Source organism: Hemiscyllium ocellatum (genome assembly GCF_020745735.1).
Source record: "Hemiscyllium ocellatum isolate sHemOce1 chromosome 15 unlocalized genomic scaffold, sHemOce1.pat.X.cur. SUPER_15_unloc_3, whole genome shotgun sequence".
Classification (NCBI taxonomy): Eukaryota; Metazoa; Chordata; class Chondrichthyes; order Orectolobiformes; family Hemiscylliidae; genus Hemiscyllium; species Hemiscyllium ocellatum.
In genome coordinates this window covers 860233-918621 of record NW_026867467.1, presented here as the reverse complement: position 1 = coordinate 918621, position 58389 = coordinate 860233, and the positions used below count along the sequence as shown (strand labels likewise).

At 44.6% G+C, this 58389-nt stretch overlaps 1 pseudogene; it reads left to right on the top strand.

The window, feature by feature from the left end:
- The first annotated feature begins 19639 nt into the window (after window positions 1-19639).
- LOC132806813 (beta-1,3-galactosyl-O-glycosyl-glycoprotein beta-1,6-N-acetylglucosaminyltransferase-like) lies at window positions 19640-44492 on the top strand (annotated as a pseudogene).
- Window positions 44493-58389: the final 13897 nt, after the last annotated feature.

The following is a 58389-nucleotide window of genomic DNA, read 5'->3' as shown; positions in this document are numbered from 1 at the left end:
AGTCATTTAGTTTAATGTTGCGCTGCCATGCCGCCCACTAATGTAAATGCATCTTTCACACGATATGCCTGATGGAACACTCCAGAGGCAGAATGATTAGAGAACATTTCCTCTTATGCACCAAAGGTCACGGCCTCGGGTCACGTAATGATACAAATGAGGAGCTTTGCTCCACCAGAAGCCTATAAAAGGCAGGCAAAGGAGTTTGAAAGTTTACTCTACACCGTCTAAACTACATGTACTCCCAATGTCCGGACAGCCTGGGTTAGTAATGCATAACTCACCACCTAAAGCGCCCAACGAAACATTCATCAGCCAAAAATGTCAACGTTCAGTCAGGTAGTCAGACACAACACGTGCACAATCCAAGGGCAGATTCTCAGAACTGGAGTTTTTCCTCACACATAAATCTCATGGAGCACTATTCCTGGGATCTATTTGACACACCACACCTGTCAAATCCCAGGGAATGAGACTGGGATCTATCTGATACAGGGATATTACTGAACAGCAACCCTCAAAAATAATAAATCAGAGGTCGATGTTGATCAGGCAAGTCAGAGCTCATGAGTCCCTGAAATATTCAGCCATTGGGATCTATATGATGCAAGACGGAGTTGGGAACCAATCATAGCAACTATTCACAGAGTCTGGAAACTATCAGCAGATGAGAACATTCTCAATTTCTCAGAGTTGGTGAGGTGTATCATCCCAGGAATAGTGTTGTGAATCAGTCACACACCCAATCTCATAATTTGCCTTTTTTCAAAAACGTGGCTCCTGAAACTAGATGCAACATTCCAGGTGAGACAAGAGACTGTTTGATTTCAGATTAACATAATTGCTTTGTGTTTGTTCTCTACGGTGTTATTGATGAAGTAGGGATTAGTTGCTCTTCTGTCCACGTATCATGGTACATTCCCTGATTTGTGCACATACACATGGAGGATCCTCTGCTCCTTCACCCCCTTTGGGTTTACCACCTTACTATTGTATGTTCCCCTGAGTTCATCACAAAACAAAGAAGCACGTCACCCCTTCCTGAGACGGAGATCTATCTGACACACCGATATTAATGAATAACAATCCTCAAAAATGATCAATCACAGGTTGATTTCGATCAGAGAAGACAAAGATCAGAAGTTCTGGAAACCCTGCTGCTTTCCATGTCCTTTCCCACAACCCCTCTGTCAAACTTGATGCTCTTAGCTGTTCTTCCAATATCCTAACATTTTACCTTAAATTGCTGTTAATATTTTTCTGTAATTTTGCATGATGGACCAAAGCACAGGTTGAAACAACAAGGACTCCAAACACTGAACTCTGAGAACGTACACAGTAAGGCAGCCTACATTCTGTAACAGCAAACACCCGTTAACAAATGGTTGGCAAGTACAAAACAGCGGGTGAGATTAACTTGAACTCATCAAAATAAAAGGAAAGTACTCTGGGGGTACAGAGGTGTAGGCAAGAGCTGGGCAGACAGAGTGGAGTTCATTTTTTAAAATTCTTGTTTATATCCAGAATTTTCCTTCCACACAATGTAACCTTTTATTTCCCATCACCCAAGTCCCCCACAGTCTCTTTATTTTCTGCTACTAACCATCACCAGTAAATTGAATAATTTATGTTCAAAGCCCCTCCCACCATCAAAGGTACGGCAGAAGTAGGAAGAGCTAGAAGGAGATTGGAGCCATTTTTTCTTGTGGTGATACATTACTGCTGTTCTAACACAAGGTATTCCTGAGGGATGGTCCACTGAAGCTATGTGGATGGAACTCATAAATAAGAAGGGTATGGTTACTTTGATGCAATTGTAATAGTCCCCCCAGTAGTCAGAGTGAAATTGAGTAATGAATATGTGGAGAGATCTTATTTATATGTAAGAATAATAGGATTGCAATAATCGCAAATTTTAACCTTCCTAACATAAAGTGGAACAGTCATGATCTTAAGAGCTTGGATGGTGTGGAATTTGGTAAGTGCTAAAGTCAATTTTCTTCATTAATATGCAGATGTAACTCTCACAGAAGGAGCAAACCTGACCTACTCTTGTGATATAAGGCAGGACAAGTGACTGAATGGTTAGTAGGGGAGCTTTTTGGGGCCCGGGTCATGTTTCGATTAGTTTAAAATATCTATGGAAAGGATTGGCATTATATGTAAGTTAAAGTTCTTAATTGAACTAGGGCAAATTTTGATAGTATGAGACAAAAACTTTCAAGAGTTGATTGGAGTAGACTGTTTGCAGCTCAAGGGACGGCCGGCAAGAGTGAAGCTTTCAGAAGTGAGATAACGAGAGTACGGAGGTATGATGTTCCTGTTAGTGTGAAGATAAGGCTGGTAAGAGGAGGGAACACTGGAGGAATAAAGATATTGAGGCTCTGGTTCAGATTAAGAATGAATCATATATTAGATATAGATAAGTGAGATTCAGTGAATCTCGAAGTGTAAAAGAGGGGCAGGGACATTCTAAAGAGGGAAATGAGGAGGGCAAGAAAGGAAAATGAGATAGCCTTGGCAGATAATGTTCAAGATAATCCAAAGAGATTCGACTAGTACATTAAGAGCAAAGGGGTAGATCACAGAGTCATAGAGATGTACAACTTGGAAACAGATCTTTCAGTCTCACTTGCCCATGCTGACCAGATATCCTAAACTAATCTAGTCCCATTTGCCAGTACTTGGCCCATATCTCTCTAAACCCTTCCTATTCTTATACACACTCAGATGCCTTTTAAATGTTGAAATTGCACCAGCCTCCACCACTTCCTCTGGCAGTTCATTCCATACACACCACCCTCTGCATGAAAAAGTTACTCCTTAGGTACTTTCAACTTTTCCCCCTCTCACTCTAAACCTAGACTCATGAGTGTAGGTTTAGATGAGACTCCACCCATCTCAGGGAAAAAACCTTGCCTATTCACGGTATCCATGCCTCTGATGATTTTATAAGCCTTTATAAAGTCACCCCTCAGCTTCCAACGCTCCAGAGAAATCAACCCCAGCCTATTCAGCCTCTCCCTATATAACTCGACATGGCTGTGAATATGTATAAGCCTAAAGGATTGGCTTCATAAATCATGTTGCATTTAATATAATGTTGTTTTTTTCATTATCATTTAGTTTAAAATGGAGGATGGGTGCCTTTTCAATTTATGGTGTGTATGGAAAGACCTGGAAAATAAACTACAACAAAAAAATGGACAAAAAGTTATTGTACCACAGATAGTGCACCATATCATTCGTGTAAAAAATAATTCCCTGTTTTGACCGTGAAGTTAATAGAGTCTATTAATTAGTCCTGTGTTTGTAATAATTTTCATCTATCTGTCATTCTACATTTAGTTGTTGTAGTTAATGTGTGGATTACTGCACCTCTCTAAAAATTCAAAACAAAATAAAGTAAAACTGCAAATTAAATATTGCATCTAATTACGACAAAAAAAAATTAGCAATACAATGACATGAAATTGGAAAGGAATGTTGAAATGTAGCCAATTCTGAGGACTACAAGAAGTTGCAAGAGATCATTAATTAATTTACGGTATGTTCAAATAATTAGCAAATGAAGATCCACACAGATAAAGGTAAGGTATTACATCTTGGTAGGAATAATGTGCAAGGCGAAAGTGAGATCTGCAGATGCTGGAGTATCAGAGAAAAAAATGTGTTGCTGGAAAAGCGCAAAAGGTCAGGCAGCAACCAAGGAACAGGAAATTCGACGTTTCGGGCATAAGCCCTTCATCAGGAATGAGGAAAGTGTATCCAGCAGGCTAAGATAAAAGGTAGGAAGGAGGGACTTGGGGGAGCGGTGATGGAGATATGATAGGTGGAAGGATGTCAAGGTGAGGGTGATAGGCCAGAGTGGGGTGGGGGCGGAGAGGTTAGGAAGAAGATTGCAGGTTAGGAAGGGGGTGCTGAGTTTGAGGGATTCGACTGAGACAAAGTGGGGGGAGGGGAAATGAGGAAACTGGAGAAATCTGAGTTCATCCCTTGTGGTTGGAGGGTTCCCAGGCGGAAAATGAGGTGCTCTTCCTCCAACCGTCGTGTTGTTATGGTCTGGCGATGGAGGAGTCCAAGGACCTCCATGTCCTTGGTGGAGTGGGAGGGGGAGTTAAAGTGTTGAGCCACGGGGTGGTTGGGTTGGTTGGTCCGGTGTCCCAGAGGTGTTCTCTGAAATGTTCCGCAAGTAGGTGGCCCGTCTCCCCAATATAGAGGAGGCCACATCGGGTGCAGCGGATGCAATAGATGATGTGTGTGGAGGTGCAGGTGAATTTGTGGTGGATATGGAAGGATCCCTTGGGGCCTTGGAATAATGTGCAGGGCACTTATTCAAAGATGCACGTCTAAGTGAGGGAGACAAACAAAGGGATTTCAGACAATTACATCAGTCACTAACAATTTCACCACAGGTTCCAAAGGCCATAAAAATGCAAACAAAGTACCAAGTTTTATCTCTAAAGGGATAGATTTGAAAGTAGGGTCACTATAAAAATTTGGTTGACTATAATTAAGAGTATTGTTTGCAGTTCGAGTTGACATATTATAAAATGTATGACAGAGAGTAAAGAGATGATTTATGAGAATGCTCCACAAGTTTCTGGTTGTGTATATCAAGGAAGAATTGTTGTGCTGTTCACTTCTCTCTTGAAAAGAAGGCTGACAGTTCAAAAATTAAGAAAGGTTTTGAAAAGAGAAGGTATAAAGAAAACGTTTCACTGTGGGATAGAATATAACTCGAGGCTGTCAATATAAGACGGTACCTCAAGAAGTCCAAAAGGGAATTCAGAGGAAACCTCTTCACTGAAAGAATGATGAGAATGGGGAATATGTGACCAGACGGAATAGTTGAAATCAATAGTTTAGATGTATTTCAAGGAAACTAGGCGAGCACTAGGAAGGGATGGGAATAGAGAATTGCAACAGGCGATTTAGATGAGGAAAGATGTGAAACACCTTGAGTAGAACATAAGCACTGGCATAAACTGGTTGTGCCAAATGGTCTGTTTTTCCTCTGTAATCCTATGTAGAAAATCACCATTGCATGAAACAAAAAGTGCATTAAGAATATTTAGAAGAGTTATAAAGTTTCTCACAAAAAGTCTCAAGTATCCAGCACTGAATGTAAATGATTTTATCACATGGCCACACTTCACGATTTGCTTGATAGCACTGAAACAGCAGGAATCACAGTCCTCTTACTAGGAGTAGGACTAACCCATCGTCCTTGCACCAATTGGGGGATCTTAATGACTTATTAATGGCCTCAGTAGGAGCTGCCAACCTGGTCCTGGGAATGTTGTGAACACTCTAGCCCTCACGGCTTCTTTCACTCACTTACTCTGATTTCCAGTTCCCGTAGTGATCGCGACTATGGACAGGAGACTGTTCCAGTGTGCAGATGGGATAACCTGTTGTGAGCCACAAGGTACTTCATTAGGAGGGACATCCTCCAGGTGTGTCACTAGGATGCAGGGGGAGGTCTCCCACACAATGGAGGACCTTACTGCTAATAAACTGCCAGCATTGGCTGGAACACACTCTACATTGACCACCTGAGTGGTCATCCTTTCCCGAATTTGGGATCAATAACATACTACGGAGGTGGAAACTCCTTCCTTCCCTTATCATCTTCCACCCTATTATCCACCTAATGACCTTGCAGCCTGTCCCTAGAGGGCTGATAGAACCCAGTCCCATTCCAATATTCAAGAACATGAAGAGCTGGCAACCTGGTCAAAATTGTTAAAGCTTAACACAAACAGTCTTGGCCTGACCATCAAATTCTAAAGTGTAACTTGAGATGAGTTCAATAAAAATGGCAGAAGTACAGAAACAACCACTTCCATCCGTCAGAAACACATTTCTATGAATGGGAACGGGTGGTCCGCTATTTGGAATGGAGCAGTGCATTTGTAAAAGTTAATGAGGAGCAGCAATGTTTTGAGTTGGACGTGTGCACAGTTTGAAGCTGTTTGCTGATTCAGTTTTGCTAAAGGTTTGGCAGATACATTCCAATGAAAATCAATTAAATCTGCCAAAGTGGATATTAATACTCACATTTATGAGATGCTTTAACATAGAACATAGAAAGATACAACACAGAACAGGCCCTTTGGCCCACAACAGTGTGCCGAGGTCTAATCCTAATGTAAAATATAACAACCTCCACACCCCTCAACTCACTGCTAAACATGTGCATGTCCAGCAGTCACTTAAATGTCCCTAATGACTCTGCTTCCACCACCACCGCTGGCAATGTATTCCATGCATTCACAACTCTCTGTGTAAAGAACCTACTCTAATATCTCCTCTATACCTTTCTCCTAATATCTTAAAACTATGACCCCCCTCGTACCAGTCAATCCTGCCCTGGGGAAAAGTCTCTAGCTATTGACTTTATCTATTCCTCTCATTATTTTGTGTACCTCAATCAGGTCTCCTCTCTTCTTTCTTCTCCAGAGAGAAAAGTCTGAGCTTATTCAACCTTTCTTCATAAGGCAAGCCCTCCAGTTCAGGCAGCATCCTGGCAAACCTTCTTTGCACCCTCTCCAAAGCCTCTATCTATTTCTTATAGCAGGGTGACCAGAACTGGACACAATATTCCAGGTGTGGTCTCACCAGGGACTTGTAGAGCTGTAGCAAAACCTCGCTGCTCTCAAACTCGATTCCACTGTAAATGAAAGCCTAAACACCATATGCTTTCATCACAACCCTATCCACTTGGGTGGCAACTTTGAGGGATCTATGTACTTGCACACCCAGATCCCTCTGTTCCTCCACACCGCCAAGAATCCTGCCTTTAACCCTATATTCAGCATTCGAGTGAGAATGAGTACCAGAGGGCATGTAAGGAAGTTTATCAGTAAAGTACAGCTAATTAAGGGGGCTTGACCATACTCCTGGACAAAAAGATATAAAGCAATCAGAGAACCAAAGAACAGAGTGTGTATATAAGGGGTACAAGAGACAGCGTGGATCAAGGCCTTGAAGAATTTAGAGATAGACATAAGTTTAAACTCAATACATTCGATGATAATGAGCCAGTTAAGATCTCAGTCCTTTCTCTATAAGTACAAGTTTAAGTTTACCAGTCTTGTCCAGGCCAGCATTAAATGGGATTTTTATTGGCACTGTGCACATCTCCTGATTTCACAAGATATCTCAGTTTTGTAAATGCAATAGAATGCATTATCCACCGTTTCAGCAATTCCTTTAATAGAAGTTGACAGAAATAAACAACTTTCCAAAGCTGTCTTTCAACAGCCAGACTGATACAATATTCAAAAAGGATCTGCATGTTCAAAGTGGGCTTGTCAGGGGGTTAAATCTTTTCAAATTCGAAAACTAGATTCCATTTTAATTATATCAACTGGATGTTGGATACTCCATTAACAAAAGGTTCCCATATTCAAACGGTTGTTTGCAAATATAGAAATTGGATATTGATATAAAATAGGACATGCTCTTTTTTTTTGTCTTGCATACATCAGGATAGCTGCAAGGATTTTGATATTAAGGGAAACAACATTTTACACTGAACAAGTTCTGATGCTTTGGAAAGTGCACAATGATTGATCGAGATGTCCCCAGTGGAAATGGACTGGTCAGATGGTGACGGACAGTTAACAGCTAAACTTTGTTAAGTTTGCAATTGGCAGGTTGCCTGAGTGGTCAAGGCATTGCCCTGCCAAATGAGTCCGAGAATGGCCATCACCAATTTAGTCAAATCACAACAAGCATTGTCAGTTAACTGCCAATCATCACCTGGTCCATTCTCCATGCCTTTACCAATCAGCACTCATTACCCAGACAGATTAAATGCTTTCTCCCTTACCATTGGTATTCTTGAGAGTGTCCTGATAAGTACAATACTAAAGACTTCAATAAAAAAACACTTTATTTTCATCAATACTCAAATGTCCATGTTGTACCAGCTGACAGAGGTGAAACTTCACTATAATGTATCAGGCCGACAATGAACTGGTAAAGTTCTGCACTGGTCTCAGAGGGAAACCAGCAACAATATCCTTGTGGAGACATTACTTTACCTTTGATCCTATACAGCAACAATTTCAAAGCCATTGAGGAACAGGAATAAATAGAAACGAACTACATGCACATACACACAGCACACTGTTATGTAAAGTAATAGAGAGAAATGCTGCACGAACAGGAAAATTAATTGTTATTCTGAATAGTGAATATAGCACCAAAAACACCCTTGTGATAATGACAGTTTGAAAAGCTGCCCACATTGGTTTGCAGCAGTTGAAGAGTTGCTCATTCTGTTCTGGGCCCCACTCAGTTCCTACACCAGTATGTGACCATAGATTCAGATTGTTTTTAAAGGCAGATATCAATATGCATTTGCACAGTGGCAGGAGTACGGCTATCCTATGGACAGCACTAAAGAGATCTCACACACATTGGCTCTTTAATAAAGAAATGGGGCAAACCTCAGAGATAGGGAAATGTAAATAAATGAACCACTAACAAGATTTCATCCAATTCAATAGTAACTGATACCTGATCACCAAATTCAGCTGCCACTTGAAAGGATGCAAGAAGCCCCAAAAGGAGATACTCCACATTTCACTTGATTCTGTGTCACATTATCGCAAGAGAGCTTTGTAGTTGCCTTTTAGCAGACATTATTTTTATCCATAAACCACATCGGCTTGACAGAGAAGCATTGGTTCCGATCATAGATCAGAACTGAATAGTGCAGAACCACATCATAACCCATCTCGAGAAGCTGTGTCAGTGGGTGTGTGGGTTTGCAGTGCCTCTGTGTTCTGAGCTTCGGCCCCAATCTCTCTCTGTTCCCTAGTTTTTCTGCTAAGTTGCGGTTCCAGTCAGTTTGTATTTCATCATTGTCCCAGATTATAGAGGTTTCCGTATCAGTGAGTTCACCAGGATAGCCCGTTGGGTAAATCAGCAGTGGCTCCACTGAAAAGGCTTTTAAATCCTGAGGCTCATAGAACAGCATATAGTTATCCCTATTAATTGACCTAATAATAATTAACAACATTATATTTGATCTGCTTTATTTCTCATTACTGACTGCATTGAATCTACCTCATGGGATACAGAAACTCACCAATGTGAGAACAGATAGTCGGGAGAAAGGGAAGGGATAGGAGGTCACTGTTGCCCACTTCTTTTGATGATAAGATTTATAAATAATAAGACCCGTTGCGGCAAGCAGGTAAGTGCTGCGTTTTGCTTGTTTGGTTTCTTTACATTTAGTTTTTTTTTAAAGAAAGCTAGCTTTTTAGAGGGATGGCAGTGCAGGCAGTGCAATGTTCCTCTTGCAACATGTATGAGGTGAGGGAAGCCATTAGCGTCCCTGCTGAGTACACTTGCAAGAAGTGCACCCATCTCCAGCTCCTCCAAGCCCGTGTTAGGGAACTGGAGCTGGATTTGGATGAACTGCGGATCATTCGGGAGGCAGAGAGGGTCGTAGATCAGAGCTTTAGGGAAGTAGTTACTCCGAAAGTTCAAGATAGATGGGTGACAGTGAGGGGGAGTGGGAGGAGGAAGCCAGTGCAGGGACCCCCTGCGGTCATTCCCCTCAAGAACAAGTATACCGTTTTGGATACTTGTGGGGGGGATGACTTACCAGGGGCAAGCAACGAGGTTCAGGCCTCTGGCACGGAGCCTGGCCCCGTTGCTCAGAAGGGAAGGGTGGAGAAAGGTAGAGCGATAGTTCTTGGGGACTCGATAGTGAGGGGTACAGACAGACGGTTTTGTGGGGGCGACAGTGACTCACGTTTGGTATGTTGCCTCCCAGGTGCAAGGGTACGTGATGTCGCTGATCGTGTTTTCCGGGTCCTTAAGGGGGAGGGGGAGCAGCCCCAGATCGTGGTCCACGTTGGCAACAACGATATAGGTAGGAAGAGGGGTGAGGATGTCAGACAGGCTTTCAGGGAGCTAGGTTGGAAGCTCAGAGTTAGAACAAACAGAGTTGTAGTCTCTGGTTTGTTACCCGTGCCACGTGATAGAGAGTCGAGGAATAGGGAGAGAGAGCAGTTAAATGCGTGGCTACAGGGATGGTGCAGGAGGGAGGGATTCCGGTTTCTGGACAACTGGGGTTCTTTCTGGGGAAGGTGGGACCTCTATAAAAAGGATGGTCTACACCTGAACCTGAGGGGCACCAGTATCCTTGGGGGGAGGTTTGCTAGTGCTCTTTGGGAGGGTTTAAACTAACTCCGCCGGGGCATGGGAACCTGGACTGTAGCTTTAGGGTACAGGACCTTGAGTGTAGGGAGGTTATGAATAATGCAACGATCTCGAAGGAGGGTGCCTGTAAACAGAAGGGTGGATTGAAGTGTGTATACTTCAATGCCAGAAGTATAAGAAATAAGGTAGGTGAACTTGCAGCGTGGGTTGGTACCTGGGACTTCGATGTTGTGGCCATTACAGAGACGTGGGTAGAACAGGGACAAGAATGGCTGTTGCAGGTTCCAGGGTTTAAATGTTTTAGTAGGATCAGACATGGGGGTAAAAAAGGGGGAGGTGTGGCATTACTTGTCAAAGATAGTATTACAGCAGTGGAATGGACGATGGAAGAGGACTTGCCATCTGAGGTAGTTTGGGCTGAGGTTAGAAATAGGAAAGGTGAGGTCACCTGTTAGGTGTTTTCTACAGGCCTCCTAATAGTCCTAGAAAAGTAGAGGATAATATTGCGAGGATGATTCAGGAAAAGAGTGAAGGTAGCAGGGTGGTTGTTATGGGGGACTTTAACTTCCCAGATATTGACTGGGAGAGCTATAGCTTGAGTTCATTAGATGGGTCGGTGTTTATCCAATGTGTGCAGGAGGGTTTCCTGACACAATATGTAGACAGGCCAACAAGAGGTGAGGCTATACTGGATTTGGTTCTAGGTAATGAACCAGGCCAGGTGTTAGACTTGGAGGTAGGTGAGCACTTCGGGGACAGTGACCACAACTCGGTGACTTTTACTTTAGTGATGGAGAGGAATAAGTGTGCGCCGCAGGGGAAGAGTTATAGCTGGGGGCAGGGAAATTATGATGCAGTGAGGCATGACTTAGGATGTGTGGATTGGAAAAACAGGCTTCAAGAGAAGAACACTAATGAGATGTGGGGATTGTTCAAGGAGCAGCTACTACGTGTCCTCGATAAGTATGTACCAGTCAGGCATGGTGTAAAGGGCCTTGTGAGGCAGCCGTGGTTTAGTAAGGAATTGGAGTCCCTTGTGAAAGGGAAGAAGGCGGCATATGTAAAGATGAGGCGTGAAGGTTCAGTTGGGGCGATAGAGAGTTATAAGGTAGCCAGGAAGGATCTAAAGAGAGAGCTAAGAGAAGCGAGAAGGGGACATGAAAAGTCTTTAGCTGGTAGGATTAGGGAAAACCCAAAGGCTTTCTATAGGTATGTCAGGAATAAAAGGATGACTAGGGTAGGTATCGGTCCAGTCAAGGATAGTAGTGGGAAGTTGTGTGTGGAGGCGGAGGAGATTGGAGAGACACTAAATCAATACTTTTCATCAGTATTCACTCAGGAACAGGACACTGTTGCTGATGTGAATATGGAGTCACAAATGATTAGAATGGATGGCCTGGAAATATGCAGGGAAGAGGTTCTGGGAATATTGGAAAGGATGAAAATAGATAAGTCTCCTGGGGCTGATGGCATTTACCCTAGGATCCTATGGGAAGCTAGGGAGGAGATAGCAGAGCCATTGGCCTGGATTTTTATGTCGTCATTGTCAACGGGAATAGTACCAGAGGACTGGAGGATAGCGAATGTGGTCCCCTTGTTCAAGAAAGGGAGTAGGGATAGCCCTAGTAACTATAGGCCAGTGAGTCTGACTTCAGTGGTGGGCAAAGTCTTAGAGAGAATGGTAAGGGATAAGATTTATGAACATCTGGATAGGAATAACGTGATCAAGGATAGCCAGCATGGTTTTGTGAAGGGCAGGTCGTGCCTCACAAACCTTATTGAGTTCTTTGAGAAAGTGACTAAGGAAGTGGACGAGGGTAAAGCAGTAGATGTTGTGTATATGGATTTTAGTAAGGCGTTCGATAAGGTTCCCCATGGTAGGCTAATGCTAAAACTACGGAGGTATGGCATTGAGGATACATTAGAGGTTTGGATTAGGAATTGGCTGGCTGGAAGGAGACAGAGGGTAGTAGTTGATGGACTATGTTCATCTTGGAGTGCAGTTACTAGCGGTGTACCACAAGGATCTGTTTTGGGACCATTGCTTTTTGTTATCTTTATAAATGATCTAGAGGAAGGGCTTGAAAGCTGGGTAAGCAAGTTTGCGGATGACACAAAAGTCGGTGGAGTTGTGGATAGTGAGGAAGGAAGTGGTAGGTTACAGCGGGATATAGATAAGTTGCAGAGCTGGGCAGAAATGTGGCAAATGGAATTCAATGTAGCTAAGTGTGAAGTCATTCACTTTGGTAGGAGTAACAAGAAGATGGATTACTGGGCTAATGGTAGGCTACTTGGTAGTGTGGATGAGCAGAGGGATCTTGGTGTCCATGTACACAGATCTCTGAAAGTTGCCACCCAGGTAAATAGTGCTGTGAGGAAGGCATATGGTGTACTGGGCTTTATTGGTAGAGGAATTGAGTTCCGGAGTCCTGAGGTCATGTTGCAACTGTATAAGACTCTGGTGCGGCCTCATCTGGAGTATTGTGTGCAGTTTTGGTCGCCATACTATAGGAAGGATGTGGAGGCATTGGAACGAGTGCAGAGGAGGTTTACCAGGATGTTGCCTGGAATGGTAGGAAAATCTTATGAGGAAAGGCTGGGGCACTTGGGGCTGTTCTCATTGGAGAAGAGAAGGTTTAGGGGAGATTTGATAGAGGTGTATAAGATGATTAGGGGTTTAGATAGGGTCGACACTGAGAACCTTTTACCGCTAATGGAGTCAGGTGTTACTAGGGGACACAGCTTTAAATTAAGGGGTGGTAGGTATAGGACAGATGTTAGGGGTAGATTCTTTACACAGCGGGTTGTGAGTTCATGGAATGCCCTGCCAGTAGCAGTGGTGAACTCTCCTTCTTTATGGTCATTTAAGCGGGCATTGGATAGGCATTTGGAAGTTATTGGGCTAGTGTAGGTTAGGTAGGATTCGGTCGGCACAACATCGAGGGCCGAAGGGCCTGTACTGCGCTGTATCTTTCTATGTTCTATGTTCTATGTTCTATCTTGATTCAATAGGGGTCCCTAGGTGTGTGCCTGATGAGTTCAAAGCTCGTAACCAAATTGCAGCAGGCTTTGAGTCGTCCCTGTTCTGGTGGGTCACTATTAACAAGAATGTCGATTGGATAAACTACATTTATTATAACCAAGCACGATTTATTAACCATACTAGGGATGCAGTAAAGGGCCTGGCGGAACAACTGGATGCCACCAGTCGTATGGCTTGGGAAAATAGGCTGGCCTTGGATATGCTCCTAGCTGAAAAGGGGGGTGTTTGTGCCATGATCGGCTCTCAATGTTGCACTTTTATTCCCAACAATACGGCCCCTGACGGCTCGGTCACCCGTGCCTTGGAGGGTCTCCAGGCGCTGGCCGAGGAAATAGCTGAGAATTCAGGTGTAAATACTGATTGGACTGGCTGGCTAGAGCGGTGGTTCGGTAAATGGAAGGGGGTGGTGGTCTCAGTAGTGATTACACTTCTAGTGGTAACAGGGGTTTTAGTCGCTTTGGGCTGTTGTATAATTCCCTGTCTGCGGGGCCTGATTACCCGCCTTATTGAGACGGCCCTGATGAAGGGCGACCCGCGTACAGTAGTGGGCATTCACCTCCAGACTAATGCGGACGATCCTGAGGCTGATTGGGATAGACAGGCCATGATTATGCTGCAGAAATTACAGACTGTATAAAAAGACAGGGGGGATTGATATGGTTAATGTAATTTCTGCAGTTTCATGCATTCACACACACCTTACACACACACACACACACACACACCTAACACACACACACACACTCTACACACCTCACATACAGACACACAAATACACACACACCTCTCACACATACACACACACCTTTCACACACACACACACCTCACACACACACACACTCTCCACACCTCACACACACACAACTCATACACACACACACACCTCTCACACATACACACACACCTTTCACACACACACACCTCACACACACACACACCTCACACACACACACTCTCCACACCTCACACACACACACCTCATACACACACACACACACACACCTCTCACACATACACACACACACACACCTCACACACACACACCTCACACACACACACACACATACCGCACACACACACACACACACCTCACACACACACACCTCACACACACACACACCTCATACACACACACGCACACACACACTCTACACACCTCTCACACATACACACCACACACATACACACACATTCTCTCACACATACACACACTCACACACACACACACACACACACACACACACACACTCTCTCTCTCATACACACTCTCTTGGTATGGGTAAGGTAATTTCTGTACTAGAACTGAGGTTTAATGAGTAAAGGCTAATTATGAGACTGATATTCAACTAGGCCATATGGGAACATGAACCAGAAGTCACCGCTGTTATGTCAGGAACATGGTAACCTTGGGCAAGATACCAAGGAATGCTTTAGATAGACACAGAGGGCAAAATACAATAGAAGCCCTTTTATGACATGCAGATAACCAAGAAATGCTTTAACCAGCAGAATTGTTAAAAACAATATAACATTTAATTAAAGAATTGGCAGAGAAAAGCGTGAAATGTTTTAGCCAATGGTATTGTCACTAATGTTTTCAAATGTAAGAATAATGTATAAATATTACTGCTGTAAAACCTTTCTGCGCGATTCTTCCTAAGTCCTTTTGGAAGATGTCCAAACTTGCAAGTTTGAATAAACATCCTTTGCTCCATTTGTGTGTCTCGCAGCATTTCGATTTGCCATGGGAAAAGCGGTAGCCGGAGGGGATAAGGGCTGGTGCTGACAGCTTGGAGTTCGCCTCCTAGGACGGGACCTTGTGGACACTCTCCCTTGAAGTCAAGGGTTAAAGGACAGTCCGCGGTCGGCAGAGTGTGGGGGCAGAACCCGGTTGATCTGAACCATAGCCCTAGTGTAGAGTAGTTAGCCGAGTGTCAGGGACTATTCTCCGGAAATTTAGAATACCTAGACAGAAGTTACTTATAACACCCTCCACCCCTGAAAACAAGGCCGTGAATCCCCACGGTCAGTTAGTTATTTACTTTTAGCTGTACTTTACCCTCCACACCTGAAAACATGTCCGTGAATCCCCGCAATCAGTCAGTTATATACCTTTAGCTGTGCATTACCCTCCACCTCTGAAAACAAGACCGTGAATCCCCGCAGTCAGTTAGCTATTTACTTTTAGCTGTACTTTACCCTCCATCCCTGAAAACAAGGCTGTGAATCCCCGGGGTCAGTTAGTTATTTACTGTTAGCTGTATGTTACCCTCCATCCCTGAAAACAAGGCCGTGAATCCCCACGGTCAGTTAGTTATTTACTTTTAGCTGTACTTTACCCTCCACACCTGAAAACATGCCCGTGAATCCCCGCAGTCAGTCAGTTATATACCTTTAGCTGTGCATTACCCTCCACCCCTGAAAACAAGACCGTGAATCCCCGCAGTCAGTTAGTTATTTACTTTTAGCTGTACTTTACCCTCCATCCCTGAAAACAAGGCTGTGAATCCCCGGGGTCAGTTAGTTATTTACTGTTAGCTGTATGTTACCCTCCATCCCTGAAAACAAGGCGTGAATCCCCACGGTCAGTTAGTTATTTACTTTTAGCTGTACTTTACCCTCCACACCTGAAAACATGCCCGTGAATCCCCGCAGTCAGTCAGTTATATACCTTTAGCTGTGCATTACCCTCCACCCCTGAAAACAAGACCGTGAATCCCCGCAGTCAGTTAGTTATTTACTTTTAGCTGTACTTTACCCTCCATCCCTGAAAACAAGGCTGTGAATCCCCGGGGTCAGTTAGTTATTTACTGTTAGCTGTACGTTACCCTCCATCCCTGAAAACAAGGCCGTGAATCCCCGCGGTCAGTTAGTCATATACTTTTAGCTGTACTTTACCCTCCACCCCTGAAAACAAGGCCGTGAATCCCCGGGGTCAGTTAGTTATTTACGTTTAACTGTATGTTCCCCTCCATTCCTGAAAACAAGGCCGTGAATCCCCGCGGTCAGTTAGTTGTATACTTTTAGCTGTGCGTTACCCTCCATCTCTGAAAACAAGGCCGTGAATCCCCACGGTCAGTTAGTTATTTACTTTTAACTGTATGTTACTCTCCATCCCTGAAAACAAGGCCGTGAATCCCTGTGGTCAGTTAGTTATTTACTGTTAGCTGTACTTTACCCTCCACCCCTGAAAACAAGGCCGTGAATCCCCACGGTCAGTTAGTTATTTACTTTTAGCTGTGCGTTACCCTCCACCTCTGAAAACAAGGTCAGTTAGTTATATATTTATAGCTCTGCTCCACCCTCTGTCCCTGAAAACAAGGCCGTGAATCCCCGCAGTCAGTTAGTTATATACTTACAGTTCTGCTCCACCCTCTGCCCCTGAAAATAAGTAATAATAACACACTTCCCTATCAATATAATCTTCACCAGGACCTGTACACTTCCATGTATCTGTATAACCCCAGAACACCACCTTATCATTGCAACCATGTCCAGATCACTCGTTTCTTTTATTGTTTCTTTTTCAATCGTCTCTCTGGGAATTTAGAATAAATGAGAATGGAGGTTCGGGCAGTTGAATGTTCCTCCTGCAGAATGTGGGCAGTAAGTGTCACCGCTAGTGTCCCTGCTGACTGCATCTGCGGGAAGTGCACCCAACTCCAGCATCTCGAAAACTGCGTCAGGGAACTGAGGCTGGAGCTGGCTGAACTTTGGATCATTCAGGAGGTGGTGGGAGTTATTGAGAGGAGTTACAGGGATGTACCTGATCCTCAGGTACAAGAAGGAGGCAGATGGATTACTCTTAGGGGATGAAGAGGGACCAGGCAGACAGTGCAGGGAACTCTTGTGGCCATTCCCCTCAATAACAAGTATAAAATTTTGGATACTATTGGAGGGGGGGAAAATGACTTACCAAGGGTAAGCCATGGGATACAGATCCCTGGCACAGAGTCTGTTCCTGTTGCTCAGAAGGGAAACAGGGAGATGAGCAGAGCATTCATCACTGGGGACTCCATAGCTAGGAGGACAGATTGGAGGTTCCAATGGAGAGAGACTCACAGTTGGTGTGATACCTCGCAGGTGCCAAGGTTTGGGATGTCTCAGATCATGTCTTTGGGATCCTTGAGGGGGAGGGGTAGCAGCCCCCAAAGGTGGTCCACATAAACACTAACAACATCATTTAGAGAAAACAGGATGGTCTCCACCTGAACCAGAGGGGTACCAATATCCTAGGCAGGGGAGGAGGGCGGTGTGTGGAAATTTCCTAATGCTCTTCGGGAGGGTGTAAACTAATTCAGCAGGGGGATGGGAACCTGAACTGTAGTTCCACTGTCCAAGTGGTTGAGAGTGGTGAGGTCAGAAATATGGTTTCAAGGTTGCAAGAGTGCATTGGCATGCAAGAAGTGGTTTGAAGTGTCAGGAGCATCCTGAATAAGGTGGGTGACCTTGCAGTATGGGTTGGTACCAGGAACTTCGATGTTATGGCCATTTCGGAGACATGGATAGAGCAGGGACAGGAATGGTTTGAGCACGTTCCGGGATTTAGATGGTTCAGTAAGAACAGAGAAGATGGTAAAAGAGTGGGAGGTGTGGCATTGTTTGTCAGGACAGTACTACGGTGGCAGGAGGTACATTTGAGGACTCGTCTACTAAGGTAGTATGGGCTGAGGTTAGAAACAGGAAAGGAGATGTCACCTTGTTGGGACTTTTCTGCTGGCCTCCAAATAGTTCCAGAGGTGGAGAGGATAGGTGAGCAGAGATTATTCTGGATAGGAGCGACAGTAACAGGGTAGTTGTTATGGGGGTCTTTAACTTTCCAAATATTGACTGGAAATACTATCGTTTGTGTACTTTAGATGGATCAGTTTTTGTCAAATGTGTGCAGAAAGTTTTCCTGACACAGTATGTAGACAGGCCAACAATGGACGAGACCATATTGGATTTGGTACTGGGTAAGGAACCTAGCCAGGTATTAGATTCAGAGGTTAGTGAGCATTTGGTGATAGTGCCCACATTTGGTTGTGTTTATTTTAGCAATGGAAAGGGTTAGGTATATCCCAGCGGCAAGAGTTATAGCAGTGGTATAACTGTTGCAAGTAGGGTGCAATTAGGAAAGATTTAGGATGCATAGGATGGGAAAGGAAACTTCAGGGGATGGGCACAATTGAAATGTGGAGCTTATTCATGGAACAGCTACTGCGTGTCCTTGATAAGTATGTACCTGTCAGGCAGGGTGGAAGTGTTTGAGTAAGGGAGTTGTGGTCCACAAAAGAAGTTGAATCTCTTGTCAAGAGGAAGAAGAAGGTATATGTTAGGATGAGATGTGAAGGCTCAGTTAGAGTGTTTGAGAGTTATAGGTTAGCCAGGAAAGACCTAAAGAAAGAGCTAAGAAGAGCCAGGAGGGGATGTGAAAAGTCATTGGCAGGTCAGATCAAGGAAAAACCTAAAGGTTTCTACAGGTATATCAAGAATAAAAGAATGACTAGAGTGAGTTTAGGGTCAAACAAGGACAGTAGTGGGAGGTTGTGCATGGAGTCCGAGGAGATAGGAAAAGTGCTAGCTGAATTCTTTTCAATGTACTCGCATTGGAAAATGACTACGTTGTCTCAGACAATACTGAGATGCAGGTGACTAGACTAGATGGGATTGAGGTTCGCAAAGAGGAGTTGTTAGCAATTCTGGAAAGGTTACAGAGGGACATAGATAAGCTGCACAGCTGGGCTGAGAAGTGGCAAATGGAGTTTAATGTGGAAAAGTGTGAGGTGATTCACTTTGGAAGGAGGAACAGGAATACAGAGTACTGGGTTAATGATAAGATTCTTGGCAGTGTAGATAAACAGAGAGATCGCGGTGTCCCCAAACATAGATCCCTGAAAGTTTCCACCCAGGGTGATATGGTTGTTAAGAAAGCATATGGTGTATTAGCTTTTATTGGTGGAGGGATTGATCTTCGGAGCCATGAGGTCATGTTGCAGCTGTCCAAAACTCTGGTTTTGGAGTACTGCGTAAAGTTCCGGTGACTGCATTATAGGAAGGATATCGAAGCTTTGGAAAGGGTTCAGATGAGATTTACTAGAATGTGACCTGGTATGAAGGGAAGGTGTTATGAGGAAAAGCTGAAGGACTTGAGGCTGTTTTTGACAGAGAGTAGAAAGTTGAGAGGTGACTTAATTGAGGTCTGTAAGATAATCAGAGGGTTAGATAATCAGAGGGCATCCTTTTTTTCTTGAATGGTGATGGTTAACATAAGGGGACATAGCTTTAAATTGAGGAATGATAGATATGGGACAGATGTTCAGGGATAGTTTCTTTACTCAGAATGTAGTAGGGGGCATGGAACACACTGCCTGCAACAGTAGGAGACTCACCAACTTTAAGGGCATTTAAATGTTCATTGGATAAACATGGATGAAAATGGAATTGTGAAGGTGAGATGAGTTTCAGGTTGATTTTACACTTCGGCACATCGAGGGCCAAAGGGCCTGTACTGCGCTGTAATGTTCCATGTTCTATGTTCTGTCCTATCCCCATTCCCTATCCCTGTATCCTCCTCCAGCCCCTTCACTGCAAACTGTGTCTGTAATATTCAGTTCACAAATAGGAGACTCATCGCATGCACAAAGGTTGCTCATCAACAGACACAGTCTTCCTTTGTTTACTGCAGATTTGCCAGGATATAACAGTGCCCTGTGAGGAAGGGGCCATCACATCAACAGGGAGAGGACGTTTCCCTGTGTCTTCCCACTGAAGCTGGGCTGGAATGGAATTTCTGTCCAACAATGAATTGGCTGCTTGACTCCAGCTCCCTTTGCTGAAACAAGATACTTGAAAACTGACAGTAACTGGCCATACACGAGTTGGTGATGAGAAACCAGACAGAATTCATTCAGTAACTGTGTACCCTGTAAACAATAACAAAGTCATGACAGAGTACCTCCAATTGTTATTTCTGTCACCATTTTCTTTCATTTTGATTGCTTTTGGACAACAGCTTTTGAAGATCCTCAGCTTTTGTTTCTTCATTTATTGATTTCTTCTGCCCACCCCAGTCCTTGCACCATTTTGGTCATTCCGTCATTGAAGTCTCTCCTGCCCTCCACCCATCACAGACTTTCCCTTCTGCTTTCCTTCCCACCTTTCTCCTGCAATCCAAGGAATAATGCAGGTGGTTCCTTCGCTCCCGTAGTCGGTACATTATCACTCACAGAGATACAGAGATACAGAGATACACAGAGATCATCAAACCACAGGCTCAAACAGAGACTGTGTTCAGTCCCACTCCGATCTCACAGTCCAGTGACATATTTATATTCTAACATTCAAACAGAGCAACAGAGAAATAAGTCATTTCCAATTCTCTGCACGCCATTCTGTAGAGAAATCCTAGGAGAAAGTGAGGACTGCAGATGCTGGAGATCAGAGCTGAAACATTCCTGAAGAAGGGCTTATGCCCGAAACATCGATTCTCCTGCTCCTTTGATGCTGCCTGACCTGCTGCACTTTTCCAGCAACACATTTTTAAGCTGTAGACAAATCCTAGCCTCCAAATCACAGCGACTATAAGATCAAAAAGGATGGCGTTAATCTCTCAATAGTTACCCACATCAACCAACTGAATAATACTTTGTGAAGGTTTATAATTGGAAAAGCTGTATTGTCCAGATGCTGTGAACATTAAATAAAAACAGAGACTGCTAGAAATACTCACTCATTTTCTCTGATGAAAGGTCATTGACCAGAAACATTCATTGTATTTCTCTCTCCACAGATGCTGTTTGATCTGCTGAGTATTTGCAGCACTTTCTGTTTTACATCATGTAGGTTCGCTCCATGTTCAGAATGCACACAAGTTATTTAATTAAAACAGATATTCCCATAGAGTTCAGGTTATGTATGATTGATATACGACAGAAATCTATTTGTACTTTACAATATTAAAGATACAATTACAAACACAAATGTGGAGATAAACATTAAATATATGAACATAATCCATCAGGCATACAAAGAATAACAGAGATCTCAGTGCTGAGTGGTCTCACTTCATGTACAATATCAAAGACTGGGAAACAAACTCAACATATTATATTTACAGGCTGAATGTCCAGATATTGAATTATTCCCATTGTCAATTTGAAAATCTTTAACTTTTGGATCAGGCTTATTCTTTTCCATAGCTATTTTAAAACTGATGTGGTAAGTGTTTGCCCACTAATATCTCAGTGACTTGCCCTGCCTTATTCCCCAAGAGGACGTTAAATTTTGCCCCTTCTCTCGGAGGCCATCTACATATCGATTGAGAAGGTTTTCTTGAATAAATTTAATAAATTCCTCCCATCCATTACCAGTCTATGTTTGGAAAGTTAAGATCTCTTTCTATTATAACTTTATTATTCTTACAGCTATCAGCGACCTCCCTGCATATTTAGAACATAGACACATGGTGGGTGGTACGGTATCTCAGTGGTTAGCACTGCTGCCTCACAGAGACTTGGGTTCTATTCCCACCTCAGGCGACTGTCTCTGTGGAGTTTGCACATTCTCCCCGTGTCTGTGTGTGTTTTCTCCGGGTGCTCCGGGTTCCTCCCACAGTCCAAAAATGTGCAGGCTAGGTGAATTGGCCACGCTAAATTGCCTGCAGTGTTAGGTGAAGGGGTAAAGGTAGGGGAATGGGTCTGAGTCGGTTGTGCTTCGGCTAGTCAGTGTGGATTTGTTGGGCCGAAAGGCCTGTTTCCACACTGTAAGTAATCTCATCTAATCAAAAAAAAATGCCTCACAGAACAGGCCCTTAGACCACGATGTTGTGCCAAGATTTAATCCGAATGTAAAATATAGTAACTTAACCTACGCACCCCTCAACTCACTGCTATCCATGTGCATGTCCAGCATTCACTTAAATGTCCTCAATGACTTTGCCTCCACCACCTCAACTGGCAATGCATTCCATGTATTCACAACTCTCTGTGTAAAGAACCCACCTCTGATGGCTCCTTTATACTTTCCTCTTAATATCTTCAAACTATGACTTCTCATACCAGTCAGTCATCAATTTGCTCCTCAGTTTCCCGCTGACTACTGAGGAATCTATGGTACGATCCCATCAAAGTGATCAAACTTTTCTTTTTTTCTCAGATCCATACACATTGTTTCACTGGGCGATCCATCAGGAACATCCTCTCTGAGTCCTGTTGTGATGTTTTCCCGAATCAAAATAGCCACTCCCCCTCTTCTCTTGCCTCCCCTTCCATCTTTCTAATGAATAGATCATTGAGCTCGATTTTAGAGTATCTGATCTCACTACTTCTGATGAAGAGTCACTGGACTTGAAATATTAACTCTGTTTTCTCTCCACAGATGTTGCCAGACCTGCTAAGTTTCTCTAGCAATTGTGCCTGCGGTTTACCCAGCTTCAGCAGCAAGTCATAGAACATTGCAGGGCAGTACAGGCCCTTCGGCCCTTGATGTTGCGCCGACCTGTGGAACTAATCTGAAGCCTATTTATCTGACGCTAATCCACTGCAGTCAATTTAGCGTGGCCAATTCACCTAGCCTGCACATTTTTGGACTGTGGGAGGAACCCGGAGCACCCGGAGAAAACACACACAGACACGGGGAGAATGTGCAAACTCCACAGAGACAGTCGCCTGAGAAGGGAATAGAACCCAAGTCTCTGTGAGGCAGCAGTGCTAACCACTGAGATACCGTACCACCCACCATGTGTCTATGTTCTAAATATGCAGGGAGGTCGCTGATAGCTGTAAGAATAATAAAGTTATAATAGAAAGAGATCTTACTTTCCAAACATAGACTGGTAATGGATGGGAGGAATTTATTAAATTTATTCAAGAAAACCTTCTCAATCGCTACATTAAATTAGAGAACTAACCTACACACCCCTCAATTCACTGTTGTCCATGTACAAGTCCAGCATTCACTTCAATGTCTGTAATGAATCTGCTTTCACCACCACCGCTGGCAATGTATTCTGTGCGCTCACAACTCCCTGTGTAAGGAACCTAACTCTGACGTCTCCTCTATACCTTCCTCCTAACACCTTAAAACTATGACCCCTCGTGGCAGACTCATGAGATTTGTTCCCCCAGACATCAACATTTTAATCTTGTTGTATTTGTCTTGTTTCATATTTATGCTCAATGTAAATGTATTAATGTCAGCAGCTCAAAAATAGTCCCTCTCTCTTAGTTCATTCAGAAGATCAGCTTCATTTCAGAAGATCAATTCCTGAATTGCTTTTCCTCTCACTGAGCCCTTATGTTCTAAAGAGGTCAGTTAAATATGATACAATAATCTTTTTGCTCTGTGTCTTTCACACTGTTCATATTGCGAGATATTTGAGAGATGAAATTCCCAAATACTCTACTACTTCAAAATATTCAAAAATGTCTGACATACAACTCTTCCGTTTTCCTCAGAAGATTTGGTCATCACTTGTAAACTACTAGCAGTGTGGCTGCCACCGTTTTAAAAATATTTCAGCTGAACCCTTATCGCGTCTTTTGTAAATTCATTGAGTGTATCAATGAGGGCCCTGTTAACCAGAGTGGAGGAGGAGAAACAGTTGAGGATAAAGGGATGCATAGAGTCACAGAGATGTCCAGGATGGAAACAAACCCTTAATTCCAATTTGTCCATGTTGACCAGATATCCTGAACGCATCTAGTCCCATTTGCCAGCATTTGTCTCATATCCCTCTAAACTCTTCCTAAACATGGACCCATCCAGTTGCCTTTTACGTGTATTTACATGAGCACTGCTCCCCGAGCCCCCCCACCCCCACCCCCCGCCCGACTTTCTCTGGCAACTCATTCCATACACGCAAGAACTTGTGTGAAAAAGTTGCTCTCGAGGTCCCTTTTAAATCTTTTCCCTCTCAACTGTGCCTTCCAGTTTTCAACTCCCCTACCCTGGGGAAAGGATCTTGGCTATTCACCATATCCACGCCTCTCATGATTTTATAAACCTCAATAAGGTCACCCTGCTGCCCCCACCCCAGTCTCCAAGCTCCAGGCAAAATAGCCCCACTTGCAAGGAACTATGAATCATTCTTTTGCTAATTATCTTAGTTGTGTTCTCTATTAATGATCTCCCTGTCAGTCTAAAGAGAGACAGTAATTGCTTCCAGCACAAGGGAGGGAGAAGCTCATATTAGATACACGCTGGTTGAAGGTGGCATCGAGTCATAGGGTGGTACAACATGGTACAACTTGTCCATGCTGACCAGATGTCATAAATTAATCTAGTCCATTTGCCAGCATTAGCACCAAATCCCTCTCAACCCTTCCTATTCATATACACATTCAGATGGCATTTAAATGTTGCAATTGTACCAGCCTTCACCACCTCCTCTAGCAGCTCATTCCATACACATCAACCTCTGCATGAAAAAGTTGTCCCTTAGGTCCCTTTTAAATGTTTCCCCTCAAACCATAAATCTATACACTCCAGTTCTGGACTCCCCCACTCCAGGGTAAGTACCTTGTCTATTTACCCTATCCAGGCCCCTCAGGATTTTATAAACCTCGATAAGGTCACTCCTTAGCCTCTGATGGCCCAGGGAAAACAGCTCCAGCCTATTCAGCCTCTCCCTTTCACTCCAACCACCAACCCTGGCAATACCCTTCTAAATCTTTTCTGAACTCTTTCAAGTTTCACAATATTCTTCCTATAGCAGAGAGACCAGAATTGAATGTGGTATTCAAAAATGGTCTAACCAATGTCCTGTACAGCCACACCATGACCTCCCAACTCCTAATCATTGCACTGACCAATAAAGGAAAGCATACCAAATGTTTTCTTCACTATCCTGTCAACCTGCAACTCTACTTTCAAGGAACTATGAACCTGCACTCCAAGGTCTATTTGTTTAGGGACACACTCCAGCACTTTACCATTAAGTGTATAAGTCCTGCTCTGATTTGCCTTTCCAAAACACACTACCTCCATTTATCTAAACTCCGTCTGTCACTCCTCAGCCTATTGGCCCATTTGATCAAGGTCCCACTTTACTCTGAGGTGACCTTGTTCACTATCCACTGCACCTACAAATTTGTAGTTATTGTAAACTGACTAAACACATCTCCTATATTCATGTCCAAATCATTTATATAAATGACAAAAGGTAGTGGACCCAACACCAATCCCTGTGGCACACTGCTCATCACAGGCCTCCAGTCTGTAAAGCAACCCTCCACTACCTCTGTCTTCCACCTTCAAGACAGTTCTGTATCCAAATGGCTTCTTCCTGTATTCCATGTGAACTCACTGTGCTAACCAGGCTACTATGAGGAACCTTGTCAAACATCTTACTGAAGTTCATATAGAACATGTCCACTGCTCTTTGCTGAGTGATCCTCTTCGTTACTTCTTAAATAACTCAATCAAATAGGTAAGATATGATTTTCCACACACAGAGCCATATTGACTATCCCTAATCAGTCCTTGCCTTTCCAAACATATGTAAATCCTGTCCTTCAGGATTCCTTCCAGCAACTCGCTCACCTCCAATGTCAGGCTTATTGGTCTATAGTTTCCCAGCTTTTCCTTACCACCTTTCTTAAATACTAACACCACATTAGCCAGTCTTCCGGCACCTCACCTGTAGCTTTGATGATACATTTATCTCAACAAGGGGCCCAACAATCACTTCGCTAGATTCTCACAGATGTCTAGGGTACACTTGACCAGGTCCTGGAGAGTTATCCACTTTTAAGGATTTTAAGTCATCTAGCACCTCCTCCTCTGTAATATGGACATGTTTCAAGATATTCGACGTTTCTGGCATAAGCCCTTCTTCAGGAATGAGCCCTGAAGAAGGGTTTATGCCCGAAACGTCGAATCTCCTGTTCCTTGGATGCTGCCTGACCTGCTGCGCTTTTCAAGCAACACATTTTCAGCTCTGATCTCCAGCATCTGCAGACCTCACTTTCTCCTCCATATTTCAAGATGTCACTCGTTATTTCCCATGTTCTATATTTTCCATGTTCCTTTTCACAGTAAACACTGATGCTAAACACTAATTTATTATCTCCCCCTTCTCTCGTGGTTCCACACATAGGCTGTCTTGCTGATCTTTGAGAGGCCCTATTGTCTCCCTGGTTACCCTTTTGTCCTTAATGTATATGTAAAGCCCCTTTGGATTTTCCTTAACCCTATTTGCCAAAGCTATCTCATGTTCCCTTTATGTCCTCCTGATTTTCCTCTTAAATATAATTCTATAAGCCGTTATGCTCTTCTAAGGACTCACCCGATCTCTGCCGTTTATGTCTGATATCTGCTTCCTTCTTTTTCTTGACTAGAACCTCCATTTCTTGAGTCATCCAGCATTTCCTCCACCTACCACCTTGCCCTACACCTTCACAGGAACATAACTTCTCTGGAGTTCCATTATTTCATTTTTGAAGGCATCCTATTTTCCAGCCATCCCTTTACCTGCAAACATCTGTCCCAACCCAAACAACTTTTGAAAGTTCTTGCCTAATACCATCAAAATTGGCCTTCCTCCAATTTAGAACTTTAATCTTTAGATCAGGTCAGTGCTTTTCCATCACTATTTTAAAACTAATAGAATTATGCTCATTTGCCCCAAAGTGCTCCCCCACTGACACCACAGTCATCTCAGTCTGCCTTATTTCCCAAAAAGACATCATGTTTTACACCTTCTCTACTTGGTATATCCACACACTGAATCAGAAAATTTTCTTGTGCACACTTAAGAATTTCCTTTCCATCCAAGCCCATACTGTTCAATTTATCAAATGTATATTATTCTAAGGCATTAGTTTTCACATTCAACACCCAGACTACAATGTACCCACTTATGATAGACCCATTTGATTTGAGTTCCATTGAATCCAGAGAACACGTAGACATCTACTCTTTCATAAAGACAATGAAACTTGTTCTGATCCCCAACTGATGGTAATACTGGACCAGAATCAAATCTGGCTTGATGGATCATAGGTTTAATTTTCTGTTGCTAAGTTAGTTAATGTGGTGGTTAGTCACTGAGGCAGATTTGATCCGACTGGATTTATCCATTCCTTTTTGGGAAGGACATACTATATGGTCACTGTTAGTGTCAGGGTCAATACTATAGATGAATAGGGTCAACAGCTTCACTTCAATACCTGAGGGCAGACTTGATAACATATGAAGATTATGCCATGATCTTGAGAACTGCTAACATTTTTAGAGGTGCAAGGGTCTTAATTGAAATGTAAAGGTAGTGAGGATTGAGTAGATGGTGATAATCCTGTCATCAAACAGTTTGGATCAGGTGTGAGTTGGTGACAGCCTGTTTGAGTGCTCATACTGTCCCTTGGTTGGCTGTTGGTTCAGAGCCATCATCAGCTGATGATCACCAGGTGATGGTCAGAATACCCGTGTGCAGCACGATGCACCGAATGGCCTCCTGCTGCATTATGCCAATTCTGTGATTCTGTTTTCCTCATTGTTTGGGTGTACACGTGTTTCAACACCGTATCAAAATTGAGATTGGGAATTCAGTAACAATCAATCACAATATCTGAACATGTTCCATTGTTTTAACTCACTGTGTTCTGTTGTACTGTGTAGTTTCTCCCCCATACCCACTCAAGCTCACTTCACTCTCATTGACAAGACCCATCCCGGCTATTCAACTTGGAAAAGAATGATTTGCATTGATAGAATATCTGTCACAATGATAGGTCTTTTCAAACTGCTTTATGGTCAATGAATCCCTCCAACGTATAGTTGCAGTAAGAAATGTGACATTGAGTGTTCACAAACACAATGCGGTAATGACCAAATCACTGGTTTCTGCATTAATACCTGGGAGTAAATATTGAACAGAACTCTGGGATGACATCCCCACTCTTCATCCCAGGCTGTAAAAGGAACAGGATGTGAACATAGGAGATGGCTCATTGTGAACTTCCAGTCTTCACTTGATTCAGGGAGGATGCTATAGAATCAGACATTTCCAATCCTTGCTCAAAAAGATGTGAGCTCAGTCCTCGTAATGGTAGGCCAGTCAGTTTAATGTCAGTGAGGAGGCAGGTTTTATAAGTAATAATCTGGGCAAAAATTGATAAACACTGGGATATTTCTAGTTCATCACAGAGCCAAGACACATTGTAAAAGCAGGCTTGTGCTTCACTAATTTAATGGAATTTTTGGATGAAGTAACAGTGAAGGTTGATGAAGGGAATATGTTGGATGCTGTTTTGGAAAATATTTGACAAAAATGCCACATAAAAGGCTCCTGACAATGTTGAAGTTCATAAAGTAGGACAGTCGGTATTAGTTTGGATGAAATCATTGGCTACAGGACTGAACAGCAATATTACATCTTTCCTGTTGTGCATTGACCATAACTATGTTCCGTACTCCAGCTGTAGCCTAACCTATCAATAAAACCTCCAATGCTTCAGCTAGTAAGAAAATGTATGATTTTGTGACCACTGTATAATCCTCCCACTCACCTTCAAGGACTTGTGGACATTCACTCCAAGGTCCTGTCTCTCATTATGTCGCTCTCTGTTCCCAGTTCAGTGTATTGTCACACTGTCTGTCTCCCTGTGTTCACCGGTCAGTGTATTATCTCTCCATCTTTCTTTCTTCCCAGTTGTGTGTTCTCTGCTTGTCTCTCACTTTTTCCAGTAGTCTCTGTTTTTCTCTCCCTCTGTTCCCAGCTCACTATGTTGTATCTCTGTCTTTCACTATTGCCAGTTCAGTGTATTATCACACTTTCTGTCCTCTCTATTCTCAGTTTAGTGTTTTATCTCTCTGTTTCTCTTTATTTTTAATTGTATGCTCTCTGTTTCTCTCTTTCTCCACTCCCAGTTCAGTGTTTTGTCAGTTTATCTTACTGTATTATCAGTTCAATGTGTTGTCTCTTTGTCTCTCTCCATTTCCAATTCACTGTGGGTGTCTCTCAATCTCTATTCCCAGTTCAGGGTGTTCTCTATCTCTCTCTATTGCCAGTTCTGTCACTCCCTGTTCCAGTTCAGTGTGTTGTCTCTCTGTCTCTCTTAACTCCAAGTTGTGTGTTCTCAATTTGTCTCTCACCTCTCCCAGTTCAATGCATTCTCTGTTTCTCTCTCTCCATTCCCAGTTCATTGTGATGTTAGCTTATCTCCTTCTATTGCCAGTTCAATATGTTATCATTTTTTGTCAATGTTGTCTGTCTATCTCTCACTATTCCCAATTCAGTGTCTTGTTACCCTGTTTCCTTCTTTTCCCAGTTCAGAGTGTTGTATCTCTGTTGCTATTGCCAGTTCTGTGTTGTTACTCCATTTCTCTCTCTGCATTCCCAATGCAGTGAGATGTCTCTCTGTCTCCCATTTTCAAGTTCATTGTGTTGCCACTCTGTCTCTCTCTAATCCCAAATCACTGACTCTAATTACCTGGTGGTCTAGTGGTTAGGATTCGGTGCTTTCACCATCATGGTCTGGGTTCGATTCCCAGTCAGGGAACGAGTGCGTTTAATTTTTTTTTTGGGTGGCACGGTAGCTCAGTGGTTAGCACCGCTGCCTCACAGCACCAGAGACCCAGGTTCAATTCCCGCCTCAGACAACTGTCCTTGTGTCTGCGTGGGTTTCCTCCGGGTGCTCCGGTTTCCTCCCACAATAGGTGAATTGCCCTGTAGTGTTAGGTAAAGGGGTAAAGGTAGGGGAGTGGTTCTGGGTGGGTTGCTCTTCAGAGGGTCAGTGTGGACTTGTTGGGCTGAAGGCCCTGTTTTCACACTGTTAGTAATGTAATCTAATCATTATGCCTCTATTTCCAATTCAGTGTGTTGTCTCTTTCTATCTCTAATCCCAGTTCACTGTCTTGTCACTGTCTCTCCCCATTCCCAGGGCAATATCTTGTCACTCTTTCTCCCCATTCCCAGTTTAGTTTGCTCCCTCACGATCTATTTCTATTGCCAGTTCATTCTGATGTCTATCATTGTCCATCCTTAATTGTGCAAAGGGCAGTTAAGAGTCCATTTGCTGGTGACATAAAGGTGGGTAGGAAAATGTGTTGTGAAGACAAAACATGTGGCAAATGGAGAACAATGTGGCAAAGTGTGAAATGGTGCATTTTGGCAGAAAGAATAATAAGGCAACATATTACTGCAATACTATGGCTGAAGAGCTCAGGGATGGAGACGAATCTGGGTGTCTTCAGATACAAATCACAGAAAGGTATAGCAAGTAATCAGGAAGGCTAATTGTGTTACATTTTATTGTGAGAGGAATTGAAAGCAAGAGTGTGAAGGTCCTGCTTCACTTACCCAGGATGTGGGTAAGGCCTCATGTGGAGTGCTGTGTACAGTACCGGTCACTGTACTTACGTTAATGTGTCGAAAAAGGAACAGGTTTACTAGGCTAATACTCTGAAGGAGCGGATTGTTCCTTATATTTTTCTCGGGATTTACTCAATCCCTGCTCTTAATACCTGACATCTGCTTCCTTCTTTATCTTGACCAGAAACATACTTACTCTAGTTATCAGCATTTCTTACACCTACCAGCCTTGCCCTTCAACCGAGTAGGAACATACAGTATATTAGACTCCTATTATCTCATTTTGAAAGTTTGACATTGTCCAGCCGTGCCTTTACCTGTGAATATCTACCCACAACCAACTTCTGAAAGTTCTTGTATAATACCATCAAAATATGCCTTCCTTCAATTTTGAATGTTCACTTTTAGATCTGGTCTATCCTTTTACATCATTATTTTACAACTTACAGAATGATGTTCGCTCCCCCACTGATACCTAATTCACTTGCCCTGCCTTATCCCGAAAAGAAGGTCACGTTTTGCACCTTCTCTAGTAGGTATATCTACATACTGAATCAGAAACATTTCTTGCACACACTTAACAAATTCTTCTCCATCCATTTTACAAAGAACATTACAGCACAGGAACAGGCTCTTCAACACTCCAAGCCTGCACTGACACATTTTGCCGTCGATATTAAAACTGTCTTCACTTACAGGATCCGTATTCCCCTGTTCCCTTCCTATTCATGCCTGCTGCTGGATGCTTCTTGAAAATTACAATTGTATCTGCTTCCATTGTCTGTTCTGGCAGCGTGTTCCATGAACTCGCCACCCTTTCCATGATAAACATGCTTCACTTATTGCTTTTAAACACCCCCCTGACCCCTGCACCTTGAACCTGTGTCCCCGAGTAACTGACTCTTCCACCCTGAGAAAAGGCCTCATACTTTCCACCCTATCCATGCCATTCACAATCTTATAAACTTCTATAAGGTCACCGCTCAACCTCCTGCATTCTAGTGAAAACAAACCCAGTCTATCCAATCTTTCTTCACAGGTAAAATCCCCCATTCCAGGCAATATCCTGGTAAACCTTTTCTGTCCCCTCTCTAAAGGATCCATATCAGAACTGTACGTGTTTTTCACTGCAGCATAGGAAATTGAGGGGTGACCTTGTTGAGGTTTATAAAATCATGACAGTGATTGATAAGGTGAATGACAAGGGTCTTTTCCCTAGTGTGAGGGAGTTCAGACTCAGGGCCATGTTTGTAAGGTCAGAGGAAAAATATTTAAAGATTGAGGAGCAACTCTTTTCCCCAGAGTGGTTTGTGATGGAATGACCTTCCAGATGAAGTAATGTATGTGAGCACAGTTACAATGTTTAAAAGATGCCAGCTCTTGATGCCAGTCGTTTTTTTTTCTTGATTCTGTGCTACTGAATGTCCAAATTTCTGTGACATGCATTTCCAGAGGACTAACATGGCAAGGGAGTACATGTTAAATAGGAGGACCCTGGCAAGCACAGAAGATTAGACGGATCCTGGTTTGTGTGTCCAGCCATCCGTGAAGGCAGCAGGATAGGCAGGTAAGGGAATTAAGAAGGATCAAAGCCACTGAATACATGAACAGGGAGGTGTCATGTTGGAGTTTTACAGGATTTTGATGAGACCACAGCTGGAGTACTGTGTGCGGTTCTGGTCAGCGCATTATAGGAAGGATGTAATTGTACTGGAGGGCGGGGGGGAGTGGGGGGGGCAAAGGAGATCCACCAGGATGTTGCATTAGATTGAGCATTGCCTAAACCTGCAGGAGTGTTCTGCTGTCTGCGTGTGTGTGTGGCTATGGTAACCCACCCAGCCTGCACATCCCTGGACATTATGGGCAATTCAGCATGGCCAATCCACCTAACTTGAACATCTTTGAAATCAGAGCACCCGAAGGGTACCCAAGCAGACAACATGCAAAACTACACACAGCCACCCAAGGCTGGAATCAAACTCTGGTCCCTGGCACGATGCTCTATCAATGCTAACCTCTGAGCCACTCTCAGCCAGGGGAATTTTTTTTTTGGATTCATATCAACTTGCTGTGCTCAGATTCACAGCTTTATTATGAATGGTCAAATCACCATCATTCCAATTTCGCATGAGAGAGAGAGAGAGAGCGAGAGAGAGAGAGAGATGGTGGTGAAGTTTGATTTACTATTGTCACTTTTTTTCAAATAAATTCATGGGATGGGGGCATCGTTGGCTAGGCCAGTATTTATTGGCCATCCCTAATTGCCCAGAGGGCAGTTAAGAGTCACAGGACAAACAGGTAACCACCTTCCAGTCTCCTGACCCTCTCTTCATCCAAGGGATACCCCTCCCACATTGTTGTGGGCTCAATGGCAGGTTCCTTCCTGAAAGAGCATCTCAGTCCAGGCTGGGGCGTGGTTTATTGGGCTTGGCTGGCTCTGTGTTCTCTCTGGTGGTAGGTTCTCCGATCCAGACTGCTCACCATCGTGATCCTCTCGTTTACTTCACCCGGGCAACACCGGTCCAGGAATGGCCGGAGAGAAGCGGAGACCGGGGAAGGAAATGCCTGTAGCCAAGCAAGCAGGCAACGAGAGGAGCCTGGACTCCGACAGAGAAACAACGGAACATTGGCTGGGTTTCATCCAGAGGAGGGCAGGAGGAGTTACCGAGAGAGAGTTACAGAGGGAGAGGGAGAAGTTACAGAGAGAGGCAGAGAGGAGTTACCCAGAGAAAGAGAGAGTTACCGAGAGAGGGAGGAGAGGAGTTACTGAGGGAGAGGGATGAGTTAGTGGAGGCGAGGGATTACAAAGGGAGAGGGGTTATAGAGGGGGAGGGGTTACAAAGAGGTAACGGAAAGAGGGAGAGGTGTTAAAGTGGGAGAGGAATTCCAGAGGGAGAGCAGTTCTGGGGGGAGAGGGAGTGAAAGTCGGAGCCATTCGTTGAATCTTGGGGAAAAGGGAAGACAAGAGTCTCACAAGGAGAGAGGACTGGCTGGGGCGACCTCTCCAGCAAATTGCAATCACTCCTTCCCCAAGGCCTGGTGGAGGCAATGCTGCCCAGCACAGAAGGCATCCATTCTGCATTTACCTATTGCCTATAGGCTGGGGACACTGCCCTCTGGAAAGTGCCATGCCCAAGCTGAGCCAGCATTGTGCCCACTGTTCATGCCTCAGATCAGTGCTGTGTGTGTTCAGGGTGGTCTTGTTGTGCCAATGGCTGCTGGTCCAAAGAGGAGGGGGCAGGCTGACTCTCAGGCTGGTGAAACCAGGCACCAGTCCAATGCAGGAACACCTCCTGTTGGTCGAGGAGAACTCCACCTGTTGGCACATCATCCAGGGGGACAGGCAGGAGTTGGAAAGGGCCCTCTTCAACTCTATTACTGTCTCCCTCAAGCACCAAGCCTGAACATGACCCGAAATTGCAGATCGTTTGTGACGGCCCACAAGTATATCACTGTCCCCCTGAGCCCTGAGGAGGAACACTTCCCCTTGGCTTACTCCATGGTCATCCACCAGAGCATTGAGATGTTCAAGAGGCTTCTACGGAGCATTTACGCCCCACAGAATGTCTACTGTATCCATGTGGACCGCAAATCCCCGAGTCCATTTCATGCGGCCATTCAGGCCATCGCTTCGTGTTTCCACAATGTCTTTGTCACAGCCAAGCTGGAGTGGGTCACCTATGCTGGCTGGAGCAGAGTTCAGGCGGATCTCAACTGCATGAAGGAGCTGCTGGAGAGCCCTGTCCCCTGGAGGTACTTCATCAATGTATGTGGCCAAGACGTCCCCCTGAAGACCAACTGGCAGATAGTCCGCGGCCTCAGAGCTCTGAACGGCTCCAATGTGATTGAGTCAGATCCTGCGCCAGGGTTCAAAAAGGTAACCGCCTTCCTGTCTGCTGGGCCTCTCTTCATCCAAGTGTTTTCCATCCTCCCTCTCTCCATCATTTCTCTCTCCCCTCCAGTCCTTCACTCCTGTCTGTACAAAGAGAGACAGGGTTGTTAAAACTGTTCAGTTGCATGGAAGGAGGTTCAGAATGTACAAAGGAATATAGAAGAGTTGGAGAGTGGAGCTGCAAACAGAGCAGAAGGGCAATTGACGTTTCAGGCCCCTATGAGCCTTCTGGCTCTTGACTGCTTTGAGACACCTTCCGACCACCTCTAGGACAGCCCATCCAGATTACCCTTTCTCAGGACGACAGCGTTCAGAATGGCCTACCCACCTACTAGCTCTAGGGGCAACTGGCATCAAGGTGGCCTACCCACCCTCTGGTTCTTGGGGTGACAGCTTTCAGGACGATCCATGAACGTCCCAGCTCACAGTAAAGCCTGCCAGACCAAGGGACACACATGACACACAAGACAGGTTTACCCACCATCTAGCTCTCGGGGAGACTGTCATCAGGGTGGTCTACCCGCCTACCCGGGACAGCCTACCAACCTTCAGGTTCACAGGATGGCCTACCTGCCCTCCAGCTCTCGAGGTGACAGCTTTCAGGATGACCTATAAGCCTCCCAGCTCACAGTAAGACCTACCAGACCCAGAGACATACAAGACAGTGCAGGTGATAAGCCCAACAAACCATACGACAGTTAATTACCAACAAACAGAGTCCTTTCTAGTCCAGAGTCCATTAGTACAGGCATTTCTCTTCAAAATGTAGAGTCCATTTCCAGGCCTGAGGGGTGGAGAAAGTGCCATACAAGGCCTTGAAGAGACCACATCAGAATCAGTCTGTACATTTTTCTCTCATTTAAAACATAAAATAATTATATTGACAGCAAGTTTCACCTGCCTTTTTCATGGGATGAAGGCTTTATCTTATGAAGGAAGGTTGAACAAATTGGCCTTAACACATTTAAGTTTGAAAATCTGAGAAATCTTTTTGAAATGTATAAATTTCTCTGAGGGAACATAAGGTGGTTGATGGGACATTGCTTTCTCTTGTAGGTTTGACAAGATGTTTTGTAGAATAAGATATTGTCAGACTCCTACAGCACTGAAAAATACCCTTTCATCCAACTCATCGATGTCAACCAGGTATCCTAATTGAAACTAGTCCCATTATCCTGTGTTTGGTCCATATCCCTCTACATTGTCCAATTTATGTTGTCTGTGAAATCTTGTAATTGTACCCACTACAACAATTCCTTTTGGCAACTTGCTCCGTATTTGCACTACCCTCAGGTCTCACCTTAATCCTATGTCCTCTGAGTTTGGACTCCCCCATCCTGGGGCTATTCACTTTTATTGATTTCCCACACAATTTTATAAACATCCAATACTCCAGTGAGAAAAGTCCTAGCCTATCTAGCCTCTCCTTATAACTAAAACCCTGCAGTCCTGGCAACATCTTTGTAAATTTATTCTGCATCCTTTGTAGTTTAACAACATCCTTCCAATAGCAGGGCGATCACAAATTTACCCAGTACTCCAAAAGTGACCTCACCAAATGCCTTGCAGAATTATTTTCCCCTGAGAGGGCTGTGGCACTGTGTAAATCTCTTCTGTACAAAGTTGCGAAGGCTGAGTTGATGAAGTTGTGAAAGGGTGAGCAAGCTGACCGTTTTTTAAAAAAAGATAAGGACCCCGGGGCAACCGATAGAAATGTGGTATTGAAATTGTAACCAGATGAGCAGTGATCTTCTTGAATGGTGGAGCAGACTTGAAGGGACGAATGGCTGACTTTTGCTATGACGTTGGTGGAGACAGGTTATGCCTTAGTTCAAGTAAAGAGTAGGGAGTTTTCTGACCACTCAGCTGAGGAAAGGGCTTTGGTGTCCCTCCTGATAACATGAACCTTGAAGTTAATCTCCCTCTGCGCCAGTCACAGAATTAAAGAATTCTTGCCGAAGGATGCCATTCAACCAATCGTGTCTGTAATTATTCCACATCTAGTACCAATCTCCTGCATTTCCACACACAACTCTGGCAACATTGTTGTAAATCTTTTCTGAACCTTTTCAAGTTTCACAACATCCTTCCCATAGCAGGGAGACTAGAATTCCATGCTGTATTCTAGCAGTTGCCAAATCCAATGTCTTGTTCAGCCACAGCATGACCTCCCAACTCCTACACACAATGCACTGACCAAGAATGGCAGGCGTAGCAAACACCTTCTTCAATACGCTGTCTATCTGCGACTCCCTTTTCAAGAAACTATGAAACTGCATTCCAAGATCTCTTGTTTCATCATCACTCCCCAGACTTCACCATGAAGTGTATTATTCCTGCCCTGATTTGCCTTTCCAAAATGGAACACCTCACATTTATTGACATTAAACTCCATCTGGCATTCCTCAGCCTATTAGCCCATCTGATCAAGACCCCGTTGTACTCTGAGGTTGACTTGAAATATTACTCTGGATGTAGGTTTGCTGGAAGGTTCATTTTAGATGTTTCGTCGCCATACTAGGCAACATCTTCAGTGAACCTTCCAACTCAGCAAACAAACCTACATCGAGAATCTCAACCTGAACTACAAATTATCTCAAACTTTGTTGATATATTACTGTCATGTATCTCAAGTTACAGTAAAAAATGTTGTCTTATGTGCTTTACAGACAGATATCGATAGGTTAAGTTGGCAAAAATGTTGGCAAATGGAGTGCAATGTTGGGAAAATGTGAAGTTGTTCATTTGGAAGGGAAATCAAAAGAATAGAATATTATTTGAATGGAGAAAGCTTCAGAAAGCTGCAACACAAAGGGATTTGGGGGAACTAGTGAATGAAACATGGAAAGCTTGCACATGGGGGGCAGCAGGTAATTGGGAAGACTAATGGAATATTGGATGAAAACAAATTTCTGGAGAGGCTCAGCAGGTTGGGTAGCATTCGTGGAGAGAAAACAGAGTCAATGTTTTGAGTCTGGTGATCTTTCTTCAGAACTGAAGTGGAATGTTTGCCCTTATTTGAAGGGGGTTGGAGTATAAAAGTCAGGAAATCTTACTACAACTGTGCAAGGTGCTTGTGAGAGCACATCCGGAGTACTGTCTGCACTTCTGGTCACCTTATTTAAGAAAACATGTTGTTTCATGGGAGGAAGTTAAGAAAATGTTCAGTGGGATGGCCCCCATTATGGATGGATTGTCTTAAAAACAAAAGGCTAAACAGGATTCTACTCACTGGAGTTTAGAAGAACGAGAGGTGACCTCATTGAAATGGACAGGATTAAGAGGCTTGACAGGACAAATGCTGAAAGGATGTTTCTCCTCATGGGAGTGTCCAGGACCAGGGGGTGTATTGTCTCAGAATAAAGGGGCACCAGTTTAAGACTGAGATGAGGTGGAATTTCCTCTCTCAGAAGTCTGTGAATCTTTGGAATTCCTTGCCACAGAGAGCTGTCCTTGTATATATTTAAGGCTCAGATGGATAGATTCTTGGTCAGTGGGGAATTAAGGGTTACGGGGGATAGAACATGGTTGTGAGGAATGTTGAATCAGCCATGATCCTAGTGAAGCTGGCTTGAGGGACCAAATGGCTGACTCCTGTCCCGACTTGTTAATGGTCTTACATTTACTGATGAAACTGTTCAAAGATGTTATCGCACAACTCTGGAGCAGAAGCGACTTGAACCTGGGTCTCCGAGGCTCACACCGCATGGATCCTAGTTTACTTTATATCATGCACTTGACATTGATGCTGGTAGTTATGGCTGCAATTCGCACCAACCTGCCTTAGATCAAATTAATGAAGCAAAGCCACTGCAGGTTTACAAAAGGTAAGTCTCCAACCTCGCATCATGCATTGATGAAGCAGCTGATAATTTGAATGCAGAGAATGTTGTCTGAACTGGATTCAATGAAGTGTTTCACTAGGCACTAGATAAAAATGGCTGGACAACAAAATTGACAACACAAGCCCTGATTCATGGATCTTGTTTTAGACGAGAGGTTGGTCGGTTGGTAGGTGGGAATAATCCACACAGCTGGGACATATAAACATCAAGACCCGGAGCAGGAGAAGATGATTTGGCCCTACATGACACCCACCATACTGTATGATCATGGCTAATCCTCTACCTCAATGCCATACTACCACTTTCTCCCCATGCCTTTGATGCTTTTGAAACCTAAATATTTGTTAATCGCATTCTTGGATATATTGGATACATTCAATAACACAGCTTTCTGTGGTACAGAATTCCATAACTCACTATCCTGTAATTTAAGAAATGTTTCCGCATCTCAGCCCTAAATAGACGACTGCTTTTATTCAATATGTCAGTGATATCAATCTTGGAGTATGTGGCAAAATGCCCATATTCAGGGCAATGATAAACCTGGAGGATTGGCAAATGGTGAGGATGATGTAAATTGTCCAGAGTCATCACAATGAACAGACAGCATCCAGTCAGAGGTGAATACAGAAGAGTGTAAGGTGATATGTTTTGGGAGAAGGATGTGGAGAGGTAATAGAAATGTAATGGCACAATCGTAAAGAGTGCACAGGGTTAGAGGGATCTGGCAATAAACATTCATCAACATTAGAAGGTGGAGGAGGCCGTAAGAGGGTAGAAAAGCAGAAGTCTTCATAAATAGAGGCATTGATGCCAATAAATGGTTGAGTTATGCTGCATGTCGAATTGATTTAGCCCCTGCTGGATTGTTGTGGTCATTTCCAGTGACTTTAAAACGATGTGAGGGCCCTCAGGACAGGGAGAAGAGGAGATTTCGCAGAATGGTGCCAGGGTTTAAGTTGGATGGCTCAGTTGGAAAGGTCAACGATGCTCCCATTGGAACAAAGGAGATTGGGGTGAGGTTTATTCAATGGGTATAGGGTGAGCACTCGGTAATGAAGTCAAGGAAATATACTTCACTGCTCACCGATTGTACAAATGCAATGGAATGCAGATGTAAGATTTTGGGTTAGAGGCATGGTGAGGATAACTGAGGAATTGAAATGCAAATGAAACCTAAACTACATTTGTATGAGATGATGGCCAGTTCCGATGTAAGTTGGATTTAAAAAAAAAAGTTACTTGTATGTATGCTCCCATACATACAGGGAACAAGAGTAGGCCATTGACCCTTTTGATCCTGTTCCACCATCCACATTCCTGCATACCATCAATAATCTATCCTCCCCTTGGTAACCAAGGATCCATATCTCCCATGCATGATGCCACAAGGACCGAGGATAAAAGATATCTTTTGACACAATGTGAATAAAGTGTCTTGTATCTTGCGGAAGGGGTGGCATGGTGTCTCAGTGATTAGCACTGTTGCCTCACAGTGCCAGGGACCTGGGTTCGATTCCAGCCTTGGGCGCCTGTCTGTGTTGAGTTTGCACATTCTCCCCATGTATGCATGGCTTTCCTCTGGGTGCTCTGGTTTCCTGCCACAATCCACAAAGATGTGCAGGCCAGGTAGATTTGTCGTGCTAAATTATTCATCGTGTTTGGGTGCATTAATCAGGGGTAAATATCAGGTCGGGTAATGGGTGTGGATGGTTTGCTATTCAGAAGATTGGTGTGGACTTGTTGGGCCAAATGGCCTGTTTCCATTTTTGTTTTCTTCTTTAACCCCGCATTACCGCCTAACTGCGGTAGTGCTTATTTTTTTCCCCAGCACCCATGGTGTGTGTGTGCAGGTGTGAGACACAGTGAAAGACACAAAGTGCACAAATCTTTATTTAAATTTCCACCACCAGGAAGAAAGGAAACACCCGTGTGGCCTGTGACAAGCAGTGCCCTTCACATCAAAGAGCAATGCTGTGTGATCAAAACAGTGGAGGGGAGGGCAGGGACTAAATCAAAATAAAGGTGGAGGGGGAGATGCACTCCACTCCCTGCGGTGCCCACCTCTCCCTGAACAACTCCAGGGTGTTGGTGGACACCGCGTGCTCCTTCCCCAAGGACACCCGGGCTCTACCGTAACCGCAGAAGAGGGGCAGGCAGTCGGCCCTAACGACCCCCTCCACGGCCCGCTGCCTGGACCTGTTTATGGCCAGTTTGGCCAGGCCCAGGAGCAGACCCATGAGGAGGTCTTCAGACCTGCCCTCCCTCCTCCGTACCGGCTGCCTGAAGATCAGGAGCGTGGGACTGAAGTGCAACCAAAAGCAGAGGAGGAGGTTTTTGAGGAAATCAAAGAGGGAGTGCGAATGCCCACACCCAGTATACACATGGTCCACGGACTGGACAGCACCACAGAACAAGCAGTTGGGCTGGGAGTCCATGAACCGCTGCATGCAGCACCCTCCACCCCAGATCCCCGAGAGAAAGGGGGAGGACTCCCGCATAGAGAGCCCTCCACTGGGGATCCCCACCGCCCGGTGGCAAATGGACACGCCAAGGCGTGTCCGGACGGTGGATGAGGGAGAAGAGGTGGACGGTGTGCAGCAGCAGTCTAAACAGGGCCTGCCTTTTTACGTCCCTGAAAGGAACAAAATTAAAATTCCGGAGGCGGCTCAGGTTGTGGGGCACAGGCTCCCGCGGGAAGTACGGGACCTTGGGGCCAATGTGAAATTCTGTCCGGGCTGGGGTGAGTGTGGATGGGATCCCACCACACACCTCAGCGTCCTCCAACTCGAGCACTACGTCGGGTCCGAGCACTGCCATTTTAAGGCGTCGGATGGCGGTGGTCACGTACCGGACGTCTACCGCTGCCCTGCTCGCTATGTCTTGCAGCAACGTCCAGCCCAGGCCCCCGGCACCCAGCATGTCCCCGACCCTGTTCGCCCTCACCGCCATGGCCTTCCCCTCCGATAGCCACTCGAACCTGCGAGCACGGAGGTGCGGATTCCTGAGCAACGGCTCCCTGACGACAGCCGCTACTCCTGCAGGAGGGTAGGCGCGGTGCGATTCGACCATGTTCCAGACAGTGATCAGGTCCTGGTAAAAGACAGGCAGCACCTTGAGGGCGACCTCCAAACCGTCACGGTCGACGAACAGGAGCTGCATATCGTAGTTGAGGTTACGCACATGGCTGAAAAAAGTTGATAGGGCAGACATTTGAATGAGTCGTCACCGTCACAAGGACGTGCAATCTGTCCAAGGTTATCTAGAGTCACCAAAGCTGCCGGGCAAGCCCGGATTGGTTTTGGTCTGATAAATACACGCATCCCCGCATGGGTCAGCGCTCGTTTGCATGTATTAGCTCTAGAATTACCACAGTTATCCAAGTAACAGTTGGAGCGATCAAAGGAACCATAACTGATTTAATGAGCCATTCGCAGTTTCACTGTACCGTCCTTGAGTACTTAGACATGCATGGCTTAATCTTTGAGACAAGCATATGCTACTGGCAGGATCAACCAGGTAAATGGCCTGTTTCCATACTGTAGAGAACATATTGTGTGGTGTCCTGCACACTGAGGGAGGAGCTTTGGCTTCAAGTCCTACTCCAGGAGCTGAAGGTGTCTTCATTGCTATTGTGAGACACCCAAGGGTATGGGCCAAGTGCTGCAAAATGGGATGAGAATAGCTCGGAGCTTGTCTTTTTGACCAGTGCAGACGCAATGGGCTGAAGGGCAACTTATTATTTTGGTGCTCTAAACCTCAATAACCAGAGAGCATGGAGTCATAGCATCATACAGTATGGAACCGACCCTTCAGTTCAACCTGTCTGCACTGACCAGTCATCCCAATCTGACCTAGTCCCATTTGCCAGCCTTTGGCACATATCTCTCTAACCTATTCCTATTCATGTCCACATCTAGATGCCTTTTAAATATTGTCATTGTACCAGCCGCCTCCACCACCTCTTGGTAGCTCATTCCAGGCACACATCATCCGCTGCGTGAAGAAGTAACCTCTCAGGTCTTTCCCCTCTCACCTTAAACCTATGCTTCTAGTTTTGGACTCCCCCACCCTTGGGAAAAGACCTTTGGCTGTACAGCCGACGTGGAAGGAATCAAAATGGGGCAAGAACAGAAAAGGAGGTCAGCTAAACAATTCTGAGCAGCAACAGAAAAGTGTAGCCAAACACGTATGCAAGCTAGCTAGCTTACTGAAACTGGCTCCAGTTAAGTGAGAAGACAGGAAGACCAAAACAACACTCAACAGGTTATGTAGAAGTTTAAGGTCAATGATCTAATGCTAAACATCATGTACCTAGATCAGGATCTGATTGATCAGTTGCGTTGCTAAGGCTTGAAATCAAAATGTAATGCATGAAAAGGGAACGCTGATTTGTGTGTAAAAGTGTGATTGCAACTGCCTGTTTCAGACTCTCCAGGCAAGGGTGGGCTTTGACCCGGCTGGTTGAGTCTTCTTGCATGTATGTGGTAAAGAAATCTGTGTGAGGTATACTATCATCCGGCTGATCATTTCAACATCTATCCATGCCCCTCCTGATTTTATGAACTTCTGTAAGGATACCCCTCAGTATCCGACACTCCAGGGAAAATAGCCCCAGCCTATTCGACCTCTTACTGGAGCTCAACCGCTCCAATCTCGGCAACATCCTGGTAAATCTTTTCTGCACCCTCTCAAGTTTAACAACATCCTTTCTTTCGAAGGGCAACCAGAATTGTATGCAGTATTTTAAAAGTGGCCTCACCAATGTCCTCTACAGACAGTAGATCACATTTGGTAATGGCAAAGGCATATCAGAGATAGTCAAAAATACTCCTACTTATAGACAATAGGTGCTGGAGTAGGCCATTCGGCCCTTTGAGCCAGCACCACCATTCATTATAATCATGGCTGATCATCCACAATCAGTATCCTGTTCCTGCCTTATCCCCATAACCCTTGATTCCACTATCTTTCAGAGCTCTATTCATCTCTGTTACAGTTGCAACATTACATCCCAACTCCTATACTTATTGCACTGACCAATGAAGGTAAAGGTATCAAACACATACTTCACCACCCTGTCTATTTGCAATGCAACTTTCAAAGAACTATATCCCTGCACACCATGTCCTTCTCTCTAAGGCAAAAGCACTGTGTTCAATTCCCACTCCAGGAGTTGATGACCACAGGAAAGTGTCTCCATTGCACTGGTGAGACATGAAAGGCGATGTTCCCAGTGCTGGAAAATGAGACTGGAGTAGCAAGGAGCCTGTTTTGCCAGCGCAGACACGATGGGCTGAAGGATCTATTTTTCTGGTGCTCTCAACCTTTATGACCAGAGGGCACAGCTTGAAGTGTATTTTTGGAGCCAGATCCACTGGGAGAGTTTGAGGATGAGTTTTATGTTGGCTCAGCGAATGAGCATTGGGAGATGGTTTAGGAGGCAGGGATATGGGGAAATAGGCAGGTGACTGGCACTAGGCAATAGGAGTGCGAAAGGTCTGAGGGGCTGAATGGCCTTGTTCTCCACTGTAAGGTGAGTAACTGAGAGAAGGAGTGTGCATGGATCTTGCTGGAGCTGGAGGCAAGGAGAGTGCAGAGGAATTGGGGAGGGAAAAATCCATAGGCGAAGTTGAAAAGCTATCATTTCTACTTTCTCGTTTTCTCACTCTCTCTTGCGCTTGTCTTTTAGAAACGTTGGCAATACCACCACGATACCCTCGACCAAGTCGTCTTGACGGCGCAACTGAAAGACCAGCCGAACATCAGCACCTCCATTTTGGTGGGCAGTGCCTACTTCATGGCCACCAGAGAGTTTGTCGGCTATGTGTTTGCCAGTGCTGAGATCCAGGCCTTCCTCAAGTGGTCGGAGGACACCTACAGCCCGGATGAGCGATGTGTGGGATACCCTGCACAGAATGCCCAATGTACCCGGCTCAATCCCGTACACCAAAGGGGCCACCAGAACACTTGGCCGGGCAGTAAAGTGGTCCTTTGAGGCTGGTGACGTTGCGAGGGGTGCCCTGTACCCTCCCTGCACGGGAAGGTATCGCCACTTGGTTTGTGTGTATGGGGCAGGAGATCTACAGTGGGTGGTCCATCAGAGATATTTCCTTGCAAATAAGTTTGACCCCAACATGGACAACACGGCAGTACAGTGCATGGAGAAATATCTCCGAAACAGGACACTTGGTAAAACGTGGGCTGGGTTGGAGGTTGGGACAGAGTAAACTTCGGTGATGGTGGTAGGCGCGGTGGGTGAGACATCGGAAACACTGAGAGACTGAGCACTGTGAGACTGTATACTATACCCCTGGCTGTTGTGGAGGCCAGGCACTGTGAAACTGCATGCTGCAACATTGCCACTGTAGCACTAGGCAGTGTGAGGCTGGGCACTATAGTGTTGGGCACTGTGGAGATTGGATACCTTAATACTATCCACTGTAACACTGGGCACTGTGAGACTTAGCACTGTAACATTAGTTACTGTGAAAGTCAAAATGTGCAGTGCTGGAAAAGCACGGCAGGTCAGGCAGCATCCAAGGAACAGGAGAATCAATGTTTCAGGTATAAGCCCTTCATCAGGAATGTGGGGGAATAAGGGGGTTGAGAGATAAATAGAGTGAGGGTGGGGCTTTTGGGGGAAGGTAGCTGGGAAGGTACTCAGTTATTCCAGCTGTGGAAGGGGGGGGGTGATTGCGATTAGCCAGTGGGGAAGATCGAACATATAGTTAGGAAGGAAGATGGACAGTTCAAGAGGAGAGAGCCGACTTGGAGGGGTGGATCTGGGATGAGGTGGGTGGAGAGGAGAGATTAGGAAACTAGTGACGTCAATGTTGATGCATTGTGGTTGAGGGTCCCAAGGCAGAAGATGAGGTGCTCTTCCTCCAGTCGATGGATAGCTTGGATTTGGTGGTGTAGGAAGTGTCATTGTGGAGTGGGAGGGGGAGTTGAAGTAGTTGGCCACAGGTCGATGGGGTTATTTATGCCCAGTCTCTCAGGGACACATCCACCAATAATACTCAACACTGCCTGCGTGGGCACTGCATTACTGGAACAGTGCACAAGTGAGCACAGTACAGCTGGACACTGCAAGACCACTTTGTGACCATCACTTTTTTTTTTATTTTTCTCATTTTGGTTTGGAACTGTGAACTGAACTCTGAACAGTGGCTAGTTCTTCTTTTAAAAAAAAACTGGAGAGACAAAAGACTGGTGTTTGCTGTTAGGATCTGGCCAGGAAAGATAATGCAGGTGAATTACAGCTCTCTGAACACAGCAGACAATTCAGCACTGAGATGTAGTTCTGCTCAGGGACTGACAGCTGGATGGATATTGAATGGGTCAGTCAGTAAGAGGAATGCTGCCTGGCAAGTAACCACAGAGAATGGGGAGAGAGAACGCAAAAACCATGAGTGATCTCGCTCTGACTGGATTTTGGGCTTGGAGGAAGTGCTTCTTTGGAAGTTGCTGGACTGGTCTGGTCTTCTTTTTTGGTTTGACTTCGTCTAGTTATTTCCCCAGTTGTTAACTTGTTAAAAAGGTCTGAGATGAGAATGAGAGTCTTCAGGAATGAGTATTAGTCTCCACAGGTCTTCAGAATTTGTTCGCATTGACTGGTGATTTTAAGTTCAAACATGGTGTACAGTTCTTATGCCTGTAATACAACCCAGCATCAAAGGATTTCATGATGGCCTACTATTTATCATTGAAACTGTTATCAACTGGCAAATTAAAATTTTAAACAAGTTTATCTCTTAACGGTCTGCTGGTGTGCGAATTGGGGGGGGGGGTACATGGGTTTATGATCATGGTTAGGAACAATTGAACGATTTTGAGGGTCATTGAATGGTTGAACGTCACTGTGTTGCAAATCCAGTGATTGGGAGGCAGGTTTTGGTTGAGCTTCATTCTCCTGTGGCACTCTGGACACTGTACCTCCAGGTGCAATAACTCTGGACGTTGTCACTCCGGACCCCGTACCTCTGGGCACAACAACTCTGGATATTATCACTCCTTGTATGGCACTGTCAGTCCAGACACTCCAACGCTTGACACTGTCACTCCGGTTACAACACTGTCACTCTGGACACTATCACTCGATACTGTGAGATCAGACTGTGACACTGGACAGTGTAATGCTGGACATTGCGATGTCAGATGTTTTAACTATAGACACTAACACCGGAAATAGTGACACTGGATATCATTTGGATGCAGATAGAAATGAAAACAGTCAAAAAGAAAACAAATGAGATAGAATCTACTTGTAGAAATGGGAACTAAATGGGACTGAGTGAGAATGATTATGGCTGTCTAATGAACAGAAATCAGAACACTGCAATGATGTCCACATCTAATTGAGGATCTCGGGGTGGTTTGTATAAAGAATACCAGATATGCGGGAGTGAGTTTCAGACTGGAATCTAATCGAGGGGTTCAGGGTGGTTTCTGTACAAATGACGGAAGCTGACCTATGTGTGTGAATGGCCCGTGTTAGTCTAACATCCAGGGATTGTTTAATGGACCTTGCTTCATACTTCAAGGACTCAGACATCTCCATTTTATCTGTCTCCCGCCAAAATTGAAGCTATACAAAGAGAAATGTTGCCTCTGTAATGCCATATGTAATGCCATCTGTATACATCCAGGGCAGGTACAATCCTGGGATTGATAAGAGTAAATCTCCCTCCACTTCATCCTCATCAAACACTCCCAGGACAGAGACAGAATGGTGTTAGGTACAGAGGAAGAACTCACCTTGACATTGTCCCCATCATTGTTCCTTTGGCCATGGGTTTGAAATGCTATCCCCACATTGTCATTGACTTTAGATCTGTCTCTGAATTTTGTTTCATCATTTAGGGATGTATTCAGCCCAGTGAGCCCTCACAGCTCGCTCTCCCTCATAGGCATTGACAATGTGTCTGTCTCTCCTCTTCTGTCTCCCTATTTCTCTCCCTGTGTGTGCCTCTCTCTCTCTCGTTGCCTCTCACTTTTCTGCCACCTTCCTTCATCTCTGCTTTCTGTGGGTTTCTGTGGGTTCGTGACACCATTGCTATGTTAAGAGAGAGTGTACCATGAATGTGGGCAGTAAACAAAGTCATTTCCAACTTGGTGAGCTAGTACCACCCCAGCCTCAAATTTACCTGGACCATCTCAGACTCCTCCCTCCACTTCCTAGACCTCTCCATTTCAATCTCGGGTGACCAATGCAACACAGACAATTACTACAAACCGACCGACTCCCACAGCTACCTAGATTACACCTCCTCCCACCCTGCCCCCTGTAAAAATGCCATCCCATATTCCCAATTCCTTTGCCTCTGCCGCATCTGCTCCCAGGAGGACCAATTCCACTATCGAACTGCCCAAATGGCCTCCTTCAAAGACCGCAATTTCCCCTCCGACATGGTCGACGATGCTCTCCACCGCATCTCCTCCACTTCCTGCACCTCCATCCTTGAAACCTGCCCCTCCAATTGCCACTAGGACAGAACCCCGCTGGTCCTCACCTTCCACCCTACCAACCTCCGGATACATCGTATCATCCTGCGTCATTTCCCCACCTCCAAACAGACCCCACCACCAGGGATATATTTCCCTCCCCACTCCCTCCGCGACTCCCTCGTCAGGTCCACACCCCCACCAGCCAAACCTCCACTCCCGGCACCTTCCCCTGCAACCAAAAGAAGTGCAAAACTTGTGCCCACACCTCCCCCCTCACCTCCCTCCCAGGCCACAATGGATCCTTCCATATCCGTTGCAAATTCACCTGCACCTCCACACACATCATTTACTGTATCCACTGCACCCGATGTGGTCTTCTCTACATGGGGGAGACAGGCCGCCTACTTGCGGGATGTTTCATGGAACACCCGCACCAACCAACCTAACCACCCCATGACTGAATGCTTTAACTCCCCCTCCCACATCCAGGTCCTTGGCCTCCTCCATCGCCAGAATTGGCCACATGACTTCTGGAGGAAGAGCGTCTCATCTTCCACCTAGGAACCCTACAACCACAAGGGATGAATGTAGATTTCTCCAGCTTCCTCATTTCCCTCCCTGCACCTTATCTCAGTCGCAACCCCCAGATTCAGCACTGCCCTCTTGACCTACAATCTTCTTCCCGACCTCTCCGCCCCCACCCCCTCTCCGGCCTATCACCCTCACCCTCACCTTCCACCTATCATATTCCCAGCGCCCCTCCCCCAAATTCCCCCCCACCTTTTATCTAAGCCCGCTTGGCACACCAGCCTCATTTTTGAACAAGGGCTTATGCCCGAAACGTCGACTTTTTTTGCTCCTCAGATGTTGCCTGGCCTGCTGCGCTTCTCCATTAAGACATTGTTGTGAAAACCCATCTGATACCTAAAGCTCATTAGTGTAAGGAAATTTGCCATTTGACCTGGTCTGGCTTACATGTGACTCCAGACCCACAGCAATGTACTTGACCTTTAACTACCCTCTAGACAGTTGGGGATGGACAATAATGCCGGCCCAACCAATGATGCTCCCATTTGTGACCAAATTTAAATAAAGTTCTCCAGCTCTGGAACCCTCCTGGTAATCTTCCTGTGCCAATTATCCAAGATTGATGAATTCTTTGGCAATGCAGTTCAGTTCAGCTCCCAGTTCAATGTTTAGCTCAATTAACAGGGTTTGTGTAGCTCTAATTTTTAATGTTTGCTTTAATGATTAATTGCATTAGGTACTTATCTGTGATCATCATCTCAACTTGTCAAAGATCATAGAATCCCTAATTGCAGAAAGAGACCATTTGGCCCATAAAGTTTGCATCGACCCTCCACAACCCAGGCCCTGGTCATGACACGGGCTGCTTCAGGCACAGCCAACTCCATTTTCACCTGTAGCTCCATGATCAGCTTGTCTTTCTCCCTGCCTCACAATTATTCACCCCTTTGTCTGCCAGACTGCTCTTCTCTCTCTCTTTCTGGGCACCATCTATTGGAGGAGTGGGACACAAGTAAGTTGTTCTCTCTCACTGGTTCCCTTCATGCGAGTTTCAGGTCTAGTCTGGTTGACCATCTCCTCATGAAGTGACGAATTTGGTCCCTCATGTTGCTACTGCGAATCTGATGCTCCCCAGTCAGAATCTGTTCTCAGTCCTTGCCATTTGAAGCACGTCTTTGAGATGGTGTTTAAAGGGCAATTAACATTTAGGAGTGAAGTGATGTAACAATCAGCAAAAACAACCTTGACCATGTCTGTCCTGCTACCAGTTGTTAGCAAGAAGTACTTTACTGTGTTCATTGTGTGTGTTGCCAATTTCAATTTCGAAGCTGAAACCGATTAGCATTCCTGTTTTCGTTCCTCACTCATGTCTGAAACATACTTCTTTAACCATGCATTATATATCAGTCAGAACTATTTCATGTCTTCAGAAAATACTTCTGGGCCAGACCAGGTAAGATTCCCAGATTCCCTTTGGTGAAGGACATGAGTGAAGCAGATGTGAATTTACAGCAATTGGTGTTAGTTTCATAGTTCCATTGCAGAACCTAACTTTCAATTACAGATGGATTAATTATTTGAGATTAAATTCTGCCAATTGCTGGTATTTGTATCCCGGGTGACTGCATTACAAGTCCAGTGAGGTTCCCCCAGTCCCACTACATCACAAGTTACATTATTCCCCAACTATCAACACCTTAGTTTCCAACAGCACTGTCTGTGCGTGCAGCAGCTCATTTGATTCTCTCTCCCCCACCACGTACACCCATTTGTTACTGTGTAGCTGTTACAGTTTGATTTCAAAATGTGTGCATTTCAGTTGGAAAACTACAAATGATTCTGTAATTTTAAACTTTATTAATTGGTTGGTTATTAATCATTTATTTCATTCTTAGATTATGGAGTAATCAGTTCATTTCAGATGGAAAGAGGGAGCTCTGATCACTGAGATAATGCAGGGCTGGTGTCTGAGTATTTGTGTGATCAAAGGATCAAGAAATTGCCAACTATTTGGACTCGATATTACAGTGTGGTGTATTTCTCTCACCTCTATAAAAGGATAAAGCAAAACACATGAGACATTACATTGACTCAAGAAAAGCAATTCCTGGAATTCTGAAATAAAAATGGGAGTGATGTAGAGTTTTCATTGTTTCAACAAGATTCAGTGGAAAATTTCAGTAGCAGCTGGTGAGCGTTGGGGTGTGGGTGATAGTCACCGTCAAGCAGAGGGAGATGGAGCTGTGATTGTGAAGGTTTTATAGAGTCCTAGAGGTCTACACCATGGAAACAGGCTTTTCGGCCAAATTTGACTATGCCACTCAGTTTTCACTGTTAAATAGTCCCATTTGCCTGTGTTTGGCCCATATACCCCCCAGTTGTCCCTCACTCCCAGAGAATATGGATAAAGGGGACTCAGTAATAGCAGTGCAACTGAATTTCATGTTAAAATGGTGAAACTTAACAATAAGTCTCGAAACAGAAAGTAATCCTTGATGTCGAGGAAACAGCAGTAATGAGGTGAGGTGAAGTAATGCACATGGGCAGGACAAACAAGACAAGGAAATACACGATAAACAACAGGACCCTGGGAAGCATTGACAATTAGAGAGATTTGGGTGAATGTATACCAGTCTCTGAAGGTAGATAAAGAATGGAGATAATATACTTGCTTTTATTAGCCTGACATCTTGTTTCTGTCCTTGGGATTTTCACTTGCGATCTCTTCCTCCCTTGAACTCTCTTTCTCTCATTCCCTCCCTCTGACTGTCACTATCTCATTCTCTGTCTGTTTGCTCTTCTCTTTTTCTCTCAATGCATTTTCTCTCCCTTTTTCTTCCTGGCCCCTCTGCTCTGTCCCAGTGGCAGAGAAAGGGGTTTGGGAAGATTTGGACTTAGTGCCACAAGTTGCTGTACAGTTAATGCAGTAGGATACACATTTCCCCGTCTCTCCTGGGTTTTACTCTCACTGTTGTCTAAACCGGGCCAAGGAGTGGAGGGATGAGTGGAAGGGGCATAAAGTACCTTTCTCATTGAGTGTGTGATTGGTTGGCTGCAGACTGAAATCTTGCTGTGCATTATGGCAGTCAGTTAAAAGACCAGTTAGTCTCTGAACATACTCACCATGTCCTTCAGCCCAGGGGTTGAGAGTCTGTGAGAGGAGCCGGAGTAGCCATGCCCCTGAGTTCTTGAGTGGAGGAATGGGAAGCAAGGAGTTGGTGAGAGATAGCCAGGGAGAGGGGGGAGTGTTTCATGGGGCTTGAGGGGGGAAGGGACTGTTGTAGGAGAGAGAGAGAGAGATGGAGGAGTGAGAGAACAAAGAGGCAGAGTATGAGAAAGGGCGGAAGAGCGGTCTCCCCAGATTGGGGAGTAACAATGCCATTCAGGGCAAGGTCTGAAGAGCTGGACAGCACCAGGATCATTTGATGGGGAGTGTGGGGGGAGGATGGGGGATTGTTGGTGGTTGTGGTGGTAGGGAGGCATGATGGGCTGAAAGGATTATCTGTGTGATGTGAAGCTTCCATAATTCTGGGACTGGGATCTTGCTGTGCATGAAAGCAGTCAGTTACAGGCCAGTTAGTCCAGACAAACTCATTAATCTCTGCGCCAGGGAGTGGGGCTCAGCATGATATGGGGGACAGCAAAATATTTGTGAGGGTACACATTGGGTGAGGAGTATATTTGGGTGGGTAAAATAATTGGGGAAGGGCAAACATTTGGGAGGGGAGTAAAATGGGTACAGAATAGGGGGATGCAATATTGTGGGCATTTTCAGATCTAAGAGAAAAAGACAGGGTGAACGAGAATGAGAGACAGGGGGAGTAAGTGACGGAGAGAAGAGAGGAAGAGTGGGGATGAAGAAACAGGAACAGAGAGATCGAGGAGGAGGAGGAGGAGAGCAAGCAAAGAACAGAGACAGAGACAGCTAGAGAAGAGAGAGAGAGAGAGAGAGAGAGAGAGAGAGAAGGATAGTGAGAGGGTGATAGAAAGAGGGAGGCAGACAAAAGGACACAGAGAGAGAGAAGAGGAAAAGTCAGACAGGGACAAACAGAAGTTAAGACATGGACAGACTGAATATTCCAGTTAGTCCCAGCTCTCGATGGTTTCTCATATTCCCTCTCTCCCATGAGGTTTGCTTCAGCCTGGGAATGTATCAGTGTGTTGTATATTTGTGAGTAATCTCTGTGTCTGTGTCTCTGTCCAATGAAGTCTCTTTGGTTTTGGGGGTTAATTCCCTCTTTCTCTCTCTTGTGTTTAAAATGATACCCTCTGCTGAACACCCCATGCCACTGCACAAGCATCAACAGCATTTCCTTTGAGTGAACCTTTTTGGAATTGAAGTAACAGGTTGTTCTTCCATCAAAAAGTCTGATCCACTGCATTACTCCCTTGATGTAAAACATGCTGTGCCAGCAGCAGCCCTGACATATACAATGTACTGAGGGAATGTTCAGCTCAGTGTTGTTTTTACTGCAAACATTTATAAACTGTCAATTGTTTGCTGGCAACAACAAGTCCCTTCAATATTACCTGACGCCCTCCCTGATGTACTTTCCAACCATCAATAACCACAAAGCAACTGGGGCTATTCAGCACCTAAATGTGATCTTCAATAAATCACCTCACTTTCACACAGTGATTCAAACAACATGAAAAATGACAAATAAAAACTGAAAGAACTGCAGATGTTGTAAATCAAAAAACAAAAACAAAAGTTGCTGGAAAAGCTCAGCAGGTCTGGCAGCATTGGTGGAGAAAAATCAGAGGTAATATTTCGATTTAAGTGGCCCCACTTCAGAACTGTCATCCAAACAGGAGCTGAACATACGAAACTGCCCTATGTGAGGTCAGCTCCCTGAATAGCCATCCCCAACCAGCAAAGGGTCTAGTCATGAACAACTACCCATAAAGTGAACACAGGCGAGCAGTCATTCCCACTCACCTTATTTCCAATCATCCAGAACGCAAGGAAGATGCAATAAAAATTCTAAGAAGTAGATTGGCTAAAATTGCCCAGCAAGATCTTGAACTGACTTGTACTACAGCAATTATAACAGTTGGAATTCATATGTCTATATAAATCTGCCTCTGTGCTGTGAATCACCATCACTGCTTGGACAGACATCCCGTGTGACAATCGGTGCAATGATGTCCCACACCATGAAGCAAAGAGCATCTTGTAAATCACGGTTGACAGATGATTCATATTCTTTTACAAGTGTGCTGCTGATGGACTATGAATCAATTAATGATCCATTTACAGTTTCCAACTCACAAGTCTCTCAATGTAGAATTTCAGTTCAACTGGAAGGCACAACAGAGAGAAAGCACTGCAGATGCTGGAGATTAAAATCAAAGAGTGTGGTGCTGGAAAAGCACAGCAGGTCAGGCAGCATCCGAGGAGCAGGAGAATCGACATTTTGAGCATAAGCTCTTCATCAGGAATACACAATACCAGCACTGACTTTCACTCTGTCGGGCCAAATGTTCTTGATCCTGATTGGAGCCTTGCAGCAGCACAAAAATGTCAAATCACATGTCAGTCACCATAAACCAACTTGGCTTTCATCTGTGAAAATTCCTTTTGGACCAACCAATTTCCACAGCTGTCATGTTGGATTCCATCACCCCGTGGCTCAACACTTCAACTCCCCCTCCCAATCCACCAAGGACATGCAGGTCCTTGGACTCCTCCATCGCCAGACCATAGCAACATGACGGCTGGAGGAAGAGCGCCTCATCTTCCGCCTAGGAACCCTCCAACCACAACGGATGAACCTAGATTTCTCCAGTTTCCTCATTTCCCCTCCCCCCACCTTGTCTCAGTCAAATCCCTCGCCTTCCTAACCTGCAAACTTCTTCCTGACCTCTCCGCCCCCCCACCCCCACTCTTGCCTATCACCCTCACCTTGACCTCCTTCCACCTATCGCATTTCCAACCCCCTCCCCCAATCCCTCCTCCCTACCTTTTATCTTAGCCTGCTGGACACACTTTCCTCATTCCTGAAGAAGGGCTCATGCCCGAAACGTCGACTCTCCTGCTCCTTGGATGCTGCCTGACCTGCTGCGCTTTTCCAGCAACACATTTTCAGTGAAAATTATACCACCCTGTTATAGGCCCTTTGACTAAGGGGAACAACTGCTTTCTATTCACCCTGTCTATGGTCTTCATAGATATTCCGATCTCTGTTCTTAGTGAAGCAACCCGAGCTGATCCAGCCTCCCTCTTCACAGCTAAATTGCTACAGCCTAAGCAACATTCTGCTGAACCTCCTTTGCACTCCCTCCAATGCAAACGCATCCTTCCCATGCTGCAGTGACCAGAACTACACACAATAGTCCAACTATGGCCTAAACAAAGTCCAACAGCACTTCCCTGCTCTTATAACCTACATTTTGACTAGTAAAGGCACATATCCTGTACGCCTTCTTAACTACCCTATTAGCCAGTCCTGCCACCTTCAGAGATCTGTTAACAAGCACCTTAAGATCTTTTGATTGCTTTATGCAGCCTGGTGTCCTCCCATTCACGGAGTACTGCCTTGTCTTGCAACTTCTGGCAAAATGTATCACGTCAGGGTTTATCAGGATTAAATTTTATCTGCCGTTGATCTGCCCGTTTGACCAATCTACCTATTTTTGTTTGTAGCCTAAGAACATTTTCCTCACTGCCAACCACCCAGTCAATATTTGTCTCATCACAAACTTACTTAGTGTCCCCAAACACCCCCACCCCCAACAACACACATTCACCCACATAAATGAACACTAACACGGGCAGACATACACACACACACACACTCTTTATTATCATTTACGAATATCACAAACAATAAAAGATCCAAAATTGATCCCACTGGATACCATCTCCAATTTCAGCTTTGCCTCGGCTTCCTCTGTCTGAGTCAATTTGCTAATTTATTCTGAATTCCATGTGTTTTTACTTTAGTTGTCAATCTCCTATGTGTGGCTTTGGGACAGTTCAGTGACTCAGTGCTAAGCTCTGCTGCCTCACGGCACCAGGGCCCTGGGTCCGATTCCAGACTTGGGTGACTCTGTGTGAAGTTTACATATTCTCCCTGTGTCAGTGCGGGTCTCCTCTGGGTGCTCGGTTCGTCCTACGTCCAAAGGTGTGCAGTTTAGGTAAATTGGCCATGCTAAATTGCCCATAGAGATAGGTGCATTAGGTAAGGGTAAAGGTAGGGGAATGGGTCTGGGTGGGTTAACCTTTCAAAGGTCAGTGTGGACTTGTTGGCTTGCATGGCCTGTTCCCATACTGTAGGGAATTGAATTTAATCTTGTCAAAGGCTTTGCTAAAATCCATATAAACTACATCAATTGCCCTACTCTCATCCAAAGACCTGGTCACTTCTTCAAAGAATTTCACCACATTTATGATGCATTTTGTCCCTCTGACAAAACCACGCTGACAAAACCACGCTAACAAAAATGAACAAAGAAAATTACAGCATAGGAACAGGCCCTTCAGCCCTCCAAGCCTCTGCTGATCCGGACCCTCAATTAAAACCCGTCGCCTATTTTCCATGGATATGTATCCCTCTGTCCGCTGGCCATTCATGTAGCTGTCTGGATACATCTTAAACGACGCTATCACGTCCATCTCTACCTCCTCTCTGCATAAAGAACTTTCCACACATATTTACCTTAACCCTTTCCCATCTCACCTTGAACTTGTAATTAAGTCCCCCACTCTGGGGAAAAAAAAAGCTTCTTGCTATCCACCCTGTCTATACCTCTCATGATTTTGTCGACCCCAGTCAGGATCGCCACCTCAAACTCCATCTTTTCAATGAAAATAATCTTATTCTACTCAACCTCTCTAAATAGCTGGCACCCTCCATACCAGGCAACATCCTGGTGAATCTCCTCTGCATCCTCTGCAAAGTATCCACATCCTTCTGGTAATGTAGCAACCAAAACTGTATGCTGTATTCCAAATGTGGCCGAACCAAAGTCCTATACAACTATAACATGACCTGGCAAATCATGTACTCAATACCCCGTCCGATGTAGGAAAGCATGCCATATGCCTTCTTGACCACTCTATTGACCTGCATTGTCACCTTCAGGGAAATATGGGGCCTGAACACGCAGATCTCTCTGTATGCCAATTTCCCCAGGGCTTAAGTCCAAAGGTGTGCAGATTAGGTGAATTGACCTTGCTAAATTACCCATTGTGTTCGAGAATATGTAAGCAAGGTGCATTAGATAGGGGAAGTCTAGAGTAATTGGTGTAGGGGACTGGGTTGGTGTGGACTTGTTGGGCCAAATGGCCTGTTTCCACACTGTAGGGATTCTAATTTACTGTATAGTTTGCTTGAGAACTGGGTCTTCCAAAATGCATCACCTTGCATTTGCCTAGACTGAACTCCATCTGCCATTTCTCTGCCCAACTCTCCAATCTATCCATATTTTGCTGCATTCTCTGACAGTCCTCATCACTAACTGCTACTCCACCACTGGTCACAGTTCTTCATTTTGAGAAACTCCCTTCCACTATTACTCACAGTCTCCTGTTGTCCAGCCAATTCTCTTTCCATCTAGCTAGTACACCCTGGATCCCATTCAACTTCACTTTCTCCATCAGCCTGCCTTGGGGAGCCTTATCAAACGCCTTATTGAAGTCCATGTATATTACATCTACAGCCCTTCTCTCATCAATCAACTTTGTCACTTCCTCAAATAATTCTGTTCAGTTGGTATTATCTCAGAATAGATAAGGAAGATCCAGTGGATGTGGGTACTTGGATTTTCAAAGACCTTTTGACAAAGTCCCACGTAAAATGTTAGTTTGCAACATCAAAGCAAATAGGATCAGGATAATATACTGACTTGAATTGAGAATTCATAGCAAACAGAATGTGCAATGTTTGGAGTGGATGGTAATGACACTGGATAGTAGAAGGATCAATGCTTGGGTTCCAGTTATTCGCAATAGCCTTCGTGAGTGTTTTTTCATTCATGCGATGTATATACTGGGTTCTCTAGACTGCTGTCAGATATTTTGTTTATTTATTAATTGGATAATTAATATGACAGGATACTTCATTTCTTTGACTTGCAGTCTGAACTTGAACTGAGTGTTTATGCAGCAATTTAAATTCACCAGTGAAACTCCAACCATTGCAAATATAAATTCTGAACTGTTGTAATGTCTCAGGTATGTTCCCCGAATGTTATAATGAAAGAATTCTATAATTTTTGCACCAACCACAGAATGATGAAAGTGTCGGATAACGACAAAAGTAAAATCAGTCTTTCTTCTGCTTTCCATCCCTGGGTCACTGGGATTCTCTCCTTTGCTATGGCCCTTCAGTCTCTGATGGGCCCAACTTGTCATACAAACATATCTCACTGTCAGTACTGAACGACAGAATGAAAGTGTATGGCATTAAAACCCAATCAAAACAGTCAAATCCCACCCAACCGGCACAGAAAAATAATTCTGCTTTGGATAACAGAAACAATTGGCAATTACCTCTGTCGGTTCATATCTATAGTAGAAGGGGATGTTATTAAAAATAGACCAGAATGCATGGTATTCAGAGGACAACAGCTGCATTTTTCTTGGTGCAATACTGTGTATCCACGTTCTGGAAATAGATGACAATTACATCGATCAAAGGAGGAGGTAACCAGACAGAACAGTTTTTGGCTGAATCAGAACATTGTGAACACTACACATAGTGGTGAGATCCAGGAAAGGCATGGTAAATTAATAACATTTAATCTGCCACAGAATAACCTCTGTGATTATAATAAATAGGTCTGCTGTCACCACAGCCATGAGGTAACGACTGGTGCAGGTTGAGAGGCTGCACTTTCCTGCGGCCAGTATCATAATTCCGAGTAAACAGGTCCTTCTCCTGTTTAAGATACCATGTAAAATTCATGTCTTTGAATACGTTATTGTCATCTGACATAATGTAAACAATAGACAATAGGTGCAGGAATAGGCCATTCTGCCCTTCGAGCCAGCACCACCATTCATTATGATCATGGTTGATTATCCTCAATCAGCATCCTGATCCTGCCTTATCCCCATATCCCTTGATTCCACTATCCTTAAGAGCTCTATCCAACTCTTTCTTGAAAGTTTCCAGAGACTTGGCTCACACAGTCTTCTGG